Raw genomic sequence first — 71,897 nt, forward strand, 5'->3', positions numbered from 1 at the left:
CCTTTAGATTTGTTTGCCGAATGATTTGTAGTTTCCTAAACGGTTTGCTGTCACCTCTCATTCTATTTTAATTAATAATAATAAGTCCTCAAAATATACGCAAAATTAATTTAAAAATAGTTGGAATACATTTGGTGTGCCATGAGCGGTGCTTTGCGTATATGTGATGAAATCGACAGGGGACACGGAGACAGTACCCTCCCCTTAAATGTTAGCATGTGGTCTCTAATATAGTCCCTCGATTGGTCTGCCCACTGGAATGTGGTATATCGAAAAATAATACTGGAAAACATCATATTTCTCGACGAATTGGACGAAAATTGCGACAACTATATAGTAAGCCACAACACTCACTTGTCAGCGCGAAATTGACTCAAATCCTCGAATCAGCCAACTCGATCGTTTCCCCTCAACCTCCTGAATCCACTAATTTTCAACAATTACTTCACGGACTCGAATGGGGGGGTATATATATGGGTCATCTCCCAGATCCCTCCCAACAACGACGACGTCCTCACCAAGAAGATCTCGGGGGAAGTCTCAGGACTTGTGCGGACTCTCCGTTGCTGTAGTACTGTCGGGTGAGCCTGCAGTGAAACCCAGGATGGTGGAGGAGTTGAAAAGACTGATATCCCAGCAGCAAAAGAAACTAAAAATAGACGGACTGCTTGCCTAGTACATCATTCTCACATTGCAGCAAAGAGAGCATATTCCCAGAACACAGGGCGGCTGATTTGATGAGTGAGGTGGACAGGGAGATTGAGGACATCAAGAGTGCCCCCGTGGAAGACTACCTCCCTGAAAGACACTCCCCTCTGGTCGACTGGAAGAGGATTGTTGGCAGGGTAGGCGGTTGAATAACTCAGTTCGGGCACTGTCACCCCCCCAATCTGAGGGCACTGTGGAACAATCTCTACCACCCTTCCATTAACACTTGTTCATCGTCGGGGGATGAGGATAGGAGGATAATGGAGTTGGTGAAAGAGCACGGGGATCACAATTGGAGCACTGTGGCTGCCCAATTGGGGGTATTCTGACTGATTCAGACTAGACTCGGAGGACTCCCTTCTTTTGTCTGCAGAGGTACCAGAAGATTCGGTCATCGCATCAGAGCAGGTGGTTTGTGTGGAGTATGCAGGACGTGGGGGTCTGCCGAGGATGAAATTTGCTGGAAGTAGTGGACAGTCTGTGTTTGGGTGACCGAGTGTCCTTCAAGGAAGGTTAGAATATTATTCTACGTGAGTGAGTCTGTACATGTCCAATCGAAGCAGAGTGGAGTGCCAGAAACGGTACAACGAGTTGTGTCCCCGTCGTTGTCTGGGCACGTGGGGAGTGGAGGAGGACGAGGTTGTGTGTCCTGGTCACTCCCAGAGACTGTTGGCCGCCATGAGGACGAATGGACTGACCAGATATCGCTGGGGGGACGTGGCCAGTCGTGTGGGGACGAGGACTGCTGGACAGTGTCGACAGAGGTGGACATCAACCTTGTGGAAGGCCGGGGGAGTGGACGACGAGGTTCTGGTGAGGACTGTGGAGAGAATGGGGTACAGGTGGGGACATGTGGCAAGGGAGGTGGGGGCTCCCCCCGACATGTGCAAACACCGCTACCGAATGCTGTCAACCTACAATCGACGACTCATCAGTTCGGCCTTCCAAAGGGTGGTCCCCTCCTTTATTCCAGGTCCGCTACGACCCAGCCATCCGCGTTGACCTCAAACTTACCGACAAGTTGAAGGGCCATGTTCGCCGACTGTGTCAGATTGAGCGACAGTTCCTTCAGGAGACGACAATTCTGAGGAAGAAGCAGGCCAGTCTGAGCATAGCTCGCCCATTCGACGTGTCTGACCCAACCATTGACTCTTCTCTCCTGCAGGTGCCTTCTTCGGTCATTCCAGATTGCTGCTGAGTTGGCCGAGCACTCCAATCGACTGGCTCGAGAACGACGTGAACTGGAAGTGGACTTTTCTGACACTCTGTACAACTTGGAGATGAGGATGCTCAACTCGGGGACCAGTAAGGCGTGTTGGTCATCACAGACTCGCATTCACACATTCCTGCTGCTGCTCTGTCCTCCTCCAATCTGCTCTCGAGGGGGATTCTCCGCAAAGGAGTGACTCGATTCTTTGCTCAGCCACTCCCTGATTTGACGGACGGACTGAGTGATGAGGAGGCAATTAATATTCTGGTGACCCTCACTTGGCATTGCAGATGAACTCGTTGTGGGCGGAGATTGACAAATGCAGTAGTCGAGGACAGAAGAACATAACTCCCCGTCTGTTCAGCAATCAAATCATTTCCCACCACGTAGAGGGTGTGTTCATTCGTAGGGCACTCCTCTCAGTTCTCCCTCAGTCACCTCCCTCTACTACCGGGAGTGTCTGATGGAACATTACAGAGACCATTTCAGTGGAACCAAAGTCCTTGGGAGACCACGCACTTATTTTAGTTTGGTTTGTACAATCAGTGCAGTCGGACTCAACTCGGATGTCCCCACTTTCTGTCAACATGAACAGTCCCCACAAATCACAGGAGCTGTCATATTGAAGGTAGCAATGCAGGTTAACCCAGCAGACACTCTCCGTGGACATAACGTGTGTTCTCGACAGAGTGAGTGATGCAGTCCTGCGGGAGTACAACATGGACAGTCAGTCGGTGGATGTGCTCACTCAGTCCTCTCTCATTGCCTCGGGCAAGTCCCCACAATCCACGAGGGAGTTATTCGAGACTGCATTCCTCTACTTTACTGGACAGACTAGTTGTGGAGTGCAGTCGGAGGTCTCTCTCTTCCCCCCCACATTCTCCACTACACGTGCATTTGTCCGCCTGTTGAAGCAGAGACCAGACTTGGAGAAGATGTCCGTCAAGTCGTCGTTTGAAGAGGACGAACACTTCACTGCCCTCCGACTGCTCTTCATGGGTCTGTTTACATGGCCTGCCGTGTTCACCACATGTCAGCTCTCCCAGAGGTTGATCCAGTTCGGCATGTTTAGGGAACCAGTCAAGTCCACAATTCGACGGAAGAGGTAATTGTGGAGGGAGAATAGTAGACTGGGTGTGTCGGGTGGGTCGAAGAGGGCCAATAGGTATCGATTCTGGTCTCGGGAGAAGAAGGAGGAGTTCAGTCGGAAAATGTCCATTGCTGCCCACATCAAAGCCTGTTGAGTTGTCTGTGTCAGTTTGATAGCCGGGAAGAGGAAGGAGCCTCGTCCAGTCAGCAACGATGAGCCTGTGAGGAAATCTGCTCGTCTGGCTGAAAAAAGGGCCCGGAAGAATCAAAACTGATTTGTAAATTTGTGAATTGAATTCTTTTTATTAATTTGAATGTTTAAATATACATAATGTTTTTGTTGGGCCACTCCCTGAAGGTCATCCCCCGCCGTCTCTGTGAGGAATGGTGTATGCCCTACTTATTGACGAATGAGAAGGGACCATTTCAGCTGAGAGGCTGAGGGATAATTTGGCTGTCAGTGTGTACGAACAGTGCGGGTATAAGCTTCATACACCTCACCGAATGTTTGTCCTCCACCCATGTATCACTGTCATTAATATCCTCAGACACGAATAATTCATCAGACACATCACAGTTGGGGGAGGCCGTCGGACTGGCCAGTACTGTCACTCCCTGGACCATCACCGGCAGTGTACTCGTCTTGGTGATATGCAGATGTCCCACCTGGTCCAGTCCTTTCAGACTGAATTGCTCTTCTGGCCTTCCGATGTTGCCAGACTGGGCAGGATACTCAGCGAGACGGGGAGTACTGCTCTATTCGTGAACTGCCGAACACTCAAAACCCAGCAAATCAAATTTCTTCGCCAAAACCTGTCCGTGTTTGTGTTCGATCGGTGTCCTTGATTGACGTTATTTAATCAGATGGGCCGTCATTCTGCACATTTTCCGACTATTCACCAACTCTGCATATGCCAAGGGGCAGCTCTACTTGGCTGAACTTTACTTTCTTAAGTACACATCACCCACTCACCAATCAGGGCTCGATTTATGGCTGCCGACAAACTGATAATGTCTCCTGACGAATGCCGAGTGTCCATCGATGTAGGAAGTATAATTGAACGTAGAAATGTATCAAAAATGTCAAAAAACTGGTGGAAAGGAATAAGAATGTGCAGACCAGTAGAACGGCCTCCAAATTGCTGAATATTTCCGTGATTGGCTACACAAATGCAGGCACACTTCCCTCCTCATCGACAGGCAAGACTTCGTTGATTCGATGCCTCACGGAGGATACCCGTCTTCGAGGCAACCCGAGACTATTCTCCACATTGGATGTGAGTGCCCACGTGGGAACTTTATTTGACGGAACCCCCGTGACCTTCCATGACACTGTCGGGTTTGTGGATATGCTCCCAGTCCATCTTCGTCCTTGTTTTGAGGCAACATTTCTCGATTCTGTCAATTCTGTACTTCCATCAATTGTGTACTGTTTGTAGGACTTGCTGATACACGTTGTGGATGCCAGTTCGTATGACTCTGTCCTACAACAGGAGGTGGTGGAAAAGACGCTCAAAAGACTGGGAATTACTCACCCCGTCCTCACTGTCTTCAACAAAGTCGATTCCTTCCAGAAGAGTTGGCGCACAGCTTGGATGGACTGGACTGTCAAATTAGCTGCCTCACTCGCCAGGGCGTGGAAGATCTCAGGAGTAAACTTGAGGACTTGGTGTTGGCTGAAAGACTGATAATCCGGAAGACTTTTAAGGTGATCTCGAATGGACAGATATGGAAGTGGGTGATTGGTCTGTGATTCTCCAGGTGGTGTCACGAAAATGCAGTTGTTGACAATTCTCGACTTTTTGAAGGTGATTCCGCCTACCTTGTGATCGACGTTGTTTTTTCTGCCGCCTCATTTGCTGCCTTCACCTCAAAGTTCAATAGAAAATGATTTATATGATCAGTTAATTAGCATCCCCCTAGTAATAAAGTTGAATTGTTCAATTGGTAGGATTCCCTTTATTCTGTTGAATATTCTGGGTATTTTTATTGCAGTCAAAAGTCAATTTTACCACAATTCAAAAGGATTAAAGAAATGATTATTGTTTCCATGCAACTAAATTTTCATTTTCAGCGAACGTTGACAGAAAGGAAATAAAACTGTCGAATACAAATTGTCCCAAGAGTGAGTGGTATCATTCCAAACATAGAATTCCCTGTAGTCAAGATTACTAATTTCCATTTTGATTGGCCTGTCAAACAAATTGAGCACAATAGACTAGACCTATCAAAAGACACCCCAAAAAGCAGAATTTTGAAATCATTTAATTAGAAACACATAGTCGGACGAGAACTTGTAAAGGCAATGGATTTTTAGAAGAATTGCCGTATTTCCGAAGTTACAGCGACCCAGTAGTCTACTTTTCTTGGATCCCCAACACAAGTAAAAAAAAGACAAAAAATGGTAAACTAACCAATCTCTGAAATGCCAGCCCCCCGTTCTTCACCTCCAGTGCGTATTCCTTTCGCATTTCTCACAGAACTGAATCGTCCATCAGTAAGTGCAATAACTTCTATAGCAAAAGGGAATTAACAGCTTCCATCCTGATTTATTCAAACGGTAGGACAGTTTGATTGTTATCTTAGGAACTACATCAAGCAAACCAGTACAGTCAAGAAAGATCGAATAAAGGACTCCCAGATCGAAAGATTGGAAATCATAGGTACGAGAAAATGTCAGAAAATTCCACGCGACCTCAACTGTGATAAGGCTAGAGCCGAAAGCAGTTCTATTTGTAAGAAATGAGAATAAAGGGCGAGCATTTACTTGTCTACATCTCATTAAAACCAAAATAAACAATTCTGGTTTTTTTTCTATATAAGTATTCTCAATTTATTGGATTAATATTAGTTGTTATCCATTTTTTGAAACCAAATTTCAATTGTAGAATACTTGTAGTTTTGGGTAGGGAGCTAATTTATGCAGCAAAACAGAAATAAAGGAACCTGTATTCTTGGAACGATTATTCGAATGGTATGTTTAAAAACCACAGTAAACTAAAAAATCGTGCTATTGATAGAGCTTCTGTAATCCGCCAAGTAGAGATACTTATTTGACCTCAGCATGTAGCAATGACTGAACCACTGTCTGTGTAAAATAAGATGATTGTAGAGACTGTTAATAGATTAGAATGAGCGTGTTAGTTTAATTAATCGTTTAATTGACAGAGTAAGGCCACTCCTCTTCGAATCCAATGCTCCTGGTCGACTTCAGTGGGCAACATCATCGATATCACAAAGTTTGTGGAGTGTCCGGTCGTGGACAACGTGCCTCTTCTTTCCGAAGTTTTATAAACGGGAGCATCGTAACATTTGGGCATTTCGAGTTGATCTCTCTTGCAGGGCTTGAGCCACATCTAAAATGGAAAGCGTGTTCCGAACCACAGGCATCGTGTCATACAGCACTTTTGGGTGTGATTCATTAAGGGCATGCAGTTTTCTATCCCACCGGGCACCCTCCAGAAACAGCCCCTTAATATATATCCCTGAGAATCATTTATTCAAATCAACCGTCGGAGGGAGGCTCGTTTGGTTCCTTGTCCTCCATAATCTCGTAATTGAACGTAAGCAAATCGATTGGGATCGTATATTTACGGGAATAATTTTGCTGAGCTCCTGTGAGGAAAGCTTGAGTAAAGTAGAAGCCCGAGATCCAGAAAACGTTGGGGGCCCCTTCCTGAAACCATTCGTGAAGGAAGTTGAGACGCTTGAGAAAATCTGTCACATACGAGCCGAGTGGTTTTAATGAAGGATATGACTTTTTTTGCCAAAAGTTCGGGATTTTGGATTGGGTGATGCTATTGAACACCTCCTCCAATTCGGTGGACATGACGACCAGTCCCTGAAATGGTGGACAACTACTCGACCTTGATAGCCTTGATGCAGTCCGACAGACTAGTGCGGACAGCACCCAAAAGAATGTTGAACCGGACCATCTCTTGGACGAGGACAGTATTCATACTCTGACTGTACGAGATGGGATAACGTCGATGGGATGCTTCAATGTCGAACAAGTCGGGGAGTTTTTGAAGAATATCTGTCGCTACTTCGTTCACCAAATCCTCTTCGGTATTACCGCCCATTGAGGATGCTTTTTTCTGGGAATGAACAAGACGACTCACCTGAGTTTTAAGAATGTTCTCAAACAGAGAACTTGTCTCGACCTGGTCCTTGTTTATATCAGCATTCGCATGCAGTCCAAACACGTTGGGATGAGATACTAGAGGAAGGGAGGCAATATAGTTCAAGTAACTCTCATACTATGCCATATAAGTAATTCTGACATACCTGTCCAGGCTTGGGGGCAAAGTACACTCCACTTTCGTCAAACAAGTAGTCATCCCTCTCAATGATGTCCTTTGCGTAAAATGTATTCAAGAGAGTGTTGAGTGTCAGTCGGTCCCGTCCATCTGTCACTCGTCCTCCGTAGTTACACTCCCCAGTGAGATAGCGAAGTGCCGTTAGTTGCACGTCCTGGGCGTGTTGTGGTGTCATACCTCGTAGTCGTCCAAGTACATCGCCAATTGTCTCACACTTATCCGCAGATCTGTCTCGTTAAATTCGTACGGAATATTCCAGCCGAGTGCTCCGAATTTCCGCCTTTCTTGGATCATTGCGTGGAAAAAGCAAAGCCCGAATAACAATTTCTTCCAACAGTTCTACAAAGATTTATTTTCAAGATATACTGGCTGCTTTACTCCATCAAAGAACTCAATGTCGCAAATTGGGTCAGACAAATAAGACCTCTGCAGGTTGTACCGAAGTCCTGCGGGTGGTTCATTGGTCATTTTGACTCCATTTTGAAGCACAGAAACTGGAAATGATTTAGTAGGGTAGCTGGTTAGCCACAGCCTGAACTCGGGGTGAATACTATTCGGGTTGAACTCCTACAAATAGCATTATTTTGACATACCTGACATATCCTCTCCAACACATTCATCCACGACGGCGCAAGGTGACAGTTTTGGAGAACCACCCACGTCCCCGCCTTCGTGGCACTCTCGACAATTCTTAGTGCAATTGGTCCCTGACCCTGTCCCAGAGAGAGGGACTCGATCCTCGACCCTCCGAACCCCTGATCCTCCGCAAACTTAAGCAGGGCGGCGATGGGATCTGACCCGGGAGATAGAATGAATATGAGTGGACTGCAACAATTGGAGTCAGCATATGTTTTGTGCAAGTCGAACGGGGGCGGTTCGACATATTTCTGGCCTATCGACCATGTGGTATTACACTCAACCGATTTTGTTGACTACAAAATGTTGGATGGCAGTCAGCATCTTATCGGGTCGAATGCATCGAAGGACCATAAGTCGTCTGAACATGGAAAGGTTGACCCACTCTTCTGGGAATTCCTCAAGATGGGGAGTCTAGTCCTTCAAGTACAAAGCACTCAACCAAGCTGTCGTAGACAATTCTCCACTGGTCTTTGAGATTGACAAACTTCCTTCGAATGTTATTAAATCCTTCAAAGCTATCCAGTCTGCATATCTCATCCCAGCTCTTAGAAGGCAGCCACGCAGTTGGGTTGCTATGAACGTTCTCCAAACTCACTCCTCCAGTCAACAAGAAATTCCACTCGTCTTCCGACACTTCCCCGTTGTATTTTATCATATTTATGCAGAGAATGAACGAAAATAGGAGCTAGCAATCACAAACTCCCTCAACCTTGTCTTTTTCGAAGAGTGAGCGGCATATGTTATTGTACAGAGAAAATGTAAAATGTTCTTTAAGAGTAGAGAGTCGCGTTTGGATGTCATTCGACTTTTCTGAATTGTCGATGGAGAGAATGTAGAGATTTATAAACCACGGAAGCGAGTATTGGTACATTGGGTCGATATTTGCCAAATCAGCGATTGTAAAAAACAGCACAGTTCCATTCACCGCCACGGTCTGGTACTCAAGACGATTGTCGTTTATTTTCTTTTCAGTTATTTCCGCAACACTTTGTTTTTCTGCGATCTCATCAGCCAGAACTTTGGAGGAGGACAGGATCTTGATGGCAGTCTCGTCCTCCAAAATGTTTCCCTCTGATGAAGACAGGACTTGGAGTATTTTATCTTCAATTTCCTTCATTTGCCTACCCTTTATTCGTGCTTTGTCTTACCGTTTATTCTCTGCTGTTTGAATGATGAGAGCACTCCTCTCTTCTTCGAGTTCCGGCTTTTCTCTGGCCACAGCAATACCCAAAAGTTGGTCCTGGAGTCCCTCCGACGTTACCATAAAGTTCAGCAACGCGACTTTGACTGACGTTTCAGGCAAATAGTGTGGATTTCTTATTTTCGTTGTCATGTAAAGTCTGAAGTCTGACGAGTATTCCACAATGCTGTCTCCGAGTCTCACGCAAAGCGACCCGCCTTGCTTGAAAGTCTGTTTTAGTAATAATGGCTCAAGCATGGGGTCGAGTTCTTCTCCAATGTCCTCGAACAAGACCTTAGTATGAAATCGGACTATTCTCTACAGGGGTGCCGAATTGGATGCAATTTTCAAGGACGCGAACAAAGTCGGGGTCACTTAGCTTGACAATGTGTAAGTTGTTAGCCTTCTCCATATTCTTTATCCACTTGTTTCCCTGTCCCTGGGGGTCGATCATTAGTGGCCACCGTCGTGAATTGCTTATTTAGTACATTTCAATGTACCTGACAATGATCCCACTGTCGATGGAAAAACTGTCTGTTGGCAGTCCAGCAATATTCCACGCGCGAATGGCCACCGGATCCCCCAACACTTGCATCAAAGAAAAGTCGTCGGAACACGGAATGTTTATTTTCTTGACTAACTCAATCCAGTCGCTAATTTGTTGCTTTAACGGTTTGAAAACATTTCAAACCTGGCGATACAGACTTGTAAAGGCGCCCAAGTACGCAATAATCCCCGTGCTCAGCATAATGTCTCCCGTCAGGTTTGTGTAGCGATATCCCAGGGCCTTCGAGGTGTCCTTCCACCGCTGCTTTTCTCCACCAAGCCCGCCTGTCAGTTTCTCCGCTCTTTCCAGTTTTTTGGTGCACATATCAACCTAGTTTAAACAAATCTCGAGTCAAAACCTGCGATTCCAAGTCAGCTTTCTTATTTTTGTTGTGTTCCACTTCTTCCTGAAGCTTTCCCAACTTGTCCTGTATTTTTTTCAGCTCGGATCTCTTTTTGTTCAAGTCCTTCATAGCTGACGAGTATTCTTGCTCGGCCTGTTGGAGAGCCAGTTTTTTGGGAGCAACGATCTTGGCAACTCTGCAGTTATAAAGCAATACTCAACTCGTCATATTTGTCCATGGCAATCACCCACCGGGCAAGACCTTCACATGCCAGAGACGCCGTCTTTACTTTGTCGGGAACAAAGTCCGGGTTGGAAATGTACTTTGTGCGAATCTGCTTTATTATGGCAGGCGGAATAGAATCCTGGAATGTTTAATCACACAAATGCCTTGTCAAAATTTTTGAGTCCCTCAAGGAACCTCATATCCCCCAGGAGCTTTTTTGACGGACCCCAATAGTCCTCTATTTTCCTGCCACTGCCAGAAGGGTCGGGGAGACGGTCTGGCTTTATGTTCTTGAGTACGCAGACTGCCTCCATGACAAGTCTGATGATTTGTGGGGGTTTTTGCATCGTCTTGACAATTGTAATGTCCTAAACTCGTCTGGTCGACAAAACCTGCTGAGTGAGTGTGTTGAGTGCCATGAGCGCGGCATTCAAATGAGGCATTGCTAATGCAAGATCAGAATCGCACTCGTCTTTTATTTTTTGTGCTGCTTCAGCCTGTTCGTTGGCCGCAGCCTCGTCGACTCGGACGACCTTCGAAGGATGATGTCAGGAAATAAGCACCCTCTCAACTTTGGCCACTTCGATGGACTCTTTTTCGATCTGAATCATCATTTCGTCCACCTGCTTCCCAGCGTCGATTAGCTGAGGTTGGAGGTCGACTAGTTGTTTCTGCATTTGTGTGACATCGTTGGAAGCACTCTCCAACTTTTCCAAACCCACTTCGTACCGCCTCTTTGCATTCATGACCAGACTGAACAATCAGACAAACCCCACTCACTTTCTATTTTTGTCCAGCAAAGTCCGAAATGTGTTTATCAGTTCCAAATAGGAGGTTGGGGTGACGTAGTTGTAACGCTCGAGTTCTCTGAAGTATCTGAGCGACAATGTCTCCGCCGAGGTATGGAATTGGCGGAAGACGTCAATACAGGAGGCCCTCACGAAATCAGTCATCTCAATGTCCTCCAAAAACCGTGAAGCTACGGCCTCCAGAGCGTCGTTGGGCCAACGCTGGGAGTTATTTGTGGTTGTACCTGAAACCAGTCGATTGTGCAGCAGTTGATAAGCGAGGGGAACATTCGCAGTCGATTACGGAAACTTTCTCCGATTGGACTCATCGCGAGGACAACATGAAGTTGGTCCCGACACTTTTGAATAAAAAAGTTAAAAAGAGCGAGTGGAGATCCGTCAGTTTGCTTAGATTTGTCCCTCCGTCTAGTCAAGTCCATCACGACGGAAACCTGTCTATTTGACGCATTTTCTCACAAATCTCCTGTTTCTCGTCCGCAGGGTATAAATTGGGGACTTCTCCCGAGTTGAGGAAATTGTTCACGTCCTCCAAAAACGATTCCTGCTTGATCTGAGAGTAATCAACTTGCCCACTCACTTGAGTATCCGCAAATAAGAAAACTCCGGGATTATCCGAGTCGCTGACCTTTCGGAGAATTCGTTTGAGATCCTCTCGCCACTCAACTGAAGTGTAGCTTTTGGAGATTTCGACTTGGAAGACATCGTAGTCGGCAATGAAGGCCGCCAGTCTTGTCAGGGACTGCTTTCCAGAGCCCCCAATCCCAACAAGGAGAGCGTGTCCCCTCGGTTGCTGGAGGATGCGGGATATTCGCGAGACGTGTTCCAACGCGAATCTAAAATGTCAATCACGAGTCGAAAACCGGAAGAGGACCAAATTCATTGGTTTTTTACTCATATTATTGTAGTCCTGGAGGAGACTCTCCACCACACGACGAAGGTTTTCCAAATCAGTCACCTCGACGTATTCTCTGCTCCCTTTAGGCTCGGAGAAGTCGCAGTAAACGAGCGACCGAATGTCGTCCTCGACAACTACTCCATCGTGGTCTGCGTCCAGGTGGCAGAAAGTCCCGTTGAATGACTTTTGTAATACTTTTTCGAAATTTTCCTTCACTGTCTCAAACAACCACTGTTTATCGTCGTTGTCAAACAGTCTGTCGTAGTACACACGGAAGACCTTGAATAAAAATTGCAGAGCAAACCTCGTGCACCCACAGACGGAATATGCACTCGACATCTTCGTTGGTTCTGGGAGTGGAGAGCATAAGTCCTTGGACTACACGAGAAAAGTCCCGCAGGTTGAACAAATAATGATTCTTTGCGGGTGTCGGGAGTAAGTAATCTCGAGCCTTCTTGTATATTATGAGAGTAGCCTCGATTATCTTGTCCACCGAGTTGACAATTCCCTGGTCGAACCCTCTACGGGGAATATTGCAAATGAGCACTTTGCAAAATGCCACTGGACGATCTGTTTGAAAATAGTGCGGAGAGTGTCGTCTCCGAACTCGTTGATGGCGATTATATTGAAGTGACGAGTGAATCGTGGAGTGAGTGGGTTACGTCCACCACCAAGAAATATAGTCCGACAGTCTACCTGGGGGTCCCATTGCGCACACGAATTGAATATCCACCACTTTCATTGGAGAACAGTCTTTGAGGTCGTACCAAGTCCCGTGATCGAACCATTGGCGGATTAGTTCTATGGGTGGTTGTGCCCCGTATGTTTCCCTCATTGGCATGTTCACGTCGTCTATGAAATATATCTGCCATGTCAGAGCAAGACTTACGGCCTTGTTGCCAACGTAAACTCCCCTCCTTCGTCTGTCTAGTTTGGACATGACTATGGACTGAGTGAGATTGGACGAGGTTTGTGCAGAAAAGTTGATTATGTTTGGTTTGTACACATTTCTGTCCATTCTATTCAATAGAAGATCCTTACAGTCATTCTCGACACAACTCACCGATATGTAAACACTCTTCCCCGTCCCCGTGGGCCCCACTAGAAGGCAGGGACAGCCGTGGGAAATGAGTAGTTTCAGAATATGCGTGTATCTCACTGTATCGACTGTCTCGATTATTATTTGACTGAATTCAGTGTCCTTTGCTATTTCGCTGGAGCCATCCCATCTTCCTTCAAAGTTCTCGCCCTATTAGTTTGTTTTAAATAATCAACGTAGCAAAATCGGTAGTCGTATACTGTCCCATCTTTTGGGTAACTCAGTCCGTGTGAACGAGGAAGTGCAGGGACCGGATTAATCAATCCTGCCAAATTCGTTAGAGAAGGTGACAATTCTCCCGCCATCATTTCCCGCAAGAACAAGTCGAATTTTGCACGGGAATTCTCATCTCCGGTAATTCCAATAGACCACGTGACTGCCATAAAGAAGAAGCATTCTGTGTTTGTAATCAATACTCGCTCTTCTATTTCTTCTGGGGACTGTATTTCTTCACTAAGTTGGCGGGAACGTCTTCGCAAATTTTCTTTATGTTGGCAGCGTTCGTGGAAAATGTCCAATTTTGTTTTGACCAGCTCCTTTATAGACTTTTTGACGAGTGAAATGCAGGGGTCGACGTATCGCTCGAACAAATTGTTGAGAGTGGATATCACCAACACTTTGTCGGCCAGTGAATTGAGCCACGACCTCAGGAGAGGCCGCCATCCCAACGAAGCAGGCTCCATGTAGATCATTCCGCATCGGGAAACCTACAGTCAGACTCGAAGCGAAACAGTGGCGGGAGATGCTGCTTCCAAGTCCATTGGCTCAAAGATGAGATTTGTAGTATTGGACAGCTGAATAATCTCCCCACTCATCAGACACAGTTTTTTGTTATCGTCGAGGACAGTGTTCATGTTCTCGATCCAAATGGCGTCGACCGGTCCATCAAAAATAAGCCACTTTCTGTCCGGGGTCTACGACGTGTCCCTAAGCTGGATAACCGTGGACGTGGCAAAGCTCCTGAAATTGACGGCCAAAATTCCATCAGTCCATTCGTGTGAAATTGGGTCGAACTGTCCGTAGAGTTGTCCCATGGTGATCGACTTGGGGTTGATGACAGTGTACTGCACTTTGTTTTCCTCAAGCAAGCCCTGTCGTCTACATGGGGGGTATTGTCCCGTATTTCTCCCAGACTGGCTGCCAATATGCACTCGACTTGCCGGCCATTGGTTCTCCCACAATCATAAATCCGTGTCGGACAATCATCATTTCGTAAATCTGGAGTGAGCCAGTGACATACTTGCTGGATCTTTTGGACAAAGTAGGGTGTGCACTCCAAGTTGGCAATCTTGCACTGATTGACGATTGCTTCATTGAGCACTTGGTAGTCGGGCGTGGGCAGTTTGATGCCTGGGAAGAGGTCGGAAGTTATCCCATCAAAGAGTGGTAAATCGTGGTTAAGGAACTTGGAAGATTCACATCGACGATGGACCTGAGCACGATGACATCCTCACTTTCTTGGGGGTATTTCAACTATTCAGTAGTGGAGTGGGATGGACCTTGAGGTTCCCAGCAGCAGTGAGAACAGACTTGACTGCCCTCATTCCATAATCGTAGTGGTGTTGCGACGACAGTTGTTCGGAACATAGACGGTAGACGGCCACAATCTTGATTGAGAGGGGGCGGGGGTTGACAAATCCACACGAATAGAGGGATATCTCCGCGATCATTGCATAGTCGGGGACCATCATGGCGACCGTCCGGAATAGTGCCTGAGAGTATTATTTGTGAATACTTTCAGATTATCAGGCAATTCGGATCTCCCAGCATAGCCCGGGTTCATAGTGATGAAGACGGCACACGTGGGGTCGAGGTTGAGCTGGGTCCCCTCGAATTGAAATATGGTCAGATTCTGGCCGATTGCTCTTTGAATGGACATGATTTGCTGAGCCACCACCGACAAGACTTCCAAATCAATCCGATTGAACTCGTCGAAGCAGGACCACGCACCACAAGAAGCCAATCCCTGAAATTAACAAGACGAGCACAACTTTAAAGAACTTTCCGAGGGCAATGTAGTCAAGACCATCTGAGCAGTTGAACACTACGCACTGTTTGGCGATTGCCTTTGCTAGATCCTTGACAGTCTCGGTCTTCCCTGCAGGGCCTTCGGGGGCTCCACCCAAGTATAATTGGAGTGCACCAAAGAGAGTTCTGTAGCACCGATCAGTGAGTGGAGTGATCACCAGTCTCCCACTGTTCCCGAGGTATTCGTATCCATATTTGAGACATGAGTTGATCATCCGAGTCATCACATTCTCGTCCTTCGAGTAGCATACTTTTTATTACCTCGTAATAGTATCGCAGTTGGCTCAGCCAGTTGAAATCAACTTCGGACGTGACGTTTTCGTTAATAAGACTGCTCACGACATCCCTGGCGTGGACATCCAGCACAATCAGAGCTTGGAGAGTCGTCCTGTTCTGCATGCTCAACTTGCCCCGGACGAGCGAAACAATATCGAGAATCTGTTGATTGCTTTGAGTGAGATATTCGTTCATGGCCTATATTTGTCAGTCCACAATATTACAGTCTCTCCTCCTCTGATAGCTTCGTGCACCTTACAAGTCCAATAATACATTGAAGTGCACAAAATAGTCTGTCCCGGCCACTCCAACACCCAACGAATTCGATCAGTCGTCAAATATGAACCAATCGACTCCACCACTGCTTTCTTGACCGACACAATCATTGCCGTCTCCAACTCAAGCAACCACTTTTCCACTTGTCCCTTGGCTTTAGCTGTAGAAATGGTTTGGTTGAGTTCCACTTTCTCGTTCTCCGAACTGTACATGTGAGTCACGTCCTGAGTATCAGTAAACTCCAGTCGAGCAATTCCCTCGAAACACTTTTTGAGGTGGGGCTGGACTCTGCCAATGTTATTATTAGCATTGCCTTGTCGGGTCTTTAGTTTCTGATAGAATTTCCAGTAATTCGTCGTTCGACAAGAAAAAGAAGCGGGGAAAGTACAACCGTTTTTTTTCCAAGTATTCGTTGAGTCCCTTGAATATCAGTGCCATGCCTACTTTCAAAATTAGCTCCAAAAGTTCGTTCGACTTTTTTAGTTTGGTGAGCATGTTGTCTATTTTGACAACCGAGAGTGTGCGTCTGTCTGCCATAACTTGCTTCATGACATCCCGCCATGTTTTGTCCACGCTCGCAAAACGCCTTCCTTCTTCTGGCATTTGTGCCATAATGTCGGGAGAACTGAAAATGGGCTCCAAGTAAAGCCAAGTGGACTGGACACTGAGCCACTCGTCGAGAATGTCCTGAATAAGAATGAGGGTGTGTTCCCATTCTCTGAACTATCCAAACAAACAGACTTGATTTGCTGTTCGAAGGGTTTGATGAAAGGAGACCCCCGCATGGTCTGAGTCTTGACAAGGTGGTCGTCGAGGAGCAGTTGAATGTCGTCGATTGCGGATATAATGTGCGTACCCGACTCCCTGTAGGGAATCACCGTGTACTCAATCTGGGAGTAGATTTACCAACCGAGTACCTCCGCCCATTCTCCAATCATCTTCTGAATTGCCTTCTCGAGGGCATATTCCCTTCCAGCCGCCTCAGATATGAGTTCGAATTGACCAATAAAGTTTTCCACGCCCAACAAAATAACGTATTCGAGATTGAATTCAGAGTCGTTGGGATCCACAGTGAAACCAATCAACTCGGAGATCTGATTCCAATGGCGATCTCTCATTCCGGGGTTGAAGAATGTCTGAATCATTGGAATGTTCTCCCGGAAGTCTTCCACGTCTTTTTTGACCTTGAAATGTCACACCTTGGGGATACTTGCATGCTCATCAATTTTGGGGCCGGCGAATCTTCAAACGTCTTTTCTAGCTTGTAGAGAGCCCGAATATTATTGTTGGTCTCGTTGTCCACATCTTCTGGAACCAAGTCCTCTCGCTTGCACTTATTCCATGTACTGTCGATTCATTATACTCCACAAACTTTTTATTTTCCATGAATTCAGTTGCAAGTTGGTAGAGATTAAGATAGGGCGCCAAAATGTTGAGTGCGTCATTTCTGAGGGGGTATTTCGTAGCCTCCCACCCGTAGTGCTCTTCCTCCGCATTTATTTGATCAATCTGCGTCGTTTGGTGGGGGGAACTATTGTTTGCGCGTTGTTCAGTTTTTCTTCCATTATCCTCGCCTTCTTCAAGTACTTCTTGACGTCGCTCAGGTCCCCGAATTGTCTGAACTCGTCCAACTGACTCCTGTAGTATTCGAGGTCTTGGCTGAACTTTTGTTTTCGGTTCTGAACTATTTGCACGTGCGAATGACCTTGAGGGATTCCTGATACTGGATTCTCTTTTGAGCCACAATTTCCTCGTGCTTTTCAAAGACCTCGTCCATTCGGTCATGCCAGTGGAAGGTCTTGGAGTTGAGCTTAATCTCTTGCGGGGACAGGACGGCATAGTCCACCAAAAAAACAAGTCTGTCTCGTGCGAGGCATAGTCGTTCCTCCAGGTCGAAGACCGTCTCGTTTTTGACCGTGTCGACGAACTGAATTATTTCCATCAGTTCATCTGTCGACGCCGGGGTGGTCAGTGCTTTCTCGGCAATGTCTTCGTAGTCCTTGCACAGACTACAATTAATTGTCGTCACATACGCTCTGCACTCCTCCTGATGAGATAAACACAGCTTCTGTAGAATTTTGTTGTACAAAAACTCGGCCCGGTTGGCTGCCGCGTGGATGAGATCGGAGCTGTGAACTTCGAACAACCCGATCCTGCAAAGTGGGGATTCAAGAGTCAACTGTTTTATTCTTTCCCACCCATAGGTGATTTCCCTATGCAAATTGTAGTATTTCTCAATTTCCACACAACTCTGAGAGAAGGGAGGTGACTGGGCATTGTTTCGTTCGATCTCCTCCTCAGCCTACAATTAGTAAAGTGCCCTACTTGCGATGAGATCAAATAAAAGTATTGATCGTAGAAATTGCAGTACAGAACAGGCCCCTCTATTTCACTTTCCAATTTGCATTTTATTGAGTTCGTATGAGCTGCCACTATTTCATCCATTACGGCCGGATTCAAGTAATATGGCTGTCCTTCCTATTTATATTTATGTTGTCATCATGCCCAATCTGAAAACAACTTGCTCTCTATTCGGGGAATAGTCTTCGATGCGGCAATGATGAGTTCCAAGACCTGCAGGATCGTGTCCTTTATTTCTTCGTGGCTGGGCTCGAATGATATTTTGTCATCCTCCAACACGAGTCTGATTATAATACAAAATCGTTCTAAGCCCGACTCCTAGAAATGAGAACTGCTGTCTACCGCAGGCGTCAATATCATCTTTGAATAACTCTCCAAACTCTGGATTAGCATTTCTTGGAGGAGATTGCTCATTAGCATGGCAGTCGAGTTAAAAAACGAACTCAATCTTGCTTTTGTCTTGCCCGAAGGAAGCTGGCCTTTTTTATTTCCTTCGAGAAACACGTTCTGAACTTGAAAGAGCCACCTGATAGAATGACATGCAATACTTTTTAAGCAACGTGTCCTTGACGGACTCGATGCTCTGGAGACAGTGCCTGTAAAAGTCTTTTAGTTCGATTGGTTTATTGAGTCCTTCTGTGCCGATGAACCTCAGATTGCTAGTACAATAATCCAATTAGTGTCTACACCCGTATGACCCTTTCCACTGGCATGGCAGTTTGATGAGACAGGTGTTGGTTATATTGATAATTCGGTTCACATTTTTTCGATTTCTTTTAAAGTCGGCTTCCCATGGCTTGGGAATAACGGCAATGTCACTTCGGTGTGTGAATGGGGAGTCTATTCCGTGCATTTGGAGGGGTTTGACATTGTCGAGCACAAAGTCCACTTATAAGTTCAGACGAGTGTCTCACCTATTGCCTTCCTCACACCCAACAAATAGTCCTCCTGCACATTCTCGACAAGGGACTCGATCAAATCATTCGATTGGCTCTAAGTATAACTTGAGGAAATAAACGTGTTTGAGGGACGGGCTAATCATCGAAAGGGCGCTGTCCAGGACTTGTCTGTCCAGTGATGCGACGTGCTGAGTGTCGATCCCGTTGTTTATGTAGTAGTAGTATTTCTTAAGTTGTGCAATTCAGACTAACCAATGTATCAATTTCCCTGAAAGAAATGTCTTCTTGGTTTTGTATTTCATTTTTCCTAATATTTGTTGTACAAAGAAAACATTATAAGCTTTACGAGTCCTCGCCTAAAATTTTCCCGATCCTTTTTTGATTGGTTAATGTGAAATTTGTTTGACTTTGTTTTGGTCAATTCAGAGGCTGCAATGTTTTTTCAAGTTTCAAAACTGTTTTTTGATAACTTGTACGTGAATTGTGGCTTTGTCTGACTCCAAGACGGCATCTTTTTTTCTTGAATGCTAGGAAGAAGTGGATGCGGTCTTGTCCGCTTTTTCGCCTGCTTGAGATCAAATGGATCCTATTCCAAGTGGTCTTATCAATTTAATACAATGAAGCTCTTCATAGCAGTTTGAGATCTTAGAATATGTCCTAGGTAACAATATTTATTTGTTTTGGAGTGTCCATTGATAATCCATTTATTTTAATCAAAAAAGATTTTTCTTAATCAAAAAATTCTCACAAAAATCCAATTTGAGATGTCGTAAAAGGATTGTTAATATTGTAACTTTTAAACTGCATACATTTATGACGGGGAGGCATTCATAAAGTGTATTACCCATAAAGAAACGTGTCGTTTCCCTATAAATTCCTTGTATTTCCCTCTCTTGACACCTGCTCTTTATAGAAATATTATTTTCTGAGTCCACCACATTTGTAAAAATTCTGAAGAGGTTGATTTGTTTTCCGATGCGACTGGGGTAAAAAATTGAAAAGTCCGTGACCAATGTTAAGATTTGAGTCACAAAGTTCGGTTTCTTGATGTGTTTGATCAAAATAAAATTAAATAAAATGTTCAGTTAATCTTCACGCCATGAAGAACCTCATAGAGAAATCAATAAAATTCAGCCTGTGCCTTTAACTAATTAATTTCAAACTAAGTCCTGAGTCTTTCTCTTCTTCCTCCTCTTCTTTGGCTCTAATCCCTAGAAAAATTGTGTTAAGGTGGTTAAAGGTTGCATGCATCTAATATGCAATTCGGATTGACGAGTGACGCAGTCTTCATCGGCCACACTACAAAAAAAAGTTAAGGGACTTCGTTTGGATTAGATAGTTATTTGGTAACTTTGTCTTGAGCGAGATGTCGACATGTCGTTTACAACTTGCGGCAGGGAAATTAAAATTTTTACGTGTCCAAAACAGCTAAATAGATTTTGGTGGATAGGAAAACAAAGTAAATTCATTTATATTTAATAATTACGAGTTAACCCCTAAAACAAACCGGAATTGACGCCGTTTTAATAAAAAAGGGGCAAATTCGCAAAAATTGCCGTAATTTACGTCTCCACGAACAATATAAATACGTGCTGTGCGTTTGCGGATGACAATTACTAATTGGAAATGAAGACGTGTTTATATCAATTTCTTATTGAAAACCTAAACAAGAAGTGTCCGTATCTCACGTGGATTGGGATGTCGAATTCGTTTCGCATCACCAATCCACCAGAACTTGCAAGAATGTGGGGGGAGTTGAAAAACAACCCTAAGATGACGGTTGACAAGTTCAACCGCGTCTTAAGGTTGTACTACAACAACCCCAGGATCTTAAGAAGAGAAAAAGGACAAAAAAATACCTACACTTTTCATCATGATGTCCCTTATCAATCTACTGAAGAATATACTTACTCGAATGTATATGAGCCCCCACTGACAGAAAATCAAAACCACTTTGGGGAGTGGAGTTATGAGGAATGCCTCTTTCCGCAATATTATGATGATCTTTCAAATTATAACTTCTTTTTTTAAAATTCTTTATTTTTTAAATAAAATTTCTACATATTAATTCTTACATTTATACACAAAAGTAAATATTAGGTCGAGAAAGTAATTATCGATTGTTTATCGAGTTCCTAATCATCGATTTTTTTACTTAGATCTGACCCGAATTTATTGATTATTGAATTTTTTATTGATTTTGATTTTTTAAATTTGTTAATACACAAATATAAAAGTTGTAGTTGTTAATTAATTAAACTTTGTTAAATTGCTTTAAAACAAAAACATTTTTTCAGACTGGTTTGTTCCTAAAGTTATTAATAAAAAAAACTAATTAACTAATTAATTCCTAACTAACTCCTAAGCTTTCGATGTGAAATTTATTAGAATTTCCAATTTCTTTTACTTAATTAATTTACGTGGTGCTATTTAGTCTTTCGTCGGTTGCTAAAGTTTTTTCAGTTGTTGAGTTCTGCTGTTTGTCAAACACTAAAGAACAAGAACAAACTTCGATTGTCGAAATCAACTAATTCAATAAAATACACCTATTATGAATATTTTCCGAAAATGCCGTATTAATAAAAAATGTTTTACCACTCTTGTTGTGTAATGGCATGTCAAAGCACATTGGAGTCTCGTCTATGTTGCTATTCCTGCTAAGTGGAAATTCGCAATCTTTCGTTTTTTATCACATAGAATTGGAATTCCATATTTTAGTTTAGGTCGGTCTTTAGAACATCGATGGACGCTGTCAAAACCCTTAAAGATATGTCAATGGAAGCTATGACTGTTTTGACGGTTTCCTCTCATTGAAGCCGTCCAGGACAAATTTAAAAAGAATTGTTAGGCTTCGTTTTCCTGTACTGTTTGGAAACGTACATATATTAATATGATTGACAAAATTTTAAAACTGATTTGAATCTGAAAAATTTTAAAAATCGAATTGTTCCTTCAATTTGCTTTGATGTCTAATCCAAAATTAAAAAATTTAAATATTAATTTACTGTTGATCAAAAGGTTGTCTGTTCTTAGATCTTCATAAACCAAATCCTGTCGATAAATGTAATGCATTATTCCACTTGCGACACAACAAAGACATTATTTAGACTAAAGAAATCAACTTGTATTTGCTAACATGTTGACTTTGATAGTTTTTCTTTATCTTTTGCGAATTACGTCCCCAACGTGTCCTTGCTTCATAAACTCTAACACCAATTTTGTTTTATTCTTGTTTAAACTGAAGCCAAGCATTTTTATAAAATTTTTTATTATTCAGTCGTGAAGAATTTAGCCTCTTCCATAAACTCACGATCCTTTATTTTTTCGGGTAACAACTTTTATAACTGACAAAAAAGTTCTATCAAGAGAAATATCTGATTTTCTTTGATGTAATAATTCCGACTCCTTTTATTTCTACTTCCATTCTGCTACTATTGATAAAATAACTAAATTTAATAATTTGAGTTAAAAAAAACTCGTTGATTTCGCATCCATTAACTATATACTTTCTATTCTGTTTTCTTTCGGGTAATAAATATTTAATTTGTATTTATTTTGACCGAAAGAAATATTTAACGAAAAAATAACTGAAAATTTAAATTATAAATCTCTTGCCAACTTTAAACAATGAATCATCATTCATTGTAAAATTATATTAAACAAGAGTTTTGACGATTTGCTTGTTCTTGAAACCATCTAAATATTAGTTGCATTTTTTCAACTAAATTTTTTGAAGATTGCAAATTCGGAAAATTCCTGGTTGATATTCAGATGACAAATTAAAAATTGACTCATCGGCCACACTACAAAAGAATAAAAAGTTGAGGGACTTCGTTTGGATTAGTTAGTTCTTTGGTAACTTTGTCTTGAGCGAGATGTCGACATGTCGTTTACAACTTGCGGCAGGGAAATTTAAAATTTTGGTGGATAGGAAAACAAAGTAAATTCATTTATATTTAATAATTACGAGTTAACCCCTAAAACAAACCGGACGTGGCGGCGTTTTAATAAAAAAAACGCAAATTCGCAAAAATTGCCGTAATTTACGTCTCCACGAACAATATAAATACGTGCTGTGCGTTCTGCGGATGACAATTACTACTTGGAAATGAAGACGTGTTTATATCAATTTCTTATTGAAAACCTAAACAAGAAGTGTCCGTATCTCACGTGGATTGGGATGTCGAATTCGTTTCGCATCACCAATCCACCAGAACTTGCAAGAATGTGGGGGGAGTTGAAAAACAACCCTAAGATGACGGTTGACAAGTTCAACCGCGTCTTAAGGTTGTACTACAACAACCCAGGATCTTAAGAAGAGAAAAAGGACAAAAAAATACCTACACTTTTCATCATGATGTCCCTTATCAATCTACTGAAGAATATACTTACTCGAATGTATATGAGCCCCTACTGACTGAAAATCAAAACCACTTTGGGGAGTGGAGTTATGAGGAATGCCTCTTTCCGCAATATTATGATGATCTTTCAAATTATAACTTCTTTTTTTAAAATTCTTTATTTTTTAAATAAAATTTCTACATTAATTCTTACATTTATACACAAAAGTAAATATTAGGTCGAGAAAGTAATTATCGATTGTTTATCGAGTTCCTAATCATCGATTTGTTTACTTAGATCTGACCCGAATTTATTGATTATTGAATTTTTTATTGATTTTAATTTTTTAAATTTGTTAATAAAGAAATATAAAAGTTGTAGTTGTTAATTAATTAAACTTTGTTAAATTGCTTTAAAACAAAAACATTTTTCTCACTGGTTTGTTCCCACAGTTAGTAATAAAAAGAAACTAATTAACTAATTAATTCCTAACTAACTCCTAAGCTTTCGATGTGAAATTTATGTGAAATTTATAGATAGACAAAAAAATGTTTTTTAACTTTGATGCTGGATGAAGTTGTTAAATGCACTTGTTTAAAAATTCTGGAAGTCAAAACGTACTCAGTCCAATTTGTTGTGGCGAAATTCTTTGGTGGAATAGAAGCTGGTACGACAATCAAAATACCAAGTCGGATATCTCTAAAGACGAGGAGTATGATTGTGCTTATTGAATTAACTTGGCAAAGTCGCATGAGAATTAGAATTATTCATAGTGCAGAAATAGTGGGCATACTACGTACCGCTCAAATGTTTCGGACCACCCTATTTTTCTCAATTTCCAAGTCAATCCTAAATTATTTTTATACGGTTCTTTAGAGAAACTTATTAGATAAGCTTAAATACATTTATTCTATTCTAAAATTTTCTTTAATATTTTTGTTTGGCGCCAATTGAATATAATTGATTTTTGACTCGATCATATGTTCCGGACCAGTTGCAATCATATGTTTCGAACCAGTTAAACTCTTTAAATTTAAATAATTTTTGATTCAATTAAAAACAAAGACTAATAATAACAAATGCCGCGTGTTTCACTGGTTGATCGGGTCGCTATCATCACTTTTTTTAAAGATGGAGCTTCACAAAGAGAAATTGCCGAAAAATTAAAAATATCCAAAACTGCTGTTCAAAGAACAATTTCCAGATATTCATCCGTTGGACTATATTCCGACAGACCCAAATCTGGTCGACCGAGATTGTTATCCCCAAGATCTGAACGCAAATTAGTGAGAATTTCGAAAGCAGACCCCACAAAAACGGCAAATCAAATTAAATTTGATATGAAATTAAATTCTATTGTAAGCACAAATACAATTAAAAGATGCCTACAAAGAAATAATTTGAATGGGCGAAAGCAATGCCCAAAACCAAGTCTTTCCATATGCCATAAAAAGGCTAGAAAAAATTGGTGCATTGAGAAATTAACTTGGAGCCAAAATGATTGGGGTAAAATTATTTTAGTGATGAATGCAAAATAAATTTGCATTCAAACACAAAAAATTATGTTAGAAGGCCACCAAACTCTAGATTTGACTCAAAATATTGTTTAAAAACACGAAAATTTTCTCCTAGCATTATGGTCTGGGGAGCTATTGCTGCAAATGGATGGAGAAACATTGTCTTATGCATTAAAAATGTTGATTCCGCAGAGTATCAGAGAATTATAAATGTTGGACTCGAAAATTTTTATGATGAGACCATGTATCTCCAGCAAGACGGCGCTCCTTCCCATCGGTCCATGTCGACAATGAATTTTTTTCAAAGGAAACAAATAAAATCTTAGAAACTTGGCCGAGCCAGTCACCCGAACTGAATATTATTGAAAATATGTGGTCGGTACTAAAACAAAAACTTTATGATCTGGAACCAAAAGATCTTCCAGAGCTCTGGAATTTGACCAAAAAAATTTGGTACGAGATTGATAATTCGTACATTGAAAATTATACAATTCACTTCCAGAGCGAATAAATGCTGTTATAACGAAAACGGAGGAAATATTAATTATTAACTTTTTATAAGTTTAATAAATTTTCGGTTTTTTTTAAACTAGTCCGGAACATATGATCGAGTATAAAATCGATAATTTTAAATTGCGCCAAACATGAATATCTGTCCAAGTTTTTAAAATAAATAAATGTGTTTAAGCTTATCTAATAAGTTTCTCTAAAGAACCGTATAAAAATAATTTAGGATTGACTTGGAATTGAGAAAAATAGGGTGGTCCGAAACATTTGAGCGGTACTGTAGTATGCTGGTTGCGGATACACAAAAATGTGTCGAATAGTGTAATCATCATATTAGTTTATTAACTGTGGAATCCACCCCGAGAACATTCGACGTGTATGTTTTGACTGTTTAATAAGACACCGAAATCGACCTACCCTGAATAAATAAGACAATATTTAATATTCAAGTAATGCAGGAAAAGGGTTCGGGGGATATGCAGCAAATATCGTCATATGAGAAGAGAACGGGAGTGGAGGACGTGCCCGCAGTGAGTTTGACACTGGCCATATTCCTCGTCCGATCTTTCTTGACGACTGTCCCAACCTGGACTGACACTACAAACCAACCTTCCCGACGCAGGGCCCCCGGAGGACATACACCATATCCTCCGAGTTGCGGGGAATCACAGTCTGCAAATGTCGTTGTTTGAGTCCTACACATCACACAACCACCTACCGAACACCATTTCCCCACTGTCCTGGCGAGAACAATTGCACACACAATTAGCACCAATCTCCTTGATGACCATCTATGATGAACACCCACAACATACACGAGAGTTGTAGGACTGGGAACTCTTGTTGATGTCACGGACTATCAGATTCAGTTTCAGCCAACAATCCGAGTCATTCCCACTCCTCAGAATATCTCCAAATATACCCAAACACAAAACCCCCGTTTTTCCGGTTGTACTCGTCCACGGTCACCGAACTGATCTCCGACATGCGAAGGGCAACCACCTTGCCTGTCAGGGATATTCTGACCCTCACTTTCCCGTCCCTCACCGACTCCACCTAGATGGTTAGTCACGTGTGCAACCGTGGCGTAATATCCCTTGTAGGCGGAGTGAGTGACCACACAGTGATCCCCAGTCTTGAATCCCTCACTCCGGAGGGCGGACTCCACACCCAACCCCATCAAGTGAGGTCTGAGGGCCACATCGCGGACGGGGCATACACTACATAGCCCACTCTACTTACCCTTTGAATGTGCGGCCCACACCCTCCCCCTCTTTCCAGCCCATTCCTCGAATCATTGCCAGTCCAAAGTTGTCCACTGACACTTGACTGTAGTCGGGGTCCTCTGGTTCCGAGTGGTCGGGGGAGACTGCCACTATTTTATGGTCTGAGGATTCATTTGGCAGGACATCTCGCCCAATTCCGCTCATTAGTTCATTGATGGCTGCTTCCTCCAGTCTCGAGCGAGTGGGCGTGTTCTCCACTGCTTTCTTTATTCGTTTTTGGAAGGAATTGAAGTGTTTGTTGGGCATTATTACTGCTTTCTCTCGTTTTAATGAGCTCTGCTGGGTACTTGGAAATTAATAATTTATCAACACCCATAGAAATCGAGATACTCAATTTTCTCCACGTTGTCCTCTTCCACGTTCATTTGAACAATCTTTGGAGGTGGTTTTGATTTGATACCAAAAAGAACTTTCTTCATCACTAACTGAGTGTATGTATTCTTTTATTTATTAAATTAATATAAACAGGTTTAACATATCAATTAAGAAAAACTTAAATATTTGAAGAAATGCCAATATGTTAGTAGAAAAGAAAGAGTGACTTATCGAGGACACACAGCATGTTTACCCCCATCCACATGCAGCAATTCTCCGGTGATGAACCCGCTCTTGTTTTTGTCGGCCAAGAAGAGAACTGCCTCCGCTACTTCCTCGGGCAGTCCGTTTCTACGAAGAGGGTGGACTTGTCTCCCACGTTCGAGGAACTGTGAATATGACTGAGGTTGTACTTGCTGGTAGGCCTCCTCCTCAATGCCCGAAGACCTGTGGAGTTGTGTGAGGATGATCCCCGGACTAAAGAGTAATGAGGAAGACCGACTTGACAGAGTTGACCCTGATTTGGCGGGGACCCAACTCTATGGAGTGAGTGGGGAATCTACCGAGGGAAGCACACTTGGTGAGTTGGTCGAGGGCACTTTTGGAGATGCAGTAGGAGAGGACATTGGGGAACTGGAGAGTAGGGAGAGGACTTACAGCTCGAGTGCCAGTTATGCTGGACACATTGACAATACTCCCTTCAGTCTCAGCCAGGAAGGGAGTGGCCAACTGGATTAAGTAGAGTGGGGCACTTTATTAGTGTGTGCAATCAAACCGCAAATTAATATCCAGCATTCGATCGAATTTGTCCATGCAAATATTCTCCACATTGTCATTCCCGATTATCCCTGCGTTGTTGACCTGGGACCATTCAGGGGTGACCTTACCAGCACATCCAGTCGCCCAAAGTGCTGCCGACATTGCTCCACCATTGACTTTAGTTGAGTCAGGTCAGAACAGTCCGTGGGAACCACCAAGTGCTGGGTCTAAGGCACGAGGACTACATTCGAGGGCTGAGCACACTTGTCTCGCACTTTCTTCAGGAGGAGTTCATTTCGGGAAGCCAGACAGAGGTTGATTCCATGTTTTGCGAAGAGGATGGCGGTGGCCTCCCCAATTCCAGAACTGGCGCCTGGAAGACAAGAGTGATTGCACTACCTGTTATTATTGCTACTTTTCCCGACATTGACATGCAACAATTTGAGATTTTATTAATTCATTTTCAAATATTATCAGTTTATTAATAACGGTAGACAACAATTGATTGTCATATTGTGGCAGGTCCTCGCCAAGGACAACCGGCAATGGTCTCTGGGCATCCATGTGGATATGGGATTTATAAAATGTCCATTAAAAGTCAAGTGGATATTTAAAATATAATTAAAATAAGTAAATCTGGGCAATTAATTGTGTTAAGTGGGATGAATTTCAAGGAACTGTCGGACAAACTGTAAGCAGAGGAGGTAACCCTGCAGCAAGTCGATGGTGACGATGAACGCCATCCAGAGTAAAGTGCGAGACGTGACCTCCTACGAGGAGTTTGGTCCAACAACTCAGGACATGCAGGCAATCGTCGACTTGATGGCCCAGTCCGAAGCCAACTTCAACGACGTGTGCCACATTCTCTGGAAGCGACTGTTCGAAGACATCGACAATGACTGGGTGAGAGTGTACAAGGTTGCCCTCCACAATCAACACAGAGCCTCAAACTCCTCCATTTCATTATCATTCGGGGGGACAGTCGGTTCATTGCTCGTGCCAGACGACAGACTTCGTCCCTTCGACTCAACCTCATTCACTACACCTGTCTGGACAGGGATGGGCGTGACCAGGGAATTAATGGTCTCCTCCTCTCCCACATCCCCAGTCCGCAGTAAAGTGTGCGACATCCTCGACCTCCTGGCAGACGATGCCACTCTCCGATCAGAGAGACTCAAATCACGAGAAATCCAGTCCAAGATTGGGAAGACAGTCGTGTTGTGTAGTGTCCCCACTCTTGTCCCTAGCCGGAGAACGTCCTCTCGACACGTCCTCGAAGGGGTTTCTTTCCTCCGTCGTGACCTCCTTTCGAACAAGGATGACCCCCAATTCCTGGTTGGTGTGTGTTCACCACTCAGGGACGGGTCCTATGACGACTACACATACCAGGGATACTCCGATCATTCTCCCGAATCTGAAAAAGTGGAGTCTCCCCCTATGGATGTGCCTTCGGAGGCGGGGATTGAGGATTTGATTGGATTGGACGATGTGTGTGTGGCGGACAACACTCAACCCCACAATCTTTTTGAAGACGAGTTTGGGGACTTTGTTGGTTGTGAGACCAGTCCGGATTGGGGAGATACCACTGTCACGAGCACTCCCCTTTCTCCTCCCAAGACTGTTGATCCCTTTGCTGATATTCTTGACCTACTCAAGCCAAACTAACACTTTATTCATATTTAATCCATATTTTTTATTTAATCTGTGGTTCGTGCACCTATTTGATATCATAAATGAATTATCAGTATTTGCACAAATTCTTTAAATGAAGTACAATGCGCACGTTTGAGGAAGCAAATAATCTTTCATTCAAACATAGCCTCTATGTTACATGCCGGAACAGGTCCCATTTTCCACAATAGATTGTTCTGCAAAGTTATATCCATTACCAAGGTAATTATAACAAATAAACAGCTTGAGACTACCATATGCTACTCAAAAGATAGCAGAGTTTATTGAAAAAATGTGTTCACCAACAAAAAGAACATGCTTGAAGGATTAACTGTGAATGAAATCTTTGAACACAAGTATTGTTACACAAATAGTGTGCTTTGATGGTGGCATTGATGATGGCAAATCTTTATAATGTAGACAAGAAAAGAATTGTTTTATCATCATACTAGTTTTCTATTAAGCTATACATCAACCAATTCTTCCTGGAAAGCAAAGTCAACTACTTTTGAGAAGATTACACGCGTCGTTGAAAACAGTCAGTAATTATGACCTGTAAGTTTCGTGGAGCAAAAGTGGGCGCAATCCATTTTGTTAGGCATTATTAAGGAATTGAAGATTGAGAACAACAGTAGAGAAAAGTCTCGTGTATGGCACATATAATTGATAAAATAATTTGACAAGTTAGTTTAACCTCAATTTGTCATTTGAAAAGGAAGTCGTAAAATTCATTTCCTAATGAAAATGAATGACGTAGTGTTTTTATAATCGACTTATAATTAAAAGCAGAGAACATTGGAGAAAAAACGAACAAAGGCACCAGTAGAAGATATAAAAAGCATTTATTGAAATAAATAGAACAAGTATTATATATAGCAAATACAGTTCAAATACTGCTCACTTGCGCATGGCCATAATCCAATCTTCCGGCAAGTTGGTCATGTCATTTCCAATGTGCATTACATGCCCCACTTCGGTGGGTCCCTCAATAATTATCTCCTCCTGATTATCCCTTCTGAGCTTCTTGAGCCAAAGAAAGAACTTTTTCCACAATGAAATCTTTTCCACCTTTACATTCATTGTGAGTTAGAATACAGAATACACTCAAATTATTGAAATTAATCCAATTTTATTTCTTTTTATTTGTCAAACATTAAAAATAAAACAATTAATTAAACTCATAAATACCATTACCAATGTCCCCAGAGCTATGGAAATTGAGTTTTCGATAACTTTAATTAGAAATAAGTGAATAGAATGACTGACAGACGAATTCAGCTGTCTCTGCGAATGATTCTTTCATGAAGAATTGATTAAGACAGCTGCTGCACTGACAATTCCATTTAATTAGTGTTCTATTCCAATTACTGCAACGCATGGACTATCCCATTCTAAGTAGTCCCTCACATAATCCATAGTTTGGCTTGGGATACTCACATTTGGGCTCCTTCTACTCCTCGCCCTCATTCTGTACCTGTTCTGGTAAGCAGAATATTTGCAGTTAATAACCAGCAAGAGTCCTCCAAAAGAAAAGGAAGGTGCAATAAAGTTGGCTGAAAAGAAGGAATCCGAGCTGCCAAAACTGGAAGACACGCCCTCAGTAATCTACACAATTGCGGGGAAGGCCAAAGTAGTGAATGTGGTTGAATGAATAGCTGGAAAACAGTGAGGTGACAAACCCCCTGTTCTCGGGACAATGACCAAACAAAGGACAGTTGTGTTTATTTCTTTATAATCGAGTCATCATCGGATAGGATAGTCATGGTAGACCCCACAACAGCTCGGATGTGAGCAGAGAGAGTGTCCTGAGTAGCAAAGGCCGAGTCAGTGCAGTACATGTCGGCAAACATGCGAGTGAGTGCATCCCTCAATCGAGTGGAGTATGAGTGGAGGGCAGACTCCCCACTGAACAATCCCCAGGCGAGGGAGGGAAGTACTTTTTCAGCAAAGGAGTACAACTGTCTTCTGAACTGCGTGGAATCCTGAGAATGACTGACAGACCTCCAACCTCTCCATCGGAGAGAAGTCGACGCCTAAGACCGATGAGGGACACGATGGTGGTCGACAGGGCCTACAGTACATCCTCAGGAATACCATTTCCTTGACATAACTCAGCAAAAAACGGGTGTTAATAACTTGGAGAAGGAGGGGAGGGGGGTCATTGGCGAAGTGGAGAAAGGAGAGGAGGAGATAATCAAACACCAAGTCGTACAACCCGAACTCGACCATCTACACTGAGAGCACGCAATACTCCCAACAACTCCATTTCTCGTCTGAGCGTGGAAGCTGTTGTGGAGCGGGCGTAATCAACCAACTGGTCATAGTCACTCTCCGCCTGCACATTCTGGAATGGCCAATGAAGGGTCACCAAACGAGTGATGACTGCCCTCCCTGCCGAGTACAGTTGGCCACAAAAGTCGACGTCCTCCGCGAGTTGCTAAGTGGGCAGGCAATGTATACTTCGAAGCATTTCCTGAGGCAATAGAGCCTGGCCAAGTAGACGGCGTCACTGTCCAACCCCACAGTGGCAGTCCACAGTCGGGCACACCGAATGGACTGGGGATTTCTTTGGTGGAGAATGAGAGCAGTGTGGCACAGGTCGTCCTCACATTGAATGGGCAGGGCCGAACAGAAGGAGGCGTCCTCGTCGACGGCAGTCTCGAAAGACCCCCAGTCACTGTGTTCGGGGGAGACCAGACACCTCAGTTGCTCCAGAATGGACGAGATCTTGCATATTTGGATGGAATACATCTCCAAGTTCGTCGTTCGTGAGGAAGGAAAAGACTCGTGACTTTTCTAGTTTAGAGAGTACTTGGCAGGTCATTTGATTGACTGGAATTGAAATGGGTGACTACTTGTTTTCTGTGTGTCCTCCATTTTGGTGTCGGGTGGCTCGTCTTTGCCAAAAGCCGAATCGATGCCATATTTACGGGAGGGTCTACTTCTGGCCAACTTCCATATGATGACTGAAAGTATTAAAAGAGAACCAATCCCGAGGCCGCCCACAAGTTTGATCATTCACAATCCCAAGTTTATTTAAATATATTTATAAATCTCAATCAATTTCGAGAAATTAAAAGATTAAATCCATGTTGGAGACCCGCCCACCAAAGACAACAACAATCATGAATTCTCTCATTCAAGTTTACTGAATCGTTTCTTTTAGGGTTATCAATTATTAATTAGCGTTGTTCCAGCGGGAAGGTCGCGAAGGATAGCCAGACCGATGCGCTGGCGAACCAGAGGCCCTGCACCTTCTCGGAGGTCCACAGTGCCAGAGAAGAGGAGGAAGAAGGGGAGGAGGTGCGTGGAGTGTCATTCAGCTGAAATTGTGGATGAATCTAACAAAGTGGGTGATCCCTCGTCAAGTGATGTGGCTTACTGCGAGCTAACTTTCACGCAACATATGAATGAAATATTGTCGACCGATGATTCCCTCGGACTGTGTACAAAAAAGATTCCTCTTTACAAATTAAACCTCAACTTATTGGAGTGTCTTAATCGTGTAATAGCTGAGTATATTAACGATAATTCACATAACTTATTTTCGACACGATTCTAACAATAGCCTATTCTGGAGAACTGTGCTATGCAAATAATACAATTTGAATTTAACCAAAAGTTACTGTATTTTACTAGAAGTTACCAAAGTCATCTATCCGAAGTGGACCCCGCCAACATAATTAACGTTGCCTCTCACGATAGCAACGGAGATCAACTGGAGAAGCCACTGTGCTATTAAATATTGATTATGAAAAATTATGAAGTCTAATTGGAATATTAATATGAATGGAAAAATCGAAAGTGGAGAAAAGGGTAGAACATATTAAAAGTTCTTTGCAAAATCACTTATTAATGAAAAAAAACCACCTGTTTGCCGTGCATTAACCCTTTTTGGATACAAAAAAACTCTCGCGAAATAGAAAGAATAACCTCCTTAATTAATGGCAGAATTATGGTGATTAAAAAGTGGTTATCTACGCACGTGAAGAGAAAAGGCTTCCGACTAGATAGTCAAAAATTCAAAAATCTGACCTTAATCGGAGACCTTTTATCAAAGAATTAAAGAGGCAAGACTGAAAACCTTATTAAAGTGGATTGCGAAGACTGTGGAACAGATTGGGAGGATATGTGGCGAGAAAAACAGTTGAGTGATTAGACTGTGGAGATTGAGAAAAGAATGATTGGGGTAAAAGGCGTAACAGTCCAAGTCTTTAAAACTTTAATTGTAAGCAATTTTTTACAAAAACTTTAGAATTTCTATCAATCGAATTTATTCTTAATTTTTAAAGGACTCTGTACATTCAAAACACATTTAAATTGATTTCTAAATTATTCTTTGCAATTCTGATTAAAAAAATTGGCTATTTTTAGACCAATATTAATTACATAACATTACATAATATTTATTTAATCCGATTAAATTGGAGGGAGTTAAATTGAATTTTATATATTTTAGTGGAACACTATAAATAAGCGGATACCATCAAATCTAGTTTCTTCAAAGATAACACTGCTCCTCAAACTTCCCTATACATCTCCCAAAAATTTTATTCTTTGATAAATCTAAGAAATACATTTTAAGGCAACACTACACCCGTTATATTTATTTATAACATGACAAATTTCTTACTTTTTGAATAACTTGTATTTATTTTCACATTACAAAAGATGCATTCATTTGGAGCATAAGTCAGATTGTAAACTATTGATTACTATCAATACTGTACATAATTAAAATAATATTTACGATATTTTGCAAAATAAATTATTAATTTACAGTGATCAATATGCTAAAATCATATATAAGGAGCTACGACGTAGAAAGTATTAAATTAAGAGCAGATTTAATATGGACTCAGACAATTTGTTAGAATTATCACATAATAATGAATTATCAATCGACAGCTTATTAAATGAAAATACTTTTGCTTTTCCTAATATGGACATGTTTGTTAGAAAACCAGGTAGACCCAAATCATTATATAAATCCGACGATCCAAACAGTCGTGCAAAGTAGTTTTTTAGATACTTTATTGCTTAGTATTGAAAAAAGGAGAAAACATGCAGAGCATGAAAAACAAAGACGAAAAAAAGAAAATGAAGACATTGAAAAACTAAAGGAGCTGATGAATATCACATCTAAACCCAAAAATGAAGGCTTATCACAAATAGGCGTAGAACTTGAATGCTACAAACAAACACTTATGGAAGAAATAATGCATTTTTTCACGAAAACAGAAAATAAAATAGAGAATCTTAAAAAGGATGCGTACTGAACATACAGTGGGTTAAATTAGTTTTTAGACACTTGTATATTTTTGATAAAATTTTCTTTTCTTGTATATTTTTGATAAAATGTCGTCCACATTAAGTTTAGCTGCTTACTAAGATTTTATGACTATTTGTTTAAAGTGTTAAATTTTTCTTTAAACAAAGGATTTTCGTCCTTATGTCTCTGGAAATTCACTCACTGGACCTCCCCAGCAGATATCGACAAGTCTGCTACCTCTGAAAGCTTTGTGTGACTCTGTCAACTTCTCGAATCCTGGTGAATGGATGACTCAGCTCTTCGGGCTCGTCAAAGATCGTTTTAAGCGGATGCCTAGAGGAGGATGGCATTTGACTGTGGATTACTTCAATCTGAAGTTTGGGAAGAAGTTGCTTCATTTAGAAATAATGCTTCAGTAAGGACTAATTGACATTGAGCCACACGTGTTTCAAGCCATTGATACCGAAGTTCGAAGGATTCTATCTAATTTACATGTTCATCTGAAACCTGCAAATAAAGAAAGATTATATATAAGCAGATCTAACTTTGGAAGAGGACTTAATTCAATTGTCCATAAAAGTATAGTTCAATACCTTTTGAAGAAAGAATGCCTACTCCGAAAGTCCCTGCTCAATATATTAATCATCTGGTTATCGATTTGATTAACAGGGTTTTGATCCAATATATACATCAGATAATCCTCCAAAATCGATTAATGACATCTCTACTTTGATATATTCCTCACAATGTACTTATCATCGAATACAAAGGAAAAATTTTCCCCATCAAACTGGGTGGACAAGATGAAAAGGAAGATTGAGTCTTTAAATGGAAATGAGTCTATCATTACAAAGTTTTTTACTTCTACAGTAAAGAGAAGAAGAAAGAAATTGTTCTTTTAACTATAAAGAAATTGTTCTTTTAACGGATATTCTTTGTTCTTTTAACTATAAAAAATTGAAAAGAGGTGAATTTGAAAGAATTTCGACAGCAATAAATGATAAAATTAAAATTCTCAATAAGAAGGTGAATATTTCTTTTATAAGATAACAGAAACTGTTGTGCGAACAGATCACATGATTACAAATTATTCTCTTCATTGGTAGACGTAAAAAAGCATTTGACTCAATCAATCACGAATTCCTGGCAGAGATTCTGAAAATTCCGGGCTTCCTGAATGGATAACAAAGTTTATAATGGTCTCCCTCAAGTTAGGAAAGCAGCATCTAGGAATTGTTAACATAGAACGTGGAATACTCAAAGGAGATTCCCTGTCTCCTCAGTTGTTTATTTTGACTTTGGATCCGTTGAGCAGATTGTAATCAGCGAAATACCCAAATTTATCAATCAATACCGATCAAGAAAATTCAGTGTTTTTTTCTACAAATCATTTTTTGTTCATTGATGATTTGAAACTGCTCGCCAAAGATGAAGTCACACTCGGGTGTATGATGGAAGACGTGTATTTATTTTTTAAAGCTTCGGGTTTGGAAAAGAATTGTGAGAAGTCGCCAACAAATAGTTGCTTATTGAGAAAAGATGCCAAACTGCTGAATGGACTGGATAGTTACTGCTATTTGGGTGTATTGGAAAATAAGTTTAGTCAGGTTGTTAAAGAAGAAGTTTTGAAAAATTTACGGATTGAGGTTCAACAACGTATCGAAAGATTGTCGAAGACGAAACTAAATTCGGTGAATTTGTTTAAGGCAATTAATGAACATGCTTTATCGTAGTACAATTATTATATCGGCCTTCTGGATTTTGAACCGTCCGCTTTTGATGAAATTGACAAATTTGTCAGGAAGCTGTTAATGGATCTAAATATTCATATGAAACCAGCCTGTAAGGAGAAGCTATATTTGCCGAGGGATAAACTTGGAAGATGGGCTGCCTCGATTACCTTCAATATCAAGAAGAAAACACTTCACTCGAAGCTATTTGAATTCCTTGATGATAACAATTTTGATATTCAATCGTCTTCAACATTGCTTAAGAAAGGAAATATATCTCCTAAATCTGAAGCTATGTTTTCACTTCTTCAAGACAGGAATATTTTTTTCAGAGACCTAATTCAAAATGTCTACACTGTAAATCTTCCAATAAGACAGTTGATCACATGGCAGCTAGATGCAACAGGATGCTTAATTCGGATTATACAAGAAGACACAATGAAATTGTGAGATGTATCCATATGCACTTGTGCCGTAGATTGGGATTCAAAAAATCCAGAAGACTGAAAAATCACTCTGTCCAGAGTATTATGTGCAACACCTTGGCAGAAATACGAGTTGATACAACAATTCCAACAGAGTTGAAAATACAATATAACAAACCCCGCATTTTCATACACGACAAAAAAGAGAACCTAATATGGCTTATTGAAGTGGGTGTGACTTCAATGGATAACCTAAAGAGTGTGGAAGTAGAAAAATTGCACAAGTACAACATTTTAGCTAGTGAATTAGAATTGATTCAAAAGGCTAAGGTGAAGATTGTGCCAATTGTTATTACGTGGGATGGAATCGTCTCAACGTTCTACTGCAAGTACATGGAGCTCCTTGGGATTGAAGAGCGTGTTCGTTCTTACATCCAGACTGTAACGTTGGAGGCCACTCTGGAGAGCATGTTTGTCGAGTACAAACATGGCTTCAGTGAAATCCTGGACTCTGCAAATTCTGGGGACTGGCTGAAATATAATTTCTCTATTAAGATCAGCAAGTCCCTTAAGAGACCCAGAAACTGTACGTCCCAGGAGGAGATTGAGGATCATTGCGGGGAAGATCAAAATGGAATCATGGGGAACTCGGAAAGCAAACATTTGAGAGTCGTCTAATTATTAGTTTAATTGATAAAGTTATTCAAAAGTTTGGATAGAAAAAAAATTTTCTAATCTTTGGAAAAAAAATTAAATGAAAACAGGCATGTTAAAGAAAATGAAATTTTATTAAAAATATATAAGTGTCCCAAGACTAATTTGACCCACTGTATGTTCTGCATGCATACTCTTCAAGTCTATCATATTCCCTGTTTTCATTAAAAATGCTTGAACCTCGAAGACGTGGTGAGTTTTGTTTCCTGGATTACACACACGTCAATGTCGTGTTTGGAACAATTTTCTGTTCGTCCAATTCAACTGATGCCTCACCAAAGTACCGCGTGCTTCTCGAAACTCCATGGATGTTGCAAGCTTAAGAATAACTAAAAAATTTAGAAAATGTTATTAATAATATGATTTTAATTTAAAACTTGATAATTATAATATATTCAGTAAATTGGTTTTGTGTGACGTTGGATGCAGGGACATACGGGCTACTCAAATGTTTGAAATAATTTGAATAATACATAATTAGATAATTGATTTAAAAGCAGAATTATATAAGAAACAACTTATATATCAAAATAAAAAAAAGAAAGACATAAATGAATACCGTCCTTTCAGAATGAAGAAAGACTCCGAGGATATGAAGACAGATCCTTCACCACAGCCACAGCCAAATCCCGAATTGGACGACCAGTTGGCACTCGAAAAATCTCGGTGTCTATTTTTCTGTAATCTGCAGTCTTGCTCTCGAACGAAAGTCCAAGCTTTACGACTCTTTCAAGAATGATTCGCCGAGCGAGCAATCAAATCTGTATTTAGTCAACTTTGCTCACAAACGTCCTTCTTCGCCTACAAAAGAAGCAGTTCCTACCAAACCTGTCAACGAGGGCGTGTTTTATGAGTCAATTCTTGGAGATGGTAGAGTTGTTGTTTATTCTCAGAGATTAGAACTCACGGAACGTCGTACTTTAAATTGTCACAGGACGAGAAAGAGAGAAAAGCTCAAATCAAGCGATTTGATGACTTGGATAAAGAGGTGTAATAAATGATCCATTTTAGGCTGTCATAAAAAGGAGAGAAAATGAGAAAGTGCGGGCTGAGCGTCAAAGTGCGTTGGCCGCACGTCTGAATAAAGTGAAGCGTCGGAAAATTGCAGAAGAAGGTTTGGATCCTTCACTCTTTGGAGGAGGTTTGGTTGTCGGAGTAATTGTAGATGAGTCGTATGAGCAAGTGTTTGTTGCAGAGGAAGAGAAGGCTCCTTCTCCCCACGTTGTGGAAGTAGCTGAGGAAACAGAGGAAAGCAAGTCATCTGTTCGTGAGTGGGACGTGGGGAAGGTTAAGGGGACTGGTGGATGTGGGGAATTATTTGTAGATAGCTATTATGAGGGGAATGAACGTTATTTTGAGAGACGGAGGAATGCACGGGACGAAGAGTTTGCCCCTCCCTCTTTTTACAATAAATGAGTTTTTATTTAAGATGAGTGACCTTATTTGAGAAAGTATTTTGAGATTTTTTTCAAACTTTGTGTACTTAATTGACCAAGACGAATTAGCAAAATTTAGGAACGTTTACAAGAGCCTCAAATGAATTCTCGTCTTCGAGACACGATGGTTTCAGGCCGGGAAGATATACCATTGGTTTGGTCTGGGGATATAGGTGGCGTTGTGCGACTTAGAAACGATTGAGAGAACCATTTTTTGCATTTAGGTCATCGAAGATTAATATATTTGTGATAGACATGATAGTATCCTGGGATATAATGTATTTTCTGGAATAGCTCGATGAAGGAGGGATATACGTGTTTGAAATTGTGTATGCTGTAGCCCCAGAAAGTCAATTGATGCTCGTTTAGCAAAGAGCGAACAGATTTGGGATTCCTTCTGCACAATATTTTATTAAGTGTGGATGACTGTGTAAATATTTTAATGTGGTTCCGTCTCGATTGTCCATTCACAGCAATGATTTTTAGAACGGACTACAAATAGATATATCTTATAATAAAAAACAAAGCAAACGTCAAGAAATTTAAATAATTTAATCGGCATAGCGTCGATAAATTGCGAATTATGTCTGCACTGTAGCTCCAGTAAGATAATTCTATGCCCCACGCATGCATCCTTTTTACCTTTGAAGACGTAGCAACTAGCGTCCTCCGTCAATTGTGTTCATTGCTGTTGAAATTAATTCCTCTAACATTCAAAGCCATTATATTAGACATTGCAAATAAAGAGATACTTATTTTATCAACGAAAATATTTTTACAAATAATCAACCTCTTCCATATAAAGAAGATTCGTTTGAACGATAGATCGGTTTATATTTTTCATTAGCAATTCTCCTAATCCTCTCAGCCTCCTGGACTCCTCCAACAGCTTCCCCAACACCTTTCTCAATCAGATCAGCCAAGAGAAGGCATCCCCTCAGATCCTTCAACTCACAAGCTTTCCTGGCAAACTCCAAAGCTTTACTTTCCATGTTATTTTGTAGGGAAAAGCGGCTGAGGTGAATACAACTTCGAGGCAGCCCATTCGAGCAGGCATCTTGCAAAATTTGAACCCCACGTTGGACATCCGAGTCCTGTTCTGTGATGAGGGAATATCCAAGGTTGTGACAACCCTCAAGTGACCCTAGTTCACATGCCCTCTCGAAACACTCTCTGCTGGCCTCCACAGAAGGATCAAGTCCTCCAATTCCCTTCAAATGATATGCCCCGTAACGGACACACGAACGGGCGTGTTTCAGATCAAAGCAACCCCTTTTATATACTCTTGCAGCCCGGGAATATTTGTTTTTTATGTTGTCTAAGAACGTGGCCAAGCGGTAACAGCCTGAGGATGCATGTATTAATTACCCTCTGGGTCATTTTCATCAAAGCAGGAGTATCTGTATTCGATGTATATTCTCTTGAAATATTCCTTAACATTGTCTGGGTTACTGAAATCTAAAGGCGGAGGCGGTCCCATTAGCACTTGAAGATTTAAAATTGATTTATATTCTTCATAGAAATTTATTATTTCTAAATTCACAAATTAATTACCAATATGATCCCACAGTCCTACGGGTCTCATGTGATTTCGCGCATTTGGTCCATAATCCAAATTTAGTCTTTAATGATCTAATAACGTCGTGACATTCGCAGTGTTCCGATCCATAAAAAACGGTAATCTAATTAGTTCGTTCAGGTCACTCATTTGAGATTTTTGAAGAAACAAATATGCAATATATAATCATGCATATGGATTTAATCTTATTATTTTTCACTAATGGATAATCATAAACTAAATAAGTTTTTCTTGTACTACGGAATCCCTCTTCAGATCCTACAAATTGGCTTCCATCGCAATATTCGACGGAGTGAGACTGCTCAGTCTTAATATGTAGCTAAAAAGTCGCGTCTGGAATTTAGAATGGTCAATTGTGTTAAAGTGTTTTTCAGAATCTGTTATTCTAGGTCGTTTTTTATTTATCCCAAAATCACCAACAGTCAATTAAATAAATTGATCACATGAACCCGACATCCCAAAAAAAGGTCCTCAGCTTATCTATGTGTTGGACTTTTTTGCTAACACAATTTCTGGCCGGGCGCGAAGTCGTTTCTCAAGCAGATTATAGGAGATACCTAATTAAGGTATGGTCCAAAAATATTACACCCCTTGACTTTTTGACAAATAAAATCAATTTTCGATACTAATAATTAATTACTTAAACTATTTTTATGCAATTTAGTTCTTATGAAAGTTGATTTAATGATTTTTATTTTTTTAAAACCAAAAATCAATTTATTTTATATCTGTGAGCAAAAACATGAAAAATTGCCGGCTCATAAATAGTACACCATTAAAAAGTCAGTATTTGGTGTGCCCTCCTTTATTTTTGATGACTGCTTTTAGTCTCGAGGTCATTTATTTCATCAATTTGAAACATATTTCCTTTGGAATTTTTTTCCATTCTTCAATAATTAAATTTTCAAGATTTTTTTATTTGTGACGTCAAATGTTTCAATTTTTCTTTTTAAATAGCACCATAGGTGTTCAATTGGATTTAAATCTGGCGACATGCTCGGCCAGTCCATTTGCAAGATTTTTTTGTCAGTTAAAAAACTTTTAGTCTTCTTTGCAGTATGCTTCGGATCGTTATCTTGTTGGAAAATCGGATTTCCTGAATGATCGTTGATAAAGGGAATCATTTTTTCCTCAAGTATATTAATGTACATGTCTGCATTCATGATCCCATTTATGATATAAAGTTCACCAGGTCCTTGCGGGCTCATAGATCCCCATATCTTTATATTTCCGCCGCCATGTTTCATTGTAGCTACTATGCATTTTGGATTTAGTGCATCGCCATTTTTGCGCCACACATGCTGAATTCCATCTGACTATACTGTAGCAGAATGTATAAGGGCAAAAAAGAACAATGGTGGATATTAAAAAGGATTGAAGGCTTAAATGGGATTGAAAACAAACAAATACAAAAAATAATTGAATGCTAGAAATGATCAACACATAGTATGCCTACTAACACAAATGAGGAAAGAAAAAAGCAATGCTAAAGGGAAACTGCAATACAAAGAATGCAAAAACTTGTGATTATGTCCGTGGTTGTTGTAAAGAAAGCAGTGTCGATAAGGAAACAGTAGATGAACTACATGATGGCATCACCTGTTACATGAAGGCGCGCATCCTCAGAATATGATCTATTTGATTAATAAGTGAATAGTCATTTTGTATGCAAAGGAGAATGTACTTGTTATATTATTGAGACAATAGACGAGAGAAATAGTCAAGCAAAGATTGTGATGTTGGGAAGGTTGTGGTTGCGTGGTATGTTCTAAGTGTATGTACAGACAGCCTCGGTGGCGCAGTGGTTAGCGCGTAGGTCTCATAATCCTAAGGTCGTGGGTTCGACCCCCACTCGAGGCACTTTTTTTCCGTTTATAATTCAATCCATTATTTGTTCCGATCATCTTTTTTTACATGCTTGTTTCTTATCCTATCTTATCTGTTTTATTTGTTTTTCGACGCCTCCTTATTTTCAGTCTTTTCTTTTCCTTTCGCGATTTCTCATCCATGCCACTCCACAGATTCCTCTCCTTTCTTTGATTCCATGTTTGGGACTCATTCTATTTTTTCAATCTCAAATCCATCAAACATCTTCGACGTTCCCTGCAATCCTGGCTAGAATTCATAGAGCTTCTTGTATTTTAGCACCTTCTTCATTGTCCATTCCAATATATGGACTTGGCTTCCGATAGGCAACCTGACAGGCTCATGTTCTTCTGCTCTGCTTTTTTATCTTTCAAGAGACCGACTAGCAAGAGGATTGGTCCATGTGATCTATAAAAGCGAACAAATTCTCCTCCAATGTAGATTAATGGAGTGTAGTCTGTATTTAGGGTTGTCACAAAAGGAGACTCCTAAATACTTCCTTGAGCGATATTTTTCAATATTTCCTAGTCCTGTGTTCCTGAGGCATAATTGTCCGTATTACTAGTTGTCTGACTTGTGACATAATCGTATGTACTTGTTGCATTGGAAGACAAAATAATCGACCCAACATACGTTTAAAAATAAAGAGGGTTGATACATTACTTTTATATGAATGTAATTGATATTAATGAAATTTTGATGTGGTCCATTAATATCCCGGATCCATTAATGAGTTGAGCAGAGATATACGCCTAAAGTTGAGCAGAATTAAACCCGACATTGAATATTTAGCGATATCAGGGTCTCACTAATAATTTTTAATAAAAATTCAATTTTTTCTCATTTGATTTATTGTTTTATATTTTGATTTTTGAGTTATATACAAAAAACCAATTAAGGGACAATGCACAAACACTTTTAAATTGTATATGGATAAGGGAGCGATAAAATATCAAAGGGGGCGATGAACAAAAAAGGTTGGGAATGCCTGTATTAGAGAGACGAATTAAGACTGCTTACAAAACCTATTCCACTAGCCTTTGAATAGAAACGAATACTGCATTAAAGAATACTGCGACTTATACTTCATCCACATGTGAAGACTATAATATTGCTAGAAATCTAAAATTAGCAAGTCATATAAGACTATTTATTACTTCTTAGTTGCGTGAAAACCATAGTTAATATTAAATATGTTTGACAAATACCATTGATCTGTAAATGGGAAATATCCAATTCCTTGCCATTTCTGTGCAACTAGTCCGCCTAAACAAAATTAATAAATGATCAAACAGTCATCAAATAAATGATTCAATTCTTCAGGAGAAATAAACAGATCCCAGTTGTGGGTTCCGGTCGGAACAAGTTTAAGCAATCTTTCAGCAGCATATATTCCAAAAACCAAAGAAATAAACGTCTTGTTTATTGTTGTACCGATAAGACTACCTGAATTCTATAAAGTAAATTTCGAATATATTTCAACAGTAAGCATTCTAGAAGCATTTGATATAAACGTTGATTTATTTGAAACGTGTTCTATAACTTCGGATGCAACGACACAATCAAAAGACCCACACAAATCTTTAGAAAGTTGTTCGAGAGAATTGTGTTGATAATTTAATGATCCATTAATAAATGTATTAGAAATAATTTTCGCCCTGTTCTGGGCAGCCCTGATGCATTTTTCTGAAGGATCTATTCCCAGCACATTAGCTCCCAAACGAGCCAATGGTTCACTTAAAATTCCAGCACCACAACCAACGTCTAATATTCGATACCCAGCCAAAGGTTGATCAGCTTTTGAATTCGTTATAGATAAAGCGCTGACTATAAACGGAACACGCAAGTCATTCAAAGAGTGTAAAGCTGACAGTGGTCCATCTTCATCCCAAAATCGATCTGACCAGCTTGAAAACTTGTCCACCTCATCTTTTTGTCGATTCCGAAATATAATTTGTCCAAAATTCAAAGCCCTTTGAGTAAATATGTTCACAAATCTGAAATACAACAACGGTCGCATTTTTAAATGATTTTTTATTATTTAAATTAAATCTTATAACATTGGGATATTTTTCGGTTTCTTATTCGAAATTATCTATTTAAAATTGATTGGCCTGGCTGTTGGCTGTATTAATTTATTCTGGAATGGGAGAGTGTTTGTCCCCCTGGCTGTTGAGACGTCAGGAATACAGGGGCCTTCTACTCGGACCCTACTCCAGCGCATTGCCTCATTAATCGAAATGGTTACCGGCGACCCGTGTGAGCACCGGTATTTAATCGAAAGAATATCTATAGCAATAGTCAGAGGCAATACTCTGGCTATCTGCCAATGACTATTTCTCTTTTGATTTGAAATAAAATAAAAGATTGGTAATCAAAAAAAAAATTTATTCTTTTTCGTTTTGAGCAATTTTATAGCCTCTAATTGAAATTTTTTGTTAACCACCAATTTAATAATCTCTAGGGCTCTTTCTAAAGGATTAACTCTTTTCTTATTCGATTCTTCTTCACTAACTGTTTTCAAGTTAATTATTAAATAAAATCACAAACTGACTGTATTTTTTATATCAAAAAGAGACAGACGTTATAATAATTTGATGATATGGGTATTTATCTATTGCAACCTAAAAATTGAAATTTCGATTGTTTTTTCTTTATTTGGAACTTGGATTTAAGTCTTGATCTATTTTTAAAAATTCCTTTTTAAATGACAATTAAATATTGTACCGTCCATCGGTATCTTTGAAAATTCATTAACTTTTATAGAGTTTACCTGACTTTGTCTTGTACCTCATTCCCTGACAAAGTGAGGGCATCGAGTCATTTAATTATATATTCGAACTTGCCGATTTCTTTATTTGCAGTTTAACTTTTTATTTTTTGATAAGTTTGTAATGAATGCAGTATTTGGTACACAGCTTCATTAATCGCCTGATTTACTGCTTCTAGTGCCCACTAGTTCACATTGTTCCTTTCTACGATATTCATACTGTTTTGAAAATGATCACTTAGATCCCCATATTAAGCTGTTTTCTTTGACTTTATATTCTGCAGTGACTCGATTTTGGCCACAGAATTGGTCAAATTGAAAAAATTATCGCGTTAATAGAAATGATTCGTCAAGATGTTCAAATGAGTCCAGTCTTAGCCAAATTAAATATACATCGGACATGCGCGTCCTGCCTCGCCGATAAGTGCTTTTAACGATTGGGTGGCAATCCAGTACTCTAACACATCAATGATTAGTTAATCTTTCAAAATGATATATGCACACCACAAAAAGAAACAAAAGAATATAATATAAATACTATCGACTCCCCAACTGGACGTGGGGGGACACAAAAAGTGGTATGATCACATCAGTCAAATTGGGATAGACGACCTCTTTCTACAATTAACACAAATAAAAACATTAAACTCCGTTAGTATGAGTTTCTTGACGAGTTTGCAAAGCAATTCATTAATGTTACGATCGCCCACCTTTGGCTGCACAATCAAGTGGAGACTCGGATTGGGACGGAATCCAACCCAGAGTCGATCGGTGGGGGGGTTGGGGAGATTGATAGTCATGACTCCTTCCAACCCGGTCACTTCCACGTCCAGAAGCAGAGGAGTGTTGGCAATGTTCTCCATTGAGTTCTTAACCACTTTAATTTCGAGTGCCCGCTGAAAGTAGGAGGATGACCGAATCCGTTTGAGTAATTTGTACACCCTCTTCTTGCGGCAGTACACATCGTCACCCGAACTGTCCGAATTCGAGTCCTGTGCCAGCTTGAAGAGGTTGACCTTCGTCTGCAGTTGAATTCGGAACCCGCCGCCGTAGATGAGACTGAGGTCGAGCCAGAGTCCCATTTCGTTGAAGGTTGGTTTGTGCAACTTGAGGATCTCTGGGAAATTCCTGCCAATTTCGAAGGAGTTGACATCGATGGTGTCAATGAATGCGGGGAGGTCCATGTTTTTGAATTTGTGTTCGATTCTGCCACGAATCTGGTCCCTCCAGTAGTCCATAGTGCAAATGTGGTACAACAGACGACGTGAGAGCATATTCAACCACTCGACGGAATGGTCTCGATACTCCCGGACTGTCCCCATAAACCACATCAAGTCCCCCAACTCGTCCTCACACTTCTCCACAGCCGTCAATCTTCTGTACCACAACTCCTTAGTCCTCTGGGAGTAAAAGAAGAGGTAGAAGACTGTGCCCTCCCTCGTCTCAATGCAGACCGGGTGCTTCTTTGCCCACAGTCTCTTGAGGGTGAGGGAGGAGGGGAGGAGGTAGGTGGAGGATCCCCGCAGACACACTTTCCGTCGTTGGATGAACTCGGCCGTGCGGACATCCATTTTGACGTTGCGAGGGTCGATGGTCAGTCGAGGGTAGGAAATGACCAGCAGATCACCCGACAGCTCAGCGAACACAGTCGTCCGGTGGTTGTTTTCACTGCTCTGGAGGGTGAGCCACTCCTGCAATGCCGGGTTGTCTTCTGGGCAATCAAATGGCTGCTGTACTTCGTTCCTCATTTTGTTGCGGAAATACGCCTCCTCGATGTCCTCCACTATCATTTCCCCACCCACCGACAACACCACCATCATCACACTCACCCCCACTGAGAAACCCACCACCAGTCCCCACAATATCCCCGGAATGGGCAGATTGAGCAGAACATACACCACACAGAACATGTACACAAATGCATCGAATTCCCTACTGGAGGTGACGTTTCGATTGAGACCTGTTGGAAATGTGACATGATCGATCATTCTCGCCAGGGTGATTACATGTCTTAATTTCACCATTCTGTGCAAACGTGCCTCCAACATTGTAGAAAGTAGTCATGCTTTAATTAGTCGCCAAAAATATCGGCAACGACAATAACCAAAATACAATCCGATATTTTTTTATTAGAAATATCAATAGGTTTTCCAAAATTATGAAAATCTCTTAATAATTCTTGTTGGTTTTCCAGAAACTAAAAAGTATTTTCCCTGCAAAGAAAGGACCACTCGGCTATTCAGGAATGAAGACAAGCCTGCAGACTAGTTAGGGTGTGTCCATTACTATGTTTGAGGAATACTACAGATATGCATCCTTCCTATTCCACTGAGAGAGGCACTCAGTTGTGTGATTGGCTAGCATACTTATAAATTTGCGAACTAAAAGGATAACACATTGTTAGTGAAAATAATTGGCGCACAACAACTCTGACCTCTTGATTTCGTAATCTGAGTGAATGAGGAAATGCAACCTTCATCAAACCCAAGTTCATAAACCTCGTCCTTGAGTTTGTCGAGTCTGTGCAGTACTTCCTCAAAGTGCATTGCATTCAATTCTGAATTGTCATGTCCCCATACCCTTCAGGTAGTCCAGTTCCCCACTAAACACAGATGACGTAAAGTCAATGAGTGATGAAGTAACATCCTCAGGCAATAGGAATCTTCTGTTTGCGTTGGATGATGAATCCTGTGGATTGTCTTAAAGTTAATGGACTGCCCTACACTTATTGAGAATTGTCTGAATGTCCAAATAACCCTCACTCTCATCAATTGTCTCCTTGCACTGTAAATCCATGCTCTACAACAACAAATAATTCTATTTCTGAAAAATAAATAAATTTTTACAACCTTGATTAAAATCGTAAACGTATTCTATAGTCAGAGGTAATCTCCTCTGCAATTCTCCCTTGTGTAACTACCTATTAACTGGTTGTATAAATTGAACATATTTTAAGGATGGATTTGGATGCACCGGCAAACGCCGCGATGGAGGACTATTTCGAAGCTGGGGGTCATCGTTTCCGTGGGCGACCAAAAAATACTCTCCCGGGTACGCTGAATAGAGACCTAAAGAGGGCTGGTAAAGAACTGAAGGACGGGGACGATCTCGATGCACTACGGGACGTCGCCCAAGATCGCGGGAAATGGAATAAGCTAATTACTCGTATTGTTTCCTGTGCTGCACAAGCTTTGTCATGATCCATGGCATCGCGAAAGTGCCTATAATAATAAATTGAACAAATCGTAGAAAGCAATACTATTAAATCGAATAAGCATAATCGAGGGTCACTTTAATCACTATCCGGAATGAATATGAACAGGAGAGCCTAAAAGAATACGAATTATGTGGAAAGATCCAAAGCGTGGTAAAAGTTGATTAATGATTTTGCGGGAGTGCTGAATAGTAATAAAGTTTATTCCCTTGGAAACACTGCGGTATTCAAGAAAATATTCGTGTTGGTTGGCTTGATGAATTCCTACATCAAACAAAAGTTGGTTGGCAAGGGAGCCTTTGGGAAAGTATTCCTCGTCCTCAGAAAAGAAAACAATAAACATTATGTGATTAAGGAAATTCCCTTTTATTCGGTGAAATTAATTGATAATCATGACAGATGAACGAAAAGGCAAAGGAAGAGGCACGAAACGAGGTGTTTGGAGTGATTTGATTCCACAGGTGTCAGTACTTTCCAAACTGACTCATCCCAACATTGTTTCTTACTGCGAATCATTTTATGGTTGGACAATCAGACTAATCCAGCAGAGAATGGAAAGCTGATGATAGTCATGGACTACTGCCAAGGAGGTTGTTTGTCGAATGCCACTTTAGGCGACCTCACACAGCGAATCAATGCACAGAATAATCTGCTGTTCGAGGAGAGTCTGGTTTGCAAAATTCGACCTAATTTCCAGATTCTGAATTGGTTCACGCAGGTGTGTCTGGCCATCAAATTCATCCACGACAGAAACATACTCCACCGGGACATCAAATGCCAGGCAAAGCATTGAATTCTTATTTAAGAATATTTTCCTGCATTATACGGGCGTGATAAAACTTGGAGACTTTGGAATTGCCAAGGTTCTGCACAAGTTGGTGCCAATTCCTGATTATGCAGTCCTAACGACTTGGCCAAAACTGCAATCGGGACTCCCTATTACCTGTCCCCCGAAATATGCGAGAACTTGCCTTACAATCGTCGAAGGTTGACCACACTTGTTGAGTGCATAGTGACATTTGGTCATTGGGGTGCGTGCTGTACGAACTCCTCACTCTCCATCACCCGGTATATTCGAGCATCTTATTTAGTTCGACGCCACTAATATGAAAAATCTCATTTCTAAGATTGTCCGGTTGATCATGTCCAAATAAGCATTCAGAGGTATCTACACGCCCATCCCGAATGCCTACTCCTACGACTTGCGCAATCTCGTCTTCATGATGCTCAAGAGAAACCCGGCGTAGGCTTTGCTAATGGCAATTCCAGTGGTCGCCCTGATGTGAATGACATTCTCAAAAAGAACTTTGTTCAGAAACAGATCCGAACCTTTTTGAACAACCACGTATTTGTGCTGCGTCGCACATTCACAGAAACTCAAGACGATTGAAGTATTCTCCAACCCAGCACCTCAATCAGTCGAGGTCTGCAAAAAAATAGTTGAAAAACCAAACATTCATGGAATAAACAGGATTGTCCCCAAAAAGGAAATGTACAGTCTATAACTGAAATAGAAGGGACAAGAGAAGGGTGGGTAACACCAAGTATCCTCAACCAAAAGTACTACTGTGACTAATTTCAGCCAGCAGTATTGAAAGCGCGTGAAATGGGCTGGAAAAACCTCAATCTCCAAGATTATTCTCAGAAAGTATGGTCGAATTTTCATTGAAAGAACAGAGGAAAACGAGACCAGACCCATTTGGAAGACAAATGCAGTCAGAGGAAAAGTATGTCCAATCACAATATTAGTAGAGAGCATACCACAATCCCCCGCGAAATACAAGTATATTCGGTCGCCGATGTTTAGGAAGAGTCCATTACTTGCTGATTATATCGAGCGTAGAAATGCGGCAAAACTGAACAAACTTAGGGCGGAAGAAGACATGATACAAAACAGAGAAAACTACGTGAGTGAGGAATTCCATTGAGTAGGGGTTATTCGGGGGCTGGGGGAAGAATGCATTATGTCCAAAGGGCAAACTCAACCAGTTTGTCCACGATTTCACTCCTCCAATTCAAATCGAGTAAAAATGCATATTTTAAAACAAGAAAACCTGAAATCGGGATCACTGAAGCTCCGAAATTGATAGTGAACGATAAGTTTGCAATTAGAGGAATGCTTAGTGCGAAAAATGAAGAAGGCAATGTTGATGATCAACCAGTCGAGGATCCTCCAAGAATTCAGGATATAAGTTCCAACGAAAGTATGTTTCATTCACGAAATAGAAAAACTCGGTGAAAAAAACCCAAAACTAGGAAAGAGAAAGGTGTGGGACGCCCCTTCTGATAGCTGTTTCTATGGTAAAATGGAAATATGCCATCGGAAACTGTCCAAAGAAATGAGTTCAGAGGAACGAACGAAATCGGAGGATAAAGCCATAATAGACATTCCAGAAACCAATGCATCAACTCCCGATTCGGCTATCAGTCCGAAAATAAAAAATGAGAAGATTAGTCCGACTTTGGATATTACAAAAAATGACGAGAAATTATCATCTGAAACCCCTGAGAGTAAAGAACAAGAGGAAATATCGCATCCTGTCGAAATTCTAGAAACCAATGGATCAACTCCCGATTCGGCTATCAGCGAGAAAATAAAAAATGAGAAGAATAGTCCGACTTTGGATATTACAAAAAATGACGAGAAATTATCATCTGAAACCCCTGAGAGTAAAGAACAAGAGGAAATATCGCATCCTGTCGAAATTCCAGAAACCAATGGATCAACTCCCGATTCGGCTATCAGCGAGAAAATAAAGAATGAGAAGAGTAATTCGACTTTGACAGTCACAAAAAATGAAGAAAAATCACCCCCAGAAACCTTGGACAGTAAAGAACAGGAAGGAATATCGTACCTTCTCGATTTCAAAGATGATGAGCCTGTGATTCGTTAAAAACACAAATATATTTGGCTTAGTAAACTTGAAAAGAAAAAAGAAAAGGATAAGTGTTCTTCTAAACACATTGGAAAAAGACTGTCCGGCCCCCCTTTGTCGACAAGGAACATATTTTGTGCGGCATGCAGGAGAGGACGAGCAGTGTGTAAACGTATATAAAGAAGACATGAAGACGAAACGAAAACAATCAAGGTATTCCTAAAAGACTGACTTTTAGATCGCCACTGAAGGTTTGATAAGGAAACATTGTTAGATACGGCGGGCAGTATCGTTGCCAGCAAGGATATTCACAGGAAATGAAATAAGACGACCCATCTCGGTGAAATTCGACTTGGACAAATTCGAGAAGGTAGACTACTATTGCCAAATGGAAGGAGCCGTTAACTGTGGGGAGTGTGGAGGACGCGATCAAGACTGAATTAGAGTTTAGCAATGACTATGATCTAATGATCGCCTCGATGGAGAGAATTATGAAGGAAGGAGACTCCCAAGCAGAAGAGACCTTAGACAACGAGACTGATATCAACGAGTGTTTGAATGAACAATTGGAGGATTATCATGTCAAGCCATCCTACTCAGTCTACGAATTAATCGAGAAAAAGAGGGCCAGTCTGGAAAAGTCGATGGAGTTCGACAAGCTGATAGCCGCCTATAAATACATAACTGTTGGGATTTCGACGTATTTTGTAGTCCATCGACGAAAAAGAAGAGTGCGAGGACACATATAAGAAGATCATTGAAATCATTGGGAAAGAGAATTTAAAACACATATTCGACATTTTCAATCTGGTGGCCTTCGACAGTCAATACTACAATAGTAGTCACAAGTGTTTTATTTTAGATCTGAATGAAGGAAAACCAGAATAAATTTTTACTTTTATTATTTATTCTCATGCTTAAATAAAACCTGGCAATACTACGGCGTCGGTGTAATAAAACATAATAGTTCAAAACAAATATGTTTTGTTAATTTACGTGACTGCGTTGGCTGCTTCGATCACTGCAAGTTGCATTGTCAGGTCGGAAGAATCCTTGGAAGGTGTCGAAAGTTGGCAGTCCTCCAAATACTTGCCCGAGTCCTTCGTCCACCGTCGCATATATTACAGTCTGAGTACCTTGTTCGGGTTTCTACGAATTCAATTGGTAAGGAAACCCTAGCAAACAGTGCCACCAGTTATTTTCTAGCCAGATCCTTGGTAATCTCGTATCCCTAAGTCGTGAAAGCACGACCCACCGACAGCACCTCCTGTCATAATAGTTTTTATTGCATTTCTCTGAGGAATGCTGAGTTTTGGAGATTACGACAAATTCGAGAAGGTAGACTACTATTAGGCAAAAGGCTTTAATTAAATGATCAAGTTAAACTAAAATATTTTGTAGATTAATTGACACGTATAAGTATCGAAATAGGGATAAATAACGGAACAAGCTCGGATACCATGTCCAACGAAGGACAGAATACCCTGTCCAAAGATGGCGACCAAAAAAGACACCTACTCGATAATTACGTCCACGGTGTATATTGTCTATTAAACCAGCCAAATATTAATAAAATATGAAGATAACACTTGGGAAACAAACTAATGTTCTTTGAATTCCCTATAAGTCAGTTTCTTGGGAATAATTTCTAATTTGGTGGAAGGGGACAAACCCTGGAGAAAGTCGTATTCGGGAGTCGATTGGACGAACACTGCCAGCCTGTTGTAATCTACCTCCTTATCCGATCCATTCATTTTATAGGCTCCCCATGTCAGAGTTTGAACAAATAATTCCTACGAATATAATATAAATATACTGCCGCCTTAGTAATAAGTAGTTGGGAATCAGAAGATATGTTGCACACATCTGGGCAACTTTTCATTATTGTCCGTATTCTGCTCTGAGGAAGTGAAATGTTATCCATTCAGACACCACCAGAATATTACCCGTTTAATAATTTTATTATTTAAGTACAGCTTTCATTATAGATATATTTTTCCTTAAATATTTTTTTAACGAAATTTGGACCTCAATAAAATAAGGAGCGTCAAAGACTATTAATTGTCAAGAGAAATTGAGTACAGTCAAGCTCCTTTAAAACGATTCCTCTCGGGACCGACGAAATTGTCGGTATAGCGGGGAGGCCTGTATATTGAACATGTCATTTATAAACAAAAAGTGAAATTAATCTGTCAATAAGGATTGCATTTAGCTTCGATTCAGGAATCGTTTCATTGTTCAGATAGAGCAGTCGGTTTACGGGAACGAGTAATTCAGAGTCTTGAGTGCACGCATATGGCCAAATTGGTTTAGTATTTGCTGAACATTTCCACAGCTTAATCGTTTTCTCTATCATTTTTTATATGCCTGTATGTCTATATGAGCGTTCACCCAATGCAGCGACTGGGCGCGTTGCGTGCTTTCTGCCTGCGGAGAGGTGCCTGGCTACGCATGTTTAACGCCATGGTGTTATCCGTGTTGACCTATGGCGTACATGCCTGGCACTTCTGCGAGGACAAGGAGAAGTACGTTGACGCACTCAAGAAAGTCAGAAGACAAGCCATCCGGCTAGCCCATGACTTAGAATGGCGAGAGGAGCTTTCGGACGCCCAGGAATTGTCCCTCAAAGGCCTCCCGAGGTCCTATAATGTCTGGGTGAAAGGCAAGGCAGCATAGTTTGCGACTGAGAGGTGAGCGTGTGTGCAGGACTGAAAAGGCAGGAATGCGGAAGGTCTTTATCTACCCTCTACTAACAGCCTCTTTTTAAATAAATATTTTTCCTTCACATGAATCTGTTGTACTCAAAAAATTGGGCGTAATTTCACGGAGTTGTAGTGAATACAGGAATTAAAGACATGGAATAGGCCATCAAAAACGTGACAAATTAAAGAAGAGATTCGAGATTAGCACGGACGGCATCAATATATTCAGCAGTATTGCAGTAGGCATCTTCTTTCAGACTGAGCAAAATAAAACAAGACAGCAAACTTATCAGCCCCCTTATTCACGCAGATTGCCAAGTCCTTCGTCATTATTCCCCGGTTGATGGTTTCCACACAGGCCTTCTCCAACATGGTGCAAAATCTGACCAATTCTGGGTTGTTGTCGAGGACCCCTCGGTGGTTCAATCCAGACGTCCACGCAAAAATACTGGCGACGGGATTAGTGCTGGTGGCCTTCCCTTGCTGGTATTGGCGGTAATGGCGAGTGACGGTTCCATGGGCCGCCTCGGATTCGAGGGTGACACCATCGGGGCACATGAGAACACTCTTCATCATCCCCAATGACCCATAGCCTGCATTTCACTCACACCCGTACCCTGAGCTATCACATCCGACTGCACATCCCCGTCGTAGTTCTTGAGGGCCCAAATAAAACCTCCGTCGGACTTGAGGGCCTGAGCCACCATGTCGTCAATCAGACGATGCTGGTAGTCAATTCCCATCTCACGGAACTTGGTTTGGTAGTGACTAGGGATGGGGACAAGGACCAACCGAGCGTACATTTTTTGGAATATGTCCTTGAACTTGCCGTCGTATACTTTGAGAATGGTATTCTTCGTGCTCATAAACAACGGCATTTTCTTGGAAAGGGCCAATTCGAAACAACTCTTTGCGAAATTCGAGATAGACTACAAGAATGGGCAATTGGCAACCTCGTCCGTGTTGTACATGGCCATGGCAACCCCGGGGGACGAAAATCTGAACACGGATTTCCGCAACTGGTCTGAGGATCTGGCCGGCCTGAATACCAGTTCGACTTCTCCGGGCTCATTCACCAGTAATTCCGTCGATTTGTACTGCCCGTCAGTATAAAATGCAACCTGATCGCCGTAAGCATGTCTGCCCACTATGATCGGCCTGTTCCAGGATGGGACTACCCTCGGAATATTGTCGCAGAGAATTGGCTCACGGAAAACAGTCCCGTTGAGTATATTTCTGATGGTTCCGTTTGGACTGGGGTACATTTTCTTGAGGTTGAACTCTACAATGCACATTTCTCAAACCTCGCACTCGGTCTTGGTCGGGAGTGATTGTCGCACATTTAATGCCCACGTTGTACTTTCTGATGGCGTGGGCTGCATCGACCGTCACTTGGTCGTCGGTGGAGTCGCGGTTTGTTATGGATAAATCATAGTAGAGACACTTCAAGTCCAAATAGGGTTTTATCAACTTTGATCATTTATATAATTTACTGTCGATTTTATATCCGCCCAAATTACACGAGTCATTTCGTCACCGTCAAGTTCTACAATGGGGTTGGTCACTCTGATTTTATCACGTGGTTTAAGGGCTATTAAATGGCACTAAATGTACATATGCGACGAATTGTGTGACAGCATACAAGACTACGAAACATTAGTGTGGCTTATATTTTATTCACATTATATATTTTAATTAATAGTTTATCATCTAGTAATTTGCTACATCAACTTCACCTGAGGTCTGGATATATGCAATCACCCTGTTTAACAATCCGAGCGTCTAGGTTCTAGAACGATTTGACACAAGGTTAGAAAAAGGGCTAGAGTTAGGGATCGTCAAAAACGTTTGAATATTGATTGGGCCTCGGAAGATATTGTCAGCTGCATTTTGTGCAATGGGTTCACCTAAATCGGTATGCGATACTCTCTACTTTCTGGTTGGAATTGGGAATCTTGTAGAAAAGGGAAGGGTTAGAAACTTTAAGCATTCCAGAAAAACGTGTCTTACTGTATAACGTCCTTTTGCACACAATCAAATACAGTCAGACACAATTAAAAAATACTTTTTTCGAGTCGTTTAAAAGATTTTGCTACAAATAAAAATGTCGAATTTTTTATAGGAATATGAATTTCTAACAGATATGAAATTTGTCGAAGAATTCTCTGAATATTGACTCTTCGTCATTAGCCATCCAAGATTTTGATAACTTAGCTTTAATTCCACTCAGAGAAATTACCGACCTGAAAACTTTTGAACATATGAAGGATAGTGCAGTTGATTCGAAAGAGAATGAATATCCGAACTATTAGACGTACAGTAAAACCTCTGGTGCTCGCCATTTTCGGGACCGAAGAAAAAATGGCGAGCAATAGAATTTGGCGAGCAATGGAAATAATCAATAAATTTTTTGACTTTGAAATTTTGAAAACATCTCGGTTTTCGATACTTTCCGATCATAAGTGAGCATTCCAAGTCATATTTGAGCAAAGAAACAAAGAGAATCGAAAGTAATTAATAGGAAAAAATTAACTAAAAAAATCTTTAATAGTTTTTTTTAATTTAGCCATATCTTAATAATAAAATGGTATGGTGTGTGTCTGTCTGTCTGTCTGTCTGTGCACACCCACATTCAAATTGTTACAAACCAGATCAAATTGTCAAAACCTTCCCTTTTGTAGTTATTCGATAATGAGGCATAATAAAAGGTTGATATCCTCTAAGAACCTTCCTGTCAAAAATTTTAATAAGAAAGAATATCCTCGATGATGAGGTCCCCCAAAACCTTCAAGTCAATTTTCTGCGTTTTGTTAAAATGAACAACAAGAAAGTCCTCGACTCACATGATGTGGTCCCCCAAAACCTTCAAGCCAAAAAGTAAAAAAAATTATTTTCTGCGTTTTTGTTAAAATGAACAACAAGAAAGTCCTCGACTCACATGATGTGGTCCCCCAAAACCTTCAAGCCAAAAAATTAAAAAAATTATTTTCTGCGTTTTTGTTAAAATGAACAACAAGAAAGTCCTCGAACATGATGTGGTCCCCCAAAACCTTCAAGCTAAAAATTAAAAAAATTATTTTCTGCGTTTTTGTTAAAATGAACAACAAGAAAGTCCTCGACTCACATGATGTGGTCCCCCAAAACCTTCAAGCCAAAAAATTAAAAAAAATTATTTTCTGCGTTTTTGTTAAATGAACAACAAGAAAGTCCTCGACTCACATGATGTGGTCCCCCAAAACCTTCAAGCTAAAAAATTAAAAAAATTATTTTCTGCGTTTTTGTTAAAATGAACAACAAGAAAGTCCTCGACTCACATGATGTGGTCCCCCAAAACCTTCAAGGTAAAAAATTAAAAAAATTATTTTCTGCGTTTTTGTTAAAATGAACAACAAGAAAGTCCTCGACTCACATGATGTGGTCCCCCAAAACCTTCAAGGTAAAAAATTAAAAAAATTATTTTCTGCTTTTTTGTTAAAATGAACAACAAGAAAGTCCTCGACTCACATGATGTGGTCCCCCAAAACTTTCAAGCCAAAAAATTAAAAAAATTATTTTCTGCGTTTTTGTTAAAATAAACAACAAGAAAGTCCTCGACTCACATGATGTGGTCCCCCAAAACCTTCAAGCCAAAAAATTAAAAAAAATTATTTTCTGCGTTTTTGTTAAAATGAACAACAAGAAAGTCCTCGACTCACATGATGTGGTCCCTCAAAACCTTCAAGCCAAAAAATTAAAAAAAATTATTTTCTGCGTTTTTGTTAAAATGAACAACAAGAAAGTCCTCGACTCACATGATGTGGTCCCTCAAAACCTTCAAGCAAAAAATTAAAAAAATTATTTTCTGCGTTTTTGTTAAATGAACAACAAGAAAGTCCTCGACTCACATGATGTGGTCCCCCAAAACCTTCAAGCCCAAAAATTAAAAAAAATATTTTCTGCGTTTTTGTTAAAATGAACGACAAGAAAGTCCTCGACTCACATGATGTGGTCCCCCAAAACCTTCAAGCCCAAAAATTAAAAAAAATATTTTCTGCGTTTTTGTTAAAATGAACGACAAGAAAGTCCTCGACTCACATGATGAGGTCCTCCACAACCTTCAAGTTCGTGAGGCCATTAATTAGCTTAGCTATCTTTTTTCGATGACATAAATTCTTTTTTGTTAAATTTTCGTTAAAAAAATAAAATAAAAGCTCTAATTGTTATCGACCATGAATAGACTGTGCAATTATCAGATTTTGAAAACCACTAAAAAGGAAAAAGCAAAAATTATTAGAGATTTACATAATTGATTCTTTTTAACTGCCGAAACTGACAAATTCGATTATGCTACTGTTTAGATTTCTTAAAGATAGAGGCAAATAAAATTTAAATTAGTCATGTAAATTTCAATTTGCCTATATTTAAATCTCCTTGATTTAACAGGCTTTAATTTTTTTCCTTATAATACTACAAAGATGAAGCTGATTATCATTTTCTTTACCGAAACAGACAAGTTCGATTATGCTAAAGTTTCAATTCCTTTAAACATAGAGGCAATTAAGTATAATGGCTTTGATTGGATAATACACTTTACATAAATTTCACTAAATAAATTTACGTAGAAAATTTAATATAAATTACTGATTCGCGTTTACAAAATCATAAGAATGTCCTATAAAGAGAGATGAGAATGTTAACAAACAAGAGAATATGAACCATATAACAAAAAAAGAGAAACGAGGGAAGATGTGCTTAAATGGTGAGGGAACTTAGACAACAGCTGAACAAGGTCAGGACTGCTGTTAGACTCAACTACGGGTAATAGAATTATGCATTCTAGGTTAATTGTTTGGGATGAATGTACGATGGCTCATAAAGGCGCATTCAAGCAGTTGACCGAACATATAGAGATATCAAGAATTGTAGCGACCATTTGTTTGGGGGAGCATTAGTTGTATTGGCAGGTGATTTTAGACAGACGCTGCCAATTATTCAAAGAGGGACGCCTGCGGATGAATTGAATGCCTGCCTCAAATCGTCATATTTGTGGACACACGTGAAAAAGGTAAGCTTAGATGTAAATGTACATGCACATTTACAAGGCGTTAATAGCATATTCCCACAAATCCTTCTAGATATTGGAAATGGGGCAATCACTTCAGAAATGCACGACCAGAAAATTAGGCTACCGGAAGAATTATGTATTTCGTAGAAACAGCAGAAGAATTATTGAATGCCGTCTATTCCGAACTATCTGAACACCACGTGAATTTCGACTGGCTGCGTGAACGAGCTATATTAGCTCCACTTAATGATGAGGTACTTAATATAAATTTAGATTTATTAATGAAAATCCCTGCAGCAGAGAAAGAATATATAAATCGGTCGACGTTATTATGGACCATGAAAGGGCCTGCGATAGATTTAAGAGACTACAATTTCCGCTGAAGATAAGTTTTGCTATGAAAAACAAGGCCCAGGGACAGTCTTTAAAGGTAGTAGGCTTATTTTTAGAGAACGAGTGCTTTTCACATGGCCAGCTGTATGTGGGGTGCTCAAGGGTAGGTAGAAGAGAAATTTATTTATATTTGCCAAGGATGGACGGACTGCAAACATCGTTTATCCACAGGCCTTAGAATAAGGTTATATCAAAGCAGGTCGCATTTATATATCTACATAAATTTATAGTTATTTAAGGAAACTGCGAGCGTAGCGAGCAGGGCCTCCGCAGGAGCTAGCTCGCAGTGAGCGAAGCGAACTGCTGAGCTAGTTTCCAATAACGGTGTCGATTAGTTCCAACGAATTTATATCAAAATTTTCATTTTGATAAAAGAATGACTTTATTTTTTAACATTTTCAAAGCCTCTTCTGAATTCACATGAGATTCGTCATTACGAGTATCTTCATCGTCATATTTGTGTGGCAAAGAATCTCCAGCAATATTAAGGTAATCTTCAATTTCATCTATTTCGGTTTATTTTTTTTTATAACCCCCAAGCTTGCACAACATGGCAAGCCCAGCACAAACAGTCACAACTAACTAATCAAATGAAGGAGCAAGGAACGAAGGGACTGCTTGTGCCGATCAACATTAGCCTCCAAATCTTCATTACAGCCATCCGTCTCCAAAGAGAGGTGGGGAATTTCTGGTATGCCCAGTTCCCATTTGTCAGCCTCCTACCGTAGCTCACCGCACTTCATTTGAATCCGGACAGGTTTTTGCATAATGGAGATTCTTCATCGGTAATGTGATCAGGGGAAGGTAGGAGGTCCCTCTCTCGACATCTGTGTCGTGCCAGATGGACTCATCGCCTCACGGGTGGGGAACGTTGGACAAGATTTGACCCCCGGCTGAAAACTTGGTTCCATCGGATTCGAACCCACGACGTTTGAATTCCAACATCCATAGTCTTCAGCCAACGGGGCTTTTTAATAAAATCATCTTTATCCACCATGTCCAATATTTTCAAGATATTTACCATTTGATTATAATTATCTCCAGGCAAAATATGTAAAAAGAAGACCGTCTTTTAAAATTAATTTTTTATGAGCTTCCAGTGGCTTTTCTCCATTTTCAATTTTTTCTAACATAAACTCAAATTTAAGTTTATTAAAATGTCCTTTGAAGAATCTAATGATTCCTTGATCCATTGGTTGTAGAATTGTTGTAGTCTTCGAAGGTAGGTAAAGAACTTCAATTAACTCTAAATCAGCGTAAAGTTTATGGGATAGGCATCGATCCACAACTAAAAGAATTTTTCGTTTTTTTAGATGCCTATCCCATATTAAAAGCCATTCATTAAAAATTTTACTTGTCATCCATGAATGACAGTAATCGACAAAATTTTTAAAGCAGCGAGGTTTCTGGAACTTTCCGATCATAAGTGGAATTTTTTTGTCTGTCCCAGTCATATTTGAGCATAGCAACAAAGAAAATCTAAAAATAAATAAAAATTAAACCGTTCTTTAAGGATTTTATGTCCATATCAAACTTTCCGACAAACAATTTTTGAAGGGATAGATTTGTAAAAAAATCCCAGTTTCATTAGCGTTATAAATGTTTTCAGCATTATATTGTTGAATCTTTGCAGAGATCAAAGAAGTAAATGCATCAATTTCTTGTTTCTGATCAACTGCAGTAGATCCTATTCTCCATGTAAAGTCCTCAATTTTAAGTTGTTCCGTATCTTGAACTTGCTTAGCCATCCATTGCTGGCTTTAAACTCTTTAATTCCATAAATATTAACAATGTTCTTTGCTTTCAACAAAATTGAATTATCGTCCAGAAACCCCCCTCTAAGCTCAATGTATTCAATCCAAGTTAATAGTTCGGTGTCAATAACAGAATAAGTTAAGTTAGATAATCTCTTCTTATTGGAGAAAATAGGATCAGTAGAGATTATTTTCTCTTTTCCAAGTCTTAAATCGTTCACAGCCCTTCAAGATATTTTTTCTTCAAAACAGAAGAAAAAATGTAAGCTATACGGTCCATCGTGAGATTTTTGTTCTCCTCCATGTACGCAATAATGCGACTTTTTAATTAAAAGACAATCTTGTGCACTTACGCATGTTGAATTTAGCGTGGTTGAAATATTTTATATAAAAAATAGTTTAAACAAAAAAAATATTTTTAAAAATTAATGGCGAGATTTAGAAAATGGCGAGCAATAGAATATTTATCAAAATTTACTAGAAATTTTAAATTTTTAAAAATATGTGGCGAGCAATAAAGGTGGCGAGTAACAGAGGTGGCGAGCACCAGAGGTTTTACTGTATTTCTTAAAATAGATTTGAAAGTAAAGTAAATTTATTTTTGTAAGCTGAACGCGGCTAACTTAAATTAAATGATACACTATTTCTCGTTAAAAATCTATGCAGACATATTTTGGCTCTATTCAAACACACATTGAAGTTGATCTATTGTATGAATGAGCAAGTCCGCAATTTCCAAGCTTTCTAAGGAGAATGTAATGGCTGTGTCTTGCCTTGAAATGTCATTGAAGTCTATCCGTGCATTTGAGCTTCGATAAATCAGTGAAAATGGAAAGGCTGCATTGGGCTGTATTATTGAAAAATTGTTCAGATCGACAATTCTTCAAAATGAACCAAGAAAAAATTGAAGAAATTGAAAAACTTAAATATTTGCACAAAGAACAAATTGAATGTTCAAAACTTATATTTGAACAGGAAAAGAGTAAGTACAATTTAGAGGTTAAATTATTAATCTAACGTTCCAAGGTCTCCAAACTGCAGGAGAAAATGCATTCTCTATGTGAGAATTGTGACCTGCTAAATCTCACCAATAAATCTCTCATCGAATAAATCTTCCTGAAAATTTTAAAAAGCCAGAATAGAGTATATAAAAAAGATTTAGACGAGCTGTAAAAAGCGCATATTATCCAGAAATATTTCAAACTGATCCCCTGGAATAATGAGCTCGATTGATATCACACACGTGGAGAACTGAGTAGGGTTCTTTATAATAACACAAATCTTGCTGAAAATTTTATTAAAGCCAGAATAGAGTATATAAAAAGGATTTAGACGAGCTGTAAAAAGCGCATATTATCCAGAAATATTTCAAACTGATCCCCTGAAAAAATGAGCTCGATTTGATACACACACGTGGGAGAACTGAGTAGAGATCTTTATAATCACGCAAATCTTGCTGAAAATTTAAAAAGCCAGAATAGATATAAAAAAGATTTAGACGAGCTGTAAAAAGCGCATATTATCCAGAAATATTTCAAACTGATCCCCTGAAATAATGAGCTCGATTGATATCACACACGTGGAGAACTGAGTAGGGATCTTTATAATTACGCAAATCTTGCTGAAAATTTTAAAACGCCAGAATAGAGTATATAAAAAGGATTTAGACGAGCTGTAAAAAGCGCATATTATCCAGAAATATTTCAAACTGATCCCCTGAAAATTAGCTCGATTGATATCACACACGAGGAGAACTGAGTAGGGATCTTTATAATTACGCAAATCTTGCTGAAAATTTAAAACGCCAGAATAGAGTATATAAAAAGGATTTAGACGAGCTGTAAAAAGCGCATATTATCCAGAAATATTTCAAACTGATCCCCTGAAAAATTAGCTCGATTGATATCACACACGTGGAGAACTGAGAAGGGATCTTTTAATTACGCAAATCTTGCTGAAAATTTTAAAACGCCAGAATAGAGTATATAAAAAAGGAATTTAGACGAGCTGTAAAAAGCGCATATTATCCAGAATATTTTCAAAACTGATCCCCCTGAAAAAATGAGCTCGATTGATATCACACACGTGGAGAACTGAGTAGGGATCTTTATAATTAAGGCAAATCTTGCTGAAAATTTTAAAACGCCAGAATAGAGTATATAAAAAGGATTTAGACGAGCTGTAAAAAGCGATATATTTTCCAGAAATATTTCAAACTGATCCCCTGAAAAAATGAGCTCGATTGATATCACACACGTGGAGAACTTTAGTAAAGATCTTTAAAATTACGCAAATCTTGCTGAAAATTTTAAAACGCCAGAATAGAGTATATAAAAAGGATTTAGACGAGCTGTAAAAAGCGCATATTATCCAGAAATATTTCAAACTGATCCCCTGAAAAAATGAGCTCGATTGATATCACACACGTGGAGAACTTTAGTAAAGATCTTTAAAATTACGCAAATCTTGCTGAAAATTTTAAAACGCCAGAATAGAGTATATAAAAAGGATTTAGACGAGCTGTAAAAAGCGCATATTATCCAGAAATATTTCAAACTGATCCCCTGAAAAAATTAGCTCGATTGATATCACACACGTGGAGAACTGAGTAGGATCTTTAATAATTACGCAAATCTTGCTGAAAATTTTAAAAACGCCATAATAGAGTATATAAAAAAGATTTTTGACGAGCTGTAAAAAGCCGCATATTATCCAGAAATATTTCAAACAGATCCCCTGAAAAATTAGCTCGATTGATATCACACACGAGGAGAACTGAGTAGGGATCTTTATAATTACGCAAATCTTGCTGAAAATTTTAAAACGCCAGAATAGAGTATATAAAAAGGATTTAGACGAGCTGTAAAAAGCGCATATTATCCAGAAATATTTCAAACTGATCCCCTGAAAAAATTAGCTCGATTGATATCCCACAAGTGGAGAAATGAGAAGGGATCTTTTAATTACGTAAATCTTGCTGAAAATTTTAAAACGCCAGAATAGAGTATATAAAAAAGATTTAGACGAGCTGTAAAAAGCGCATATTATCCAGAAATATTTCAAACTGATCCCCTGGAATAATGAGCTCGATTGATATCACACACGTAAAGAACTGAGTAGGGATCTTTATAATTACTCAAAACTTGCTGAAAATTTTAAAAAGCCAGAATAGAGTATATAAAAAAAATTTAGACGAGCTGTAAAAAGCGCATATTATCCAGACATATTTCAAACTGATCCCCTGAAAAAATTAGCTCGATTGATATCACACACGTGGAGAACTGAGTAGGGATCTTTATGATTACGCAAATCTTGCTGAAAATTTTATTAAAGCCAGAATCGAGTATATAAAAAGGATTTAGACGAGCTGTAAAAAGCGCATATTATCCAGAAATATTTCAAACTGATCCCCTGAAAAATTAGCTCGATTGATATCACACACGTGGAGAACTGAGTAGGGATCTTTATAATTACGCAAATCTTGCTGAAAATTTTAAAAAGCCAGAATAGAGTATATAAAAAGATTTAGACGAGCTGTAAAAAGCGCATATTATCCAGAAATATTTCAAACTGATCCCCTGAAAAAATTAGCTCGATTGATATCACACACGTGGAGAACTGAGTAGGGATCTTTATAATTACGCAAATCTTGCTGAAAATTTTAAAAAGCCAGAATAGAGTATATAAAGGATTTAGACGAGCTGTAAAAAGCGCATATTATCCAGAAATATTTCAAACTGATCCCCTGAAAAAATGAGCTCGATTGATATCACACACGTGGAGAACTGAGTAGGGATCTTTATAATTACGCAAATCTTGCTGAAAATTTTAAAAAGCCAGAATAGAGTATATAAAAAGGATTTAGACGAGCTGTAAAAAGCGCATATTATCCAGAAATATTTCAAACTGATCCCCTGAAAAATGAGCTCGATTGATATCACACACGTGGAGAACTGAGTAGGGATCTTTATAATTACGCAAATCTTGCTGAAAATTTTAAAACGCCAGAATAGAGTATATAAAAAGGATTTAGACGAGCTGTAAAAGCGCATATTATCCAGAAATATTTCAAACTGATCCCCTGAAAAAATTAGCTCGATTGATATCACACACGAGGAGAACTGAGTAGGGATCTTTATAATTACGCAAATCTTGCTGAAAATTTAAAACGCCAGAATAGAGTATATAAAAAGGATTTAGACGAGCTGTAAAAAGCGCATATTATCCAGAAATATTTCAAACTGATCCCCTGAAAAATTAGCTCGATTGATATCCCACACGTGGAGAACTGAGTAGGGATCTTTATAATTACGCAAATCTTGCTGAAAATTTTAAAAAGGCCAGAATAGAGTATATAAAAGGATTTAGACGAGCTGTAAAAAGCGCATATTATCCAGAAATATTTCAAACTGATCCCCTGAAAAATTAGCTCGATTGATATCACACACGTGGAGAACTGAGTAGGGATCTTTATAATTACGCAAAACTTGCTGAAAATTTTAAAAAGCCAGAATAGAGTATATAAAAGATTTAGACGACCTGTAAAAAGCGCATATTATCCAGAAATATTTCAAACTGATCCCCTGAAAAAATTAGCTCGATTGATATCACACACGTGGAGAACTGAGTAGGGATCTTTATAATTACGCAAATCTTGCTGAAAATTTTAAAAAGCCAGAATAGAGTATATAAAAAGGATTTAGACGAGCTGTAAAAAGCGCATATTATCCAGAAATATTTCAAACTGATCCCCTGAAAAAATGAGCTCGATTGATATCACACACGTGGAGAACTGAGTAGGGATCTTTATAATTACGCAAATCTTGCTGAAAATTTTAAAAAGCCAGAATAGAGTATATAAAAAAGATTTAGACGAGCTGTAAAAAGCGCATATTATCCAGAAATATTTCAAACTGATCCCCTGAAAAAATGAGCTCGATTGATATCACACACGTGGAGAACTTTAGTAAAGATCTTTAAAATTACGCAAATCTTGCTGAAAATTTTAAAACGCCAGAATAGAGTATATAAAAAGGATTTAGACGAGCTGTAAAAAGCGCATATTATCCAGAAATATTTCAAACTGATCCCCTCAAAAAATGAGCTCGATTGATATCACACACGTGGAGAACTGAGTAGGGATCTTATAATTACGCAAATCTTGCTGAAAAATTTAAAACGCCAGAATAGAGTATATAAAAAGGATTTAGACGAGCTGTAAAAAGCGCATATTATCCAGAAATATTTCAAACTGATCCCCTGAAAAAATGGAGCTCGATAATATCACACACGTGGAGAACTGAGTAGGGATCTTTATGATTACGCAAATCTTGCTGAAAATTTTAAAAAGCAGAATAGAGTATCTAAAAAGGATTTAGACGAGCTGTAAAAAGCGCATATTATCCAGAAATATTCAAACTGATCCCCCAAAAAAATGAGCTCGATTGATATCACACACGTGGAGAACTGAGTAGGGATCTTTATAATTACGCAAATCTTGCTGAAAATTTTAAAACGCCAGAATAGAGTATATAAAAAGGATTTAGACGAGCTGTAAAAAGCGCATATTATCCAGAAATATTTCAAACTAATCCCCTGAAAAAATGAGCTCGATTGATATCACACACGTGGAGAACTTTAGTAAAGATCTTTAAAATTACGCAAATCTTGCTGAAAATTTTAAAACGCCAGAATAGAGTATATAAAAAGGATTTAGACGAGCTGTAAAAAGCGCATATTATCCAGAAATATTTCAAACTGATCCCCTGAAAAACTAGCTCGATTGATATCACACACGTGGAGAACTGAGTAGGGATCTTTATAATTACGCAAATCTTGCTGAAAATTTTAAAAAGCCAGAATAGAGTATATAAAAAAGATTTTGACGAGCTGTAAAAAGCGCATATTATCCAGAAATATTTCAAACTGATCCCCTGAAAAAATTAGCTCGATTGATATCCCACACGTGGAGAAATGAGAAGGGATCTTTTAATTACGTAAATCTTGCTGAAAATTTTAAAACGCCAGAATAGAGTATATAAAAAAGATTTAGACGAGCTGTAAAAAGCGCATATTATCCAGAAATATTTCAAACTGATCCCCTGGAATAATGAGCTCGATTGATATCACACACGTAAAGAACTGAGTAGGGATCTTTATAATTACGCAAATCTTGCTGAAAATTTTAAAAAGCCAGAATAGAGTATATAAAAAGGATTTAGACGAGCTGTAAAAAGCGCATATTATCCAGAAATATTTCAAACTGATCCCCTGAAAAAATTAGCTCGATTGCTATCACACACGTGGAGAACTGAGAAGGGATCTTTTAATTACGCAAATCTTGCTGAAAATTTTAAAAAGCCAGAATAGAGTATATAAAAAAGATTTAGACGAGCTGTAAAAAGCGCTATTATCCAAAATATTTCAAACTGATCCCCTGAATAATTAGCTCGATTGATATCACACACGTGGAGAACTGAGTAGGGATCTTTATAATTACGCAAATCTGCTGAAAATTTTAAAAAGCCAGAATAGAGTATATAAAAAGGATTTAGACGAGCTGTAAAAAAGCGCATATTATCCAGAAATATTTCAAAACTGATCCCTGAAAACTGCTCGATTGATATCACACACGTGGAGAACTGAGTAGGGATCTTTATAATTACGCAAATCTTGCTGAAAATTTTAAAAACGCCAGAATAGAGTATATAAAAAGGATTAGACGAGCTGTAAAAAGCGCATATTATCCAGAAATATCAACTGATCCCCTGAAAAAATGAGCTCGATTGATATCACACACAGTGGAGACTGAGTAAAGATCTTTATAATTACGCAAATCTTGCTGGAAATTTAAAACGCCAGAATAGAGTATATAAAAAGGATTTAGACGAGCTGTAAAAAGCGCATATTATCCAGAAATATTTCAAACTGATCCCCTGAAAAATGAGCTCGATTGATCCACCACGTGGAGAACTGAGTAGGGATCTTTATAATTACGCAAATCTTGCTGAAAATTTTAAAAACGCCAGAATAGAGTATATAAAAAGGATTTAGACGAGCTGTAAAAAGCGCATATTATCCAGAAATATTTCAAACTGATCCCCTGAAAAAATTAGCTCGATTGATATCACACACGTGGAGAACTGAGTAGGGATCTTTTATGATTACGCAAATCTTGCTGAAAATTTTAAAAAGCCAGAATAGAGTATATAAAAAGGATTTAGACGAGCTGTAAAAAGCGCATATTATCCAGAATATTTTCAAACTGATCCCCTGAAAAATGAGCTCGATTGATATCACACACGTGGAGAACTGAGTAGGGATCTTTATAATACGCAAATCTTCTGCAAAATTTTAAACGCCAGAATAGAGTATATAAAAAGGATTTAGACGAGCTGTAAAAAGCGCATATTATCCAGAAATATTTCAAACTGATCCCCTGAAAAAATGAGCTCGATTGATATCACACACGTGGAGAACTTTAGTAAAGATCTTTAAAATTACGCAAATCTTGCTGAAAATTTTAAAACGCCAGAATAGAGTATATAAAAAGGATTTAGACGAGCTGTAAAAAGCGCATATTATCCAGAAATATTTCAAACTGATCCCCTGAAAAACTAGCTCGATTGATATCACACACGTGGAGAACTGAGTAGGGATCTTTATAATTACGCAAATCTTGCTGAAAATTTTAAAAAGCCAGAATAGAGTATATAAAAAAGATTTAGACGAGCTGTAAAAAGCGCATATTATCCAGAAATATTTCAAACTGATCCCCTGAAAAATGAGCTCGATTGATATCACACACGTGAAGAACTTTAGTAGGATCTTTATAATTACGCAAATCTTGCTGAAAATTTTAAAACGCCAGAATAGAGTATATAAAAAGGATTTAGACGAGCTGTAAAAAGCGCATATTATCCAGAAATATTTCAAACTGATCCCCTGAAAAAATGAGCTCGATTGATATCACACACGTGGAGAACTGAGTAGGGATCTTTATAATTACGCAAATCTTGCTGAAAATTTTAAAAAGCCAGAATAGAGTATCTAAAAAGGATTTAGACGAGCTGTAAAAAGCGCATATTATCCAGAAATATTTCAAACAGATCCCCTGAAAAAATGAGCTCGATTGATATCACACACGTGGAGAACTGAGAAGGGATCTTTTAATTACGCAAATCTTGCTGAAAATTTTAAAAAGCCAGAATAGAGTATCTAAAAAGGATTTAGACGAGCTGTAAAAAGCGCATATTATCCAGAAATATTTCAAACTGATTCAAACTAATCTACCTCCTTATCCATCCATTCATTTTATAGGCTTCCCATGTCAGAGTTTTAACAAATAATTCCTACGAATATATATAAATATCTGCCGCCCTTAGTAATAAGTCGTTGGGAATCAGAAGATATTTTGCACACATCTGGGCAACTTTCATTATTGTCCGGATTCTGCTCTGAGGAAGTGAAATGTTATCCATTCAGACACCACCAGAAAATATTACCCCTTTTATAATTTTATTATTTTTAAGTAACAGCTTCATTATTAGGATATTTTTTCCTTAAATATTTTTTTAACGAAATTTGGACCTCAATAAAATAAGGAGCGTAAAAAGACTATTAATTGTCAAGAGAAATTGAGTACAGTCAAGCTCCTTTAAAACGATTCCTCTCGGGACCGACGAAATTGTCGGTATAGCGGGGAGGCCTGTATATTGAACATGTCATTTATAAACAAAAAGTGAAATTAATCTGTCAATAAGGATTGCATTTAGCTTCGATTCAGGAATCGTTTCATTGTTCAGATAGAGCAGTCGGTTTACGGGAACGAGTAATTCAGAGTCTTGAGTGCACGCATATGGCCAAATTGGTTTAGTATTTGCTGAACATTTCCACAGCTTAATCGTTTTCTCTATCATTTTTTATATGCCTGTATGTCTATATGAGCGTTCACCCAATGCAGCGACTGGGCGCGTTGCGTGCTTTCTGCCTGCGGAGAGGTGCCTGGCTACGCATGTTTAACGCCATGGTGTTATCCGTGTTGACCTATGGCGTACATGCCTGGCACTTCTGCGAGGACAAGGAGAAGTACGTTGACGCACTCAAGAAAGTCAGAAGACAAGCCATCCGGCTAGCCCATGACTTAGAATGGCGAGAGGAGCTTTCGGACGCCCAGGAATTGTCCCTCAAAGGCCTCCCGAGGTCCTATAATGTCTGGGTGAAAGGCAAGGCAGCATAGTTTGCGACTGAGAGGTGAGCGTGTGTGCAGGACTGAAAAGGCAGGAATGCGGAAGGTCTTTATCTACCCTCTACTAACAGCCTCTTTTTAAATAAATATTTTTCCTTCACATGAATCTGTTGTACTCAAAAAATTGGGCGTAATTTCACGGAGTTGTAGTGAATACAGGAATTAAAGACATGGAATAGGCCATCAAAAACGTGACAAATTAAAGAAGAGATTCGAGATTAGCACGGACGGCATCAATATATTCAGCAGTATTGCAGTAGGCATCTTCTTTCAGACTGAGCAAAATAAAACAAGACAGCAAACTTATCAGCCCCCTTATTCACGCAGATTGCCAAGTCCTTCGTCATTATTCCCCGGTTGATGGTTTCCACACAGGCCTTCTCCAACATGGTGCAAAATCTGACCAATTCTGGGTTGTTGTCGAGGACCCCTCGGTGGTTCAATCCAGACGTCCACGCAAAAATACTGGCGACGGGATTAGTGCTGGTGGCCTTCCCTTGCTGGTATTGGCGGTAATGGCGAGTGACGGTTCCATGGGCCGCCTCGGATTCGAGGGTGACACCATCGGGGCACATGAGAACACTCTTCATCATCCCCAATGACCCATAGCCTGCATTTCACTCACACCCGTACCCTGAGCTATCACATCCGACTGCACATCCCCGTCGTAGTTCTTGAGGGCCCAAATAAAACCTCCGTCGGACTTGAGGGCCTGAGCCACCATGTCGTCAATCAGACGATGCTGGTAGTCAATTCCCATCTCACGGAACTTGGTTTGGTAGTGACTAGGGATGGGGACAAGGACCAACCGAGCGTACATTTTTTGGAATATGTCCTTGAACTTGCCGTCGTATACTTTGAGAATGGTATTCTTCGTGCTCATAAACAACGGCATTTTCTTGGAAAGGGCCAATTCGAAACAACTCTTTGCGAAATTCGAGATAGACTACAAGAATGGGCAATTGGCAACCTCGTCCGTGTTGTACATGGCCATGGCAACCCCGGGGGACGAAAATCTGAACACGGATTTCCGCAACTGGTCTGAGGATCTGGCCGGCCTGAATACCAGTTCGACTTCTCCGGGCTCATTCACCAGTAATTCCGTCGATTTGTACTGCCCGTCAGTATAAAATGCAACCTGATCGCCGTAAGCATGTCTGCCCACTATGATCGGCCTGTTCCAGGATGGGACTACCCTCGGAATATTGTCGCAGAGAATTGGCTCACGGAAAACAGTCCCGTTGAGTATATTTCTGATGGTTCCGTTTGGACTGGGGTACATTTTCTTGAGGTTGAACTCTACAATGCACATTTCTCAAACCTCGCACTCGGTCTTGGTCGGGAGTGATTGTCGCACATTTAATGCCCACGTTGTACTTTCTGATGGCGTGGGCTGCATCGACCGTCACTTGGTCGTCGGTGGAGTCGCGGTTTGTTATGGATAAATCATAGTAGAGACACTTCAAGTCCAAATAGGGTTTTATCAACTTTGATCATTTATATAATTTACTGTCGATTTTATATCCGCCCAAATTACACGAGTCATTTCGTCACCGTCAAGTTCTACAATGGGGTT

At 39.8% G+C, this 71,897-nt stretch overlaps 2 protein-coding genes, 1 non-coding gene and 3 pseudogenes across 3 annotated transcripts; 2 read left to right on the forward strand and 4 right to left on the reverse strand.

Moving 5' to 3' along the window:
- Positions 1 to 10,237: 10,237 nt before the first annotated feature.
- Positions 10,238 to 26,800, reverse strand: LOC115228391 (annotated as a pseudogene).
- Positions 26,801 to 27,028: 228 nt separating this feature from the next.
- LOC115228393 (tropinone reductase 2-like) lies at positions 27,029 to 28,192 on the reverse strand. The gene is made up of 3 exons (XM_036498924.1): positions 28,044 to 28,192; positions 27,372 to 27,620; positions 27,029 to 27,340 (listed from the first exon to the last, which is right to left on the reverse strand). Exons 1-3 carry the CDS (start codon positions 28,190 to 28,192, stop codon positions 27,097 to 27,099), a joined length of 642 nt encoding a protein of 213 aa, XP_036354817.1. The 3' UTR covers positions 27,029 to 27,096.
- Positions 28,193 to 36,831: 8,639 nt separating this feature from the next.
- On the forward strand, positions 36,832 to 37,404 carry LOC115228394. Its single transcript, XM_029798986.1, has one exon. The coding sequence runs from the start codon at positions 36,832 to 36,834 to the stop codon at positions 37,402 to 37,404; it is 573 nt and encodes a 190-aa protein (XP_029654846.1).
- Positions 37,405 to 42,242: 4,838 nt separating this feature from the next.
- Positions 42,243 to 42,315, forward strand: Trnam-cau. The gene has a single exon. It is a non-coding gene; the product is annotated as a tRNA-Met (tRNA).
- Positions 42,316 to 54,108: 11,793 nt separating this feature from the next.
- On the reverse strand, positions 54,109 to 60,317 carry LOC115228396 (annotated as a pseudogene).
- Positions 60,318 to 70,563: 10,246 nt separating this feature from the next.
- LOC115228397 lies at positions 70,564 to 71,894 on the reverse strand (annotated as a pseudogene).
- Positions 71,895 to 71,897: the final 3 nt, after the last annotated feature.

The sequence above is a fragment of the Octopus sinensis genome, unplaced genomic scaffold (genome assembly GCF_006345805.1).
Source record: "Octopus sinensis unplaced genomic scaffold, ASM634580v1 Contig10384, whole genome shotgun sequence".
Taxonomy (NCBI): Eukaryota; Metazoa; Mollusca; class Cephalopoda; order Octopoda; family Octopodidae; genus Octopus; species Octopus sinensis.

Excerpts from the sequence above, each read along its gene's own strand:
- LOC115228393 (XM_036498924.1), bottom strand. The coding sequence starts at position 28,192 with ATGGATGCCCAGAGACCATTGCCGGTTGTCCTTGGCGAGGACCTGCCA. Across the intron at positions 27,621-28,043 it reads GCATGTCAATGTCGGGAAAA|TGCCCCACTCTACTTAATCC; the intron begins GTAGCAATAATA and ends ACACTAATAAAG. Across the intron at positions 27,341-27,371 it reads ATCAGGGTCAACTCTGTCAA|GATCATCCTCACACAACTCC; the intron begins GTCGGTCTTCCT and ends CTTTAGTCCGGG.
- LOC115228394 (XM_029798986.1), top strand. The coding sequence starts at position 36,832 with ATGTGCAACACCTTGGCAGAAATACGAGTTGATACAACAATTCCAACA.